Here is a 72,089-nt window from a genome sequence, read left to right as displayed (position 1 = left end):
ATGACAGACTCTAACTCCATCCACCTCATTCCAAATACCTCCATTTCATTTCTTTTTATGGCTGAGTAATATTCCATTGTATATATGTGTCACATCTTCTTTATCCATTCATCTGTCGATGGACATTTAGGTTGCTTCCATGTCCTGGCTATTGTAAATAGAGCTGCAATGAACATTTTGGTACATGACTCTTTTTGACCTATGGTTTTCTCAGGGTCTATGCCCAGTAGTGGGATTGCTGGGTCGTATGGTAGTTCTATTTGTAGTTTTTTAAGGAACCTCCATACTGTTCTCCATAGTGGCTGTATCAATTTACATTCCCACCAACAGTGCAAGAGTGTTCCCTTTCCTCCACACCCTCTCCAGCATTTATTGTTTCTAGATTTTTTGATGATGGCCATTCTGACCGGTGTGAGATGATATCTCATTGTAGTTTTGATTTGCATTTCTCTAATGATTAATGATGTTGAGCATTCTTTCATGTGTCTGTAGGCCATCTGTATATCTTCTTTGGAGAAATGTCTATTTAGGTCTTCTGCCCATTTTTGGATTGGGTTGTTCGTTTTTTTGTTATTGAGCTGTATCAGCTGCTTGTAAATCTTGGAGATTAATCCTTTGTCAGTTGCTTCATTTGCAAATATTTTCTCCCATTCTGATGGTTGTCTTTTGGTCTTGTTTATGGTTTCCTTTGCTGTGCAAAAGCTTTTAAGTTTCATTAGGTCCCATTTGTTTATTTGTGTTCTTATTTCCATTTCTCTGGGAGCTGGGTCAAAAAGAATCTTGCTGTGATGTATGTCATAGAGTGTTCTGCCTATGTTTTCCTCTAAGAGTTTGATAGTGTCTGCCCTTACACTTAGGTCTTTAATCCATTTTGAGTTAATTTTTGTGCATGGTGTCAGGGAGTGTTCTAATTTCATACTTTTACATGTAGCTGTCCAATTTTCCCAGCACCACTTATTGAAGAGGCTGTCTTTTCTCCACTGTATATGCTTGCCTCCTCCTTTATCAAAGATAAGGTGACCATATGTGTGTGGGTTTATCTCTGGGCTTTCTATCCTGTTTCATTGATCTATATTTCTGTTTTTGTGCCAGTACCAAACTGTCTTGATTACTGAAGCTTTGTAATATAGTCTGAAGTCAGGGAGCCTGATTCCCCCAGCTCCATTTTTCGTTCTCAAGATTGCTTTGGCTATTCGGGGTCTTTTGTGTTTCCATACAAATTGTGAAATTTTTTGTTCTAGTTCTGTGAAAAATGCCAGTGGTAGTTTGATAGGGATTGCATTGAATCTGTAGATTGCTTTGGGTAGTAGAGTCATTTTCACAATGTTGATTCTTCCAATCAAGGAACATGGTATATCTCTCCATCTATTTGTATCATCTTTAATTTCTTTCATCAGTGTCTTATAATTTTCTGTATACAGGTCTTTTGTCTCCTTAGGTAGGTTTATTCCTAGATATTTTATTCTTTTTGTTGCAATGGTAAACGGGAGTGTTTTCTTAATTTCACTTTCAGATTTTTCGTCATTAGTGTATAGAAATGCAAGAGATTTCTGTGCATTAATTTTGTATCCTGCTACTTTACCAAATTCATTGATTAGCTCTAGGAGTTTTCTGGTAGCATCATTAGGATTCTCTATGTATAGTATCATGTCATCTGCAAATAGTGACAGCTTTACTTCTTCTTTTCCGATTTGGATTCCTTTTATTTCTTTGTCTTCTCTGATTGCTGTGGCTAACACTTCCAAAACTATGTTGAATAATAGTGGTGAGAGTGGGCAACCTTGTCTTCTTCCTGATCTTAGTGGAAATGGTTTCAGTTTTTCACCATTGAGGACGATGTTGGCTGTGGGTTTGTCATATATGGCCTTTATTATGTTGAGGAAAGTTCCCTCTATTCCTACTTTCTGCAGGGCTTTTATCATAAATGGGTGTTGAATTTTGTCGAAAGCTTTCTCTGCATCTATTGAGATGATCATATGGTTTTTCTCCTTCAATTTGTTAATATGGTGTATCACATTGATTGATTTGCGTATGTTGAAGAATCCTTGCATTCCTGGGATAAACCCCACTTGATCATGGTGTATGATCCTTTTAATGTGCTGTTGGATTCTGTTTGCTAGTATTTTGTTGAGGATTTTTGCATCTATGTTCATCAGTGATATTGGCCTGTAGTTTTCTTTCTTTGTGACATCTTTGTCTGGTTTTGGTATCAGGGTGATGGTGGCCTCGTAGAATGAGTTTGGGAGTGTTCCTCCCTCTGCAATATTTTGGAAGAGTTTGAGAAGGATAGGTGTTAGCTCTTCTCTAAATTTTTGATAGAATTCGCCTGTGAAGCCATCTGGTCCTGGGCTTTTGTTTGTTGGAAGGTTTTTAATCACAGTTTCAATTTCAGTGCTTGTGATTGGTCTGTTCATATTTTCTATTTCTTCCTGGTTCAGTCTCGGCAGTTTGTGCATTTCTAAGAATCTGTCCATTTCTTCCAGGTTGTCCATTTTATTGGCATAGAGTTGCTTGTAGTAATCTCTCATGATCGTTTGTATTTCTGCAGTGTCAGTTGTTACTTCTCCTTTTTCATTTCTAATTCTATTGATTTGAGTCTTCTCCCTTTTTCTCTTGATGAGTCTGGCTAATGGTTTATCAATTTTGTTTTTCTTCTCAAAGAACCAGCTTTTAGTTTCATTGATTTTTGCTATTGTTTCCTTCATTTCTTTTTCATTTATTTCTGACCTAATCTTTATGATTTCTTTCCTTCTGCTGGCTTTGGGGGTTTTTTGTTCTTCTTTCTCTAATTGCTTTAGGTGCAAGGTTAGGTTGTTTATTCGAGATGTTTCCTGTTTCTTGAGGTAGGCTTGTATTGCTATAAACTTCTCTCTTAGCACTGCTTTTGCTGCGTCCCATAGGTTTTGGGTCGTCGTATCTCCATTGTCATTTGTTTCTAGGTATTTTTTGATTTCCCCTTTGATTTCTTCAGTGATCACTTCGTTATTAAGTAGTGTATTGTGTAGCCTCCATGTGTTTGTATTTTTTACAGATCTTTTCCTGTAATTGATATCTAGTCTCATAGCGTTGTGGTCAGAAAAGATACTTGATACGATTTCAGTTTTCTTAAATATACCAAGGCTTGATTTGTGACCCAAGATATGATCTATCCTGGAGAATGTTCCATGAGCACTTGAGAAAAATGTGTATTCTGTTGTTTTTGGGTGGAATGTCCTATAAATATCAATTAAGTCCATCTTGTTTAATGTATCATTTAAAGCTTGTGTTTCCTTATTTATTTTCATTTTGGATGATCTGTCCATTGGTGAAAGTGGGGTGTTAAAGTCCCCTACTATGATTGTGTTGCTGTCGATTTCCCCTTTTATGGCTGTTAGTATTTGCCTTATGTATTGAGGTGCTCCTATGTTGGGTGCATAAATATTTACAATTGTAATACCTTCCTCTTGGATCAATCCCTTGATCATTATATAGTGTCCTTCTTTGTCTCTTGTAATAGTCTTTATTTTAAAGTCTATTTTGTCTGATATGAGAATTGCTACTCTAGCTTTCTTTTGATTTCCATTTGCATGGAATATCTTTTTCCATCCCCTCACTTTCAGTCTGTATGTGTCTCTAGGTCTGAAGTGGGTCTCTTGTAGACAGCATATATATGGGTCTTGTTTTTGTATCCATTCAGCCAGCCTGTGTCTTTTGGTGGGAGCATTTAATCCATTTACATTCAAGGTAATTATCGATATGTATGTTCCTATTCCCATTTTCTTAAATGTTTTGGGTTTGTTATTGTAGGTGTTTTCCTTCTCTTGTGTTTCTTGCCTAGAGAAGTTCCTTTAGCATTTGTTGTAAAGCTGGTTTGGTGGTGCTGAACTCTCTCAGCTTTTTCTTGTCTGTAAAGGTTTTAATTTCTCCATCAAATCTGAATGAGATCCTTGCTGGGTAGAGTAATCTTGGTTGTAGGTTTTTCTCCTTCATCACTTTAAGTATATCCTGCCACTCCCTTCTGGCTTGCAGAGTTTCTGCTGAAAGATCAGATGTTAACCTTATGGGGATTCCGTTGTGTGTTATTTGTTGTTTTTCCCTTGCTGCTTTTAATATGTTTTCCTTATATTTAATTTTTGACAGTTTGATTAATATGTGTCTTGGCGTGTTTCTCCTTGGGTTTATCCTGTATGGGACTCTCTGTGCTTCCAGGACTTGGTTAACTATTTCCTTTCCCATATTAGGGAAGTTTTCAACTATAATCTCTTCAAATATTTTCTCAGTCCCTTTCTTTTTCTCTTCTTCTTCTGGGACCCCTATAATTCGAATGTTGGTGCGTTTAATGTTGTCCCAGAGGTCTCTGAGACTGTCCTCGGTTCTTTTCATTCTTTTTTCTTTATCCTGCTCTGCAGTAGTTATTTCCACCATTTTATCTTCCAGGTCACTTATCCTTTCTTCTGCCTCAGTTATTCTGCTATTGATCCCATCTAGAGTATTTTTAATTTCATTTATTGTGTTTTTCATCGTTGCTTGGTTCCTCTTTAGTTCTTCTACGTCCTTGTTAAATGTTTCTTGCATTTTGTCTATTCTATTTCCCGATTTTGGATCATCCTTACTATCATTATTCTGAATTCTTTTTCAGGTAGACTACCTATTTCCTCTTCATTTGTTAAGTCTGGTGTGTTTTGACCCTGCTCCTTCATCTGCTGTGTTTTTCTGTCGTCTCATTTTGCTTATCTTACTGTGTTTGGGGTCTCCTTTTCACAGGCTGCAGGTTCGTAGTTCCCGTTGTTTTTGGTATCTGTCCCCAGTGGCTAAGGTTGGTTCAGTGGGTTGTGAAGGCTTCCTGGTGGAGGGAACTAGTGCCTGAGTTCTGGTGGATGAGGCTGGATCTTGTCTTTCTGGTGGGCACGTCCACGTCTGGTGGTGTATTTTGGGGTGTCTGTGGCCTTATTATGATTTTAGGCAGCCTCTCTGTTAATGGATGGGGCTGTGTTCCTGTCTTGCTAGTTGTTTGGCATAGGGTGTTCAGCACTGTAGCTTGCTGGTCATTGAGTGATGCTGGGTCTTGATGTTGAGATGGAGATCTCTGAGAGATTTTTGCCGTTTGGTATTACGTGGAGCTGGGAGGTCTCTTGTGGACCAGTGTCCTGAAGTTGGCTCTCCCACCTCAGAGGTACGGCCCTGATGCCTGGCTGGAGCACCAAGAGCCTTTCATCCACACGGCTCAGAGTAAAAGGGAGAAAAAATAGAAAGAAAGAAAGAAAGAGGCTATAATATAGTGAAGTAAAATAAAGCTATTATAAAGCAAAGCTATACAGACAAAATCTCACCCAGAAGCATATACATATACACTCACAAAAAAAGGAAAAGGGGAAAAATTAATATATCCTGCTCCCAAAGTCCACCTCCTGAATTTGGGATGATTCGTTGTCTATTCAGGTATTCAACAGATGCAGGCACATCAAGTTGTTTGTGGAGTTTTAATCCACTGCTTCTGATGCTACTGGGAGAGATTTCCCCTTCTCTTCTCTGTTCGCACAGCTCCTGGGGATCAGCTTTGGATTTGGACCCGCCTCTGCATGTAGGTCGCCTGAGGGTGTCTGTTCCCCACCCAGACAGGACGGGGTTAAAGGAGCAGCTGCTTCGGGGGCTCTGGCTCACCCAGGCCGTGGGGAGGGAGGGGTACAGAGGAGGCGGGGCGAGCCTGCGGCGTCAGAGGCCGGCGTGACGTTGCACCAGCCTGAGGTGCGCAGTGCGTTCTCCCGGGGAAGTTGTCCCTGGATCACGGGACCCTGGCAGTGGCGGGCTGCACAGGCTCCCAGGAGGGGCGGTGTGGAGAGTGACCTGTGCTCGCACACAGGATTTTTGGAGGCGGCAGCAGCAGCCCCAGCGTCTCACGCCCGTCTCTGGGGTCCGCGCTTATAACCGCGGCTCGCGCCTGTCTCTGGATTCTGCGCTTTTAGCCGCGGCTCGCGCCCGCCTCTGGGGTCCGCGCTGATAGCCGCGGCTCGCGCCCGTCTCTGGAGTTCATTTAGGCAGCGCTCTGAATCCCCTCTCCTTGCGCGCCGCGAAACAAAGAAGCAAGAAAAAGTCTCTTGCCTCTTCGGCAGCTGCAGACTTTTTCCCGGTCTCCCTCCCAGCCAGCTGTGGTGCGCTAACCCCTTCAGGCTGTGTTCACGCCGCCAACCCCAGTCCTCTCCCTGCGATCCGACCGAAGCCGAGCCTCAGCTCCCAGCCCCGCCCGCCCCGGCAGGTGAGCAGAGAAGCCTCTCGGGCTGGTGAGCGCTGCTCGGCGCCGAGCCTCTGTGCGGGAGTCTCTCCGCTTTTTCCTCTGCGCCCCTGTTGCTGTGGGGTCCGTGCTAATAGCCGCGGCTCACGCCAGTCTCTGAAGTTCGTTTAGGCGGCGCTCTGAATCCCCTCTCCTCGAGCACCAGGAAACAAAGAGGGAAGAAAAAGTCTCTTGCCTCTTCGGCAGCTGCAGACTTTTTCCCGGACTCCCTCCCGGCTAGCTGTGGTGCGCTAACCCCTTCAGGCTGTGTTCACGCCGCCAACCCCAGTCCTCTCCCTGCGATCCGACCGACCGAAGCCCGAGCCTCAGCTCCCAGCCCCGCCCGCCCCGGCGGGGGAGCAGACAAGCCTCTCGGGCTGGTGAGTGCTGCTCAGCGCCGAGCCTCTGTGCGGGAATCTCTCCTCTTTGCCCTCCGCACCCCTGTGGCTGCGCTCTCCTCCGTGGCTCTGAAGCTTCCCCCCTCTGCCACCCGCAGTCTCTGCCCACGAAGGTCCTTCCTAGTGTGTGGAAATCTTTCCTCCTTCACAGCTCCCTCCCACTGGTGCAGGTGCCGTCCCTATTCTTTTGTCTCTGTTATTTCTTTTTTCTTTTGCCCTACCCAAGTACGGGGGGAGTTTCTTGCCTTTTTGGAGGTCTGACGTTTTCTGCCAGCGTTCAGTGGGTGTTCTGTAGGAGCAGTTCCACGTGTAGATGTATTTCTACTGTATCTGTGGGAAGGAAGGTGATCTCCGCGTCTTACTCTTCCGCCATCTTCTCCCCAACTACAAAGTCAGTTTAACCAAATTAGTTCATACACGTTGCTAGATTTGATTTGTTTTTATGTTATTTAGAATTTTTGTACTTATGTTCATAAGTAAGAATAGCCTATCATTTTCCTTGCTTGTATTGGCTTTGTTTTATTAAGGTTATACTAGCCCCATGAAATGAATCAGGGATACCACCTCTTTATCTATCCTCTATACAAAAGGGAGTATATGCAAAAAGGGAATGACCTTCTGGGTTATTTAGTAGAGCTTTTCTGTAAAGTATTTTGGGCCTGGTGTTGCAATATTCATTTGCCTGAAAATATCTATTTTGCTTTAATTCTTAAATGATATTTTAACCAAGTAAACAATTCTAGGTTATTTCCTTTCAGCAATTTGAAGATATTAATCTACTATTTTTAACCTTCCATTTGCTGTTGAGAAATTTGTTCATAGTATAAATTTTATTCCATGAAGGTTATCTGTTTGGTTGGTTGTTTTTGTTTTGTTTTGTTTTTTTCTCTATGTCTATTTTAAGATCTTCTCTTAGTCTCTGATGCCCTGAAGTTTTACTATGATATGTTTACATGTGGATTTCTTTTTATTTATTCATTCCCTGTTTGGGAATCATTGCTTCATGAAATTTAAGTATTAATATATTTCATAAATTTTAGAATATTTCAGCCATTGAATTTTCAGCAAATTGATTATTACATCTCACCCATTATCCCTATTCTCTTATTTCATATTTTCCATCTTTGTCCCTCTTTACTACATTCTTAGACCTATGTTCCATTCCACCAATTCTCTTCTTATTGTGTCTAATCTGATTAACCCATTGTAGTTTCCTATTGCGGCCGTAACAAATTGCCACAAATTTAAACAATGTTTAAAACAATAGAAATTTATGATCTTACAGTTCTATAGTTCAGAATTTCTAAATGGGTCTCCGGGCTAAAGTCAAATGTTGCATTTCTTTCTGGAGGCTCTAGAGAAGAATCTGCTTCTTCACCATTTTCAGCTTCTAGAAATTGTTCACATTTCTTGGCTGATGGTTTGCTTCCTCCAGTTTGAAAATCACATCCATCATTCTGACACTGACTGTTTTGCCTCCCTCTTCCATTTTTAAGTACCCAAGTGATTATATTGGGCTCACTTAGATAATCTAGTATTAGTCTCTTTACATTAAGGAAATCTGATTAGCAAATTTAATTCCATCTGCAACCTTAATTCCTGTTTTCATGTAACATAACATATTCATAGGCTCCAGGGATTAGGACACAGACATCTTTGGGGGACCATTATTCTGCCTACACATCCACTGAGTTAATTTCAATGATTTTATATCTCATTTCTACAAGTTTATTTGGCTATCTTTCTAGTCTGCCTGGTCGTTTACTATAATCTCTCATTTTTGTTCATATTTTCAGTTCAATCTTATTTCTACAAATGTCGTATATATATTTTTAATATTTTACATCTGATAATTCCAACATGAGGCCTATTGGGTCTAATTCTGCTATTTGTTACTCCTGATCTTTTAAGGTAAGAAGAGTGATTGGGGGAATGTACAAGGTGCCTTGGGAAACATAAAAGAAAAGCATTTGGAATATTCTTGTAGGTTAGGGGACAGTTCCCAGAAGCAATGATAACTAAAGTAAGTCCTTTTGCATGAATTAATACTCTGAAGAAGGGGTTAGGTGTGTCAAGAGAAAACAGTATAAATAAAGACACAGAATCCTGAAACAAATGGTGAATGCAGTGAACTAGGAGTGTTTGGTGTTATTGGAACAAATGAAAAAAGGTAGCTGAAGGAAAATAAGGCTAGAGAGGTTGGTTGACTGACTCTAAGTCAGAGTGAATCGAGGTGATGCTGTGAACCCTATCAGTGATGAGAGTTACTGAAAATTTTAAGCAGGGAATGATACAGTCAGATTTGGTGTCTTGAGTATGTAACTCTACATATTTTATTTTGTTTTGTTTGCTTCTTTTGTTTTGCTTTATGCAATATGATAAGCTTAGTCTTTTAACTGGCAATGTAGTCCATTTACACTTACTAATTAATTACATACTGATTTGCTTCTACTGTGTTATATTTTACATCAATCTCTGTCAGTTTTCTTCCTCCTTACCTGATTTCTTTGTTTGTTTGTTTTGGATTGTCAAATTGGTATTTATATGTTCCCTCTAAAAAAGGGAGACCACTTCTTGGTTTTATCCCTGCCATACCCTCTACTTCTCAACTGCAACAGCATATGCAAGAAGACAATGTGGTACTATTTTTTAAATATTGAAGAAAAGACCTTTGAAACAAATTTCAGATTTAGCCAAAAAGTCATTCAAATGTATATGAATAATAAAAGATCCTCAGATATACTAAGTTCCTCAAGCACGATGAGGGAGTAAGATAAGTTAGCGAGGTAGTATGTTGTCCAGGGAGCATCTGCTGGTTTTATTCCTCTTATTTGAATAATTCCTCCAAAAGTATATTTAAAATGGGTCTTTTGTGACAAACCTTCTGAGACTTTTGGAAATTATACAATAATGTACCTAGGTGTACAGGTTCTTCTCTTTTAAGGTATGGGTTCTTCTTATCCATTCTATTTAGTACTCTATGAACACTATCAATTCTCAAGTTGTTAATCTCTCATTTTATTATTATTTTTTATTAAATGTAATTTTTTAAATTTTTTTTTTCTTTTCCATTATGGTTTATTACAGGCTATTGAATATAGTTCCCTTTGCTATACAATAGGACCTTTTTGGGGCTTCCCTGGTGGTGCAGTGGTTAAGAATCCGCCTACCAATGCAGGGGACATGGGTTCAATCCCTGGCCTGGGAAGATCCCACATTTGTGGAGCAACTAAGCCCATGCACCACAACTACTGAACCTGTGCTCTAGAGCCCATGTGCCACACTACTGAAGCCCGCGTGCCTAGAGCCTGTGCTCTGCAACAAGAGAAGCCACAACAATGAGAAGCCCACACACTGCAATGAAGAGCAGCCCCCACTCACCACAACTAGAGAAAGCCCGCACACAGCAACGAAGACCCAACACAGCCAAAAATAAAAACAAATACCAAGTGATATCACATGGTATTTGTCTTTCTCTGACTTACTTCACTTATTATGATAACCTCTATTTGTATCCATCTTGCTCCAATTGGCATTATTTTGTTCTTTTTATGGCTGAGTAGTATTCCATTGTATATATGTACCACATCTTCTTTATCCATTCATCTGTTGATGGACATTTAGGTTGTTTCCATGTCTTGGTTATTGTGAATAGTGCTCCTATGAACATAGTGGTGCATGTGTCTTTTTAAATGATAGTTTTGTCTGGGTATATGCCCAGGAGTCGGATTGCTGGATCATATGGTAATTCTATTTTTAGTTTTCTGAGGAACCTCCATACTGTTTTCCATAGTGGCTGCACCAATTTTCATTCCCACCAAAAGTGTAGGAGGGTTCCCTTTTCTCCACACTGTCTCCAGCATTTGTTATTTGTAGACTTTTTAATGATGGTCATTCTGACCAGTGTGAGGTGGTACCTCATTTTAGTTTTGATTTGTATTTCTCTGATAATTAGTGATGTTGAGCATCTTTTCATGTGCCTATTGGCCATCTGTATTTCTTCTTTGGAGAAATGTCTTTTTAGGTCTTCTGCCCATTTTTTCGATTGGGTTTTTTGTTTTTTGTTGTTGTTGAGTTGTATGAACTGTTTGTATATTTTGGAGATTAAGCCCTTGTCAGTTGCAACATTTGTGAATATTTTCTCCCATTCTGTAGTTTGCTTTTTGTTTTGATTATGGTTTCCTTTGCTGTGCAAAGGCTTGTAAGTTTGATTAGGTCCCATTTGTTTATTTTTGTTTTTATTTCTATTGCCTTGGGAGACTGAGCTAAGAAAATATTTGTACAATTTACGTCAGAGAATGTTTTGCCTATGTTCTCTTCTAGGAGTTTTATGATGTCATGTCTTATATTTATGTCTTTAAGTCATTTTGAGTTTATTTTTGTGTACGGTGAGAGGGAGTGTTCTAACTTCATTGATTTACATGTGGCTGTCCAACTTTCCCAACACTACTTGCTGAAGAGACTGTCTTTTTGCCATTGTATATTCTTGCCTCCTTTGTCAAAGATTAATTGTCCATAGGTGTGTGGGTTTATTTCTGGGCTCTCTATTCTGTTCCATTGATCCATATGTCCGTTTCTGTGCCCAAACCATACTGTTTTGATTATTGTCAGTTTGTAGTATTGTGTGAAGTCTTGGAGGGTTATGCCTCCTGCTTTGTTCTTTTTCTTCAGGATTGTTTTGACAATTCAGGGTCTTTTATGGTGAGGAATTCCAACATTTAATGGCTGGGTGTTTGGGGCTGAACTGTGTCTTCCAAAATTCATGTGTTGAAGCCTTAATCCCCAGTACCTCTGAATGTGACTGTATTTGTAGACAGTGCCTTTAGAGAGGCATTAAGTTAAAGTCAGGCCATTAGGATGGGACCTAATTCAATCTGACTGGTGTCCTTGTAAGAAGAGGAAATTTGGAAATACAGATACCAGGGTATGCACGCACAGAGGAAACAACTTGTGAGGATACAACAAGAGGGTGGCCATCTGCAAGCCAAGGGGAGGGGTCTCAGAAAAAGCCAACCCTTCTGACATCTTGATTTTGGACTTCAAGCTTCCTGAACTGTGAGAAAATACATTTCTTGTTTTCACCCAGTCTGTGGTATTTTGTTATGGCAGCCTTAACAAACTAATACACTAGGTAAAAAGAAGACCATGGGGGAAAACTGTGCAAAGATGATAAAAGATAAGTTCCTGGATTATTGTGTCACAGAAGAGTATCTTGTCACAGAAGCCAAGGCAATAGTGTTTCAAAAAGAGGGAAGCAGTGGACAGTGTTGAACTCTGCTCAGAGGTCAAGATGAGAACTGAAAAATGTTCTTTGGATTTAGCGACTTGGAGGTCATTGGTCATTCTTAACAGACTTTCTTGGTGGAGTGAAAGCGCAGAAAGTCAGAATGGTGTGGGTTAGAGTCAGCAGGAGGTGAAGAAACAAAAGCAGTTGTAGATGGGACAACTCTTTGGAGGTTGGGCTGTGACGGGGGAGGGAATGAGGATTTAGGGAGTTCTTTTAAAAAAATTTTTTGTTATTATGTAAAAAAATTTTTGGCTGCGTCAGGTCTAAGTTGTGGCACATGGGATCTTTTGTTGTGGTGTGCAGGCTTCTCTCTAGCTGTGGCGTGCAGACTTCTCTCTAGCCGTGGCGCACGGGCTCCAGAGTGCACGGGATCAGTTGTTGTGGCACGTGAGCTGAGTTGCCCTGTGGCATGTGGGGTCTTAGTTCCCCCACCAGGGATTGAAACAGCGTTCCCTGCATTGCAAAACGGATTCTTAACCACTGGACCACCAGGGAAGTCCCTAGGGAGTTTTTTTTTTTTCTTTTTTTTAAATTAATTAATTAATTAATTTAATTGGAGTATAGTTGCTTTTTTTTTTTTTAGTTAATTAATTAATTTATTTTTGGCTGTGTTGGGTCTTCGTTTCTGTGCGAGGGCTTTCTCCAGTTGCGGCAAGTGGGGGCCACTCTTCATCGCGGTGCGTGGGCCTCTCACTGTCGCGGCCTCTCTTGTTGCGGAGCACAGGCTCCAGACGCGCAGGCTCAGTAGTTGTGGTTCACGGACCTAGTTGCTCCACGGCATGTGGGATCTTCCCAGACCAGGGCTCGAACCCGTGTCCCCCGCACCGGCAGGCAGACTCTCAACCACTGCGCCACCAGGGAAGCCCGGGAGTTCTTTTTAATGAGAGTGACTTGACCTTGTTTATAAGTCAATGGAAAGATTCTAATTTAAAGAACAAACTGAATATATAAGAGAAAGTAATTGGTAGAATAACATTCTTGAGAAGGCTGGAGGGGACAGAGTTCACAGCAGACATGGGGGAAGGGGGCAGCTGACCTTTTTGTTAACATAAGGGAAGGAAAGGATAGAAGGATCATTGTTCACTTTCTGGCTGGTGAAGGTCCTAGGTTTTTAAGCAATCTTTGCTTCCTAAAATGAAATCTCAGTTCAACTTTGTCTTATAACTAGTGTCATTTCCTCTCATGTTCTGGCATTTAGTTGGTTGGTTGTCTTATTTGCAGTGTGGTTGTGAGTCTTCACCTTAATGCCACTGGTATTTGAGTGAGAAGTTGGGAGAAGCTTCAAAGGCCAGTTGCTAGTCAGACGCCATAAAAATGACAAGTTTGTATATTCTCAAGTTTTACATTTAAGTACTTAAGCCATCTGGCATTTATGATATATTCAGGAAGTCTAATACTTTTCCCAACTTGCTAGCCAGTTATCCACATACCATTTTCAGTTCAATATTTGAGTACCTATTAATTGATTTGTGTGATAGGGAAAATAAATGAGAAATCACTTTTCTCAAAGGCCTTAGTATTTAGGCAGTAATTAAATAAATATACCAATGAGTATAATATGTCAACAAATTAAGTGCCATAAACCCAATTATCATTTGTAGTTCAACCACAGAGAGGTTAGATTTTTCTGGATTCCTAAAGAATCAGATTTGATAGGGGACAATAGCGGAGATATGAGAGGGGATTTAGAGGGTGCAGGGTGTCCTGGGAGGGACCAGAATGAGCAAAGGCCCAAGCAAGGAACTGTAGGATGTCTTTGGGAAATAAGGTTAAATTATGGTGGAAGATAAGTAATGCTCGAGTGAGTTTATTCTTCACTTAGTAGACAGCAAAAGAAAACACACTGGCCTAGAGATGGTTCAGGGCTCTAAAATGGGTGATTCAAGCTATACTTGAAGAGGATTAATTAACTTAGAATGTAGTTTAGATTGATGGGACAAAAAATTAAACAATAGGCATGTTACAAAGTGAAGGAAAGTTTATTAAAAATCAAGAAAATATGTAAGATTGTACATAAAGAAAATTTCAAGTTTAAGTTCCTCACTATCTCAATAAGCAGGGCTTTTTAAAATTGATGTTTATGGTACAAACTTCTCCACAAAGGCTCATCAGTGAAAACAATCTTATATTGTCCTCTTGGCCCTACCTTGGCCTCCTCAGAGGGGAGGGCCAGATGGCATCAAAGATGCTGCGGAAGAAATGGGACAGAACCCTTGGGATAAACAAAGTAGGTAGCTTCTCTCATTCTTCCTTCCCAGACAGTGACACCCTTTGATGGGAAGAGTGAAGGGGTTATGAGACAGGAAAGACGTACGGAGATAAAGCAGAGCAGCATTTTTGACTGATGAGCTAGAAGTCAGAAAGGAAAGCAGGGGACTGCCACTAACAGGTGACCTCATGTTTAAGGGAGAAAGTGCTACATGAGTTTTCTGACCTCTTTCCGTGTTGTTTTGCCCAGTTTACCAGGGGGCAGACAGCCATGGCCCAGGGCCTTCATCCAGAGAAAAGGCCCATACGGTTGGAGCAAGTGGGACAGTATAGGGTGAAAAGAAGCCCCTTTCTTTTCAAAAAAAATATCTGTGTCCCTAAAAATGTCTGTTATACACCCTTTGGGGGTGAGTTCCCCGCTCTGATGCCCCTCGCAGATGTTCAGAAACATCTACAGCTAGCCCTAGGCACTCTGATATCCAAAGGAAGTACAGCTTTTCAGGAGGGTATACAGCTTTCGGACAATCAAGTTTTCTTTGCATCTGCTTATACCTCACCTGTTTGGACTCTGGCTGCTTTTGAAGGCCCGGCAGCTTACTTATGCATTAGCTTAGATTTCTCTACATTCTCCCTTTTTGGAGTTCCAATTCTGCTTCTAAGACTTAAGATGCCAGTCAAGAGGTTAAAGTTATTATAATCACCCATGTGTCAAGGGCTGGTGGTTAAGAGTAATAGATAGGAGGCAATAAAAATGAAAGTTCAGAAATTTTAGGAAAAACAAATTAAGGAATCCTGAATTTAGGGTCTAATAGGTCTTCAAAACAGATGCTAAATTGTTGAAGGGTGAAGGAGCCGAGGGGGAGTCAACTAGAACAGTACAACCCAGGTGCCAACAGCACTACTCTCCTTAGAAGGTCATGGTCCCAGCTCTTGAGACTTATGGCCTCAAAGCAGCAGCAATCAGGCTGGCTGAGGCTAGTCAGCCAAGACTGAGACTTCATGTACAAGGTGTGAAAAGCCATAGCTTACATGGGTGTCTCCTCCTAAGACTCCTTCTCCTGTGGATCTCTGCCCCCTGCCCTCCCCAGTCTGACATTCGCTGTCAGCTTTGTGCCATTTCCACAGTTCCCTTATTTCTTGAAGCTGAACTGATTCGGTGGGAGGGGGAGTGATCCTCTGGTTTCTCTGAAGTCACATTTGACAGGCCTCTGGGCCAACGTGTGTTCTTCTAGCTCTGAATGCTGAGCAGGATGAAGAGAAGGGCAGGAGGGGCTCCACATGTCTGGATCAGGAATCTCATTTCTCAGCCTTTCCCCTCGGAGACCTATCTTTCCAAAGCACGAATTGGCTGAAGGTGCGTCCTTCCCCTAGAGCCACCCTGTTCTCCTATTACCTTTCCTTTCTCCTTAGTCCACTCACCTTTCTCACTATAAAGAAATCAGTCTGATGGAGGGGACGAAAACTAGATTGAGGGGAAAGAAAGCAAAGAAACCATTAGAGACAGAAAATGTATTTATTATTAGGCAAATAGCTGTGCAAACTGGGGCCCTGGCAAGCTGCCAAAGGATTTTCCCAAATATCTTGTGCATCCCTGTATTACACGTACCACATCAGTAGCACATCCAGGAGAACAAAATTAGAATTCAGAAAACAGAGTAGCTCAGAGGCCCACCAGATCCTCATTCCTTTTTGAAATATTCTATTACAGTAGCTTTGAGCAAACATCTTAGCTGGCTGCTGAAGGCTGGATCTGATGCTGAGCCGATTGTTAAGGCACCAGCTGTCCTAAGGAGGAAGATGAGGCCTGTGGATGAAGGATGGCAGCCTTGCTTCTAGGAAAGTAGTAGCTGATAAGGATGGTCAAGGAATATATATTTCATCACTTTAAAAAACTTTAAAAGTTTTTAAAATCAACTTTACTAAATCTACTAAAATCAGCTTTACCAAAACTACTAGTTCTTTAGTAATTATTGAAATAACCACTCCAGAAGTAGCATGCCTTAGTTTCTTTTTACCATATCATAAATCTTTCCAATATTGTTAGTACTTATTACTGTAGAATTATCTGATATACTAAAACTCTTTTGATACTGCTTGAATTGTGCAAGTGTATAAAACATAACTTCTCTGCTAAGTTTTTACAGTGGTTTAAATAAACCACCACTGAGTGAATTAATTTCAGTTAAGTATCTAAGTAAAAAGATGAAGTTTCTGTATAATTATAGCACTTGGGGGCCAATTCAGCTTCTTCTAGTAATTCTGGACTCAGTATAGTCCAAACAATGCTAACTTATACAGCAAGCAGGTCATTAGAAGAAAATACTAGTCCAGCAAAACTAGATTATATCCTCATGGTCAAAATGAATTTCACACTGCTCCTTAAGAATACATTGAATGGGTTCAGAAATAAAACAGTTCACTTGTTTGTCTGCTTGTTGTTATTTTAGTGAACAGAGTGAAGTTCTTAGAATCAGGCCTTGGTCTATGGGCCTGAAGGATCTCCAGAGAATTGATGTGAAAAAGATTCAGTATGTTAGCAAATGGCAATTCTTCAATTAATTCCCCTCTTCATGTATCTTTTAATTTCGCTGTTGGCACCCAGAAATGCTTGGGTATATTTACCTCCTTGGATATATACAAGTTAGAAAATGCGTCTTAGTTTTTTCTCATTGAAGAGGGGTAGACTGAAAAACATGGCAGAAGAAGACTTGGCCTTGGTTTAAATAATGACACCAGAAAAATGCAAGGCATTTTCCCCTTTTGAGCTGGAAGTGCACATCATCAGGATAACAAAAGGATACATGTAAGTTGGGATGCCTCTTGAGGCCAAGTGTTTCCGAATAAGTCGCTCAGTACCATACCAGTTAAAACCTTTCGTGGCATGTCCAATGCGTGGAAGATGGACACTTGCTGTTAAAAAAAAAAAAAAAAAGATCATGATGTCTTCATTCATCAAATTGATTAATGTGTATAAAATATACATAGGAGATAATAACATATTCTGAGTCACTTTGTGGTTTCCAATGAACAAAATGTATATAATCTTGGTGTGTCCCACTCAAAGCATATGATTATAATGTCAAAAATATTCTGGGGAGGGGTTGTAATAGGGGAAAATTAAATTAATTCTATTGAACACAAGGACCTACAGGCTCTGGAAATAAGTAGGTACTATGGAAATAAAATATGATCAATGATCAAGATGTAATTAAAATAAGCAAAGATTCTTTAACAAGTCAAGGAGACTTCCCTGGTGGCGCAGTGGTTAAGAATCCGCCTGCCAGTGCAGGGGATGTAGGTTTGATACCTGGTTCGGGAAGATCCCACATGGTGCGGAGCAACTAAGCCTGTGTGCCACAACTACTGAGCCTGCGTTCTAGAGCCCTCGAGCCACAACTTCTGAGCCCCCACGCCTAGAGCCTGTGCTCCGCAACAAGAGAAGCCGCCGCAATGAGAAGCCCGGCACCGCAACGAAGGCGTAGCCCCCGCTCGCTGCAACTAGAGAAAGCCTGTGCACAGCAATGAAGACCCAATGCAGCCAAAAATAATAAAATAAAATAAATTTATTAAAAAAAAAAGTCAATCAGTTCAAGAAACTCTGAGACACACTGGGCTTAGAAACAAAATTGAACTCGGGTTTTTGGCAGAGAACTGTCTGCTAATGCGGACTGGGACTCTCCAAGAGGCATTTCACAACTGCATTATGACCAGTTTACTTCATCTCTGGTCCTTTACTTCCTCATCTGTAAAATGATACAGATACCCAAGTGGATGCAGGCGGTCCACAGAGATAATGGATACAAAAGTGATGTAGAAAGGAAAAGGGCTTTGCAAATACAAGACGGGGAGGTTGTTACTTCTGTGATCTCTCATACTGGGGCTTACCTTTACCATGTATGTTGAATGGGGTCTTGACATTTCTTACCTCCCTTTAAAAATCACATCATATGCTTGGGAACAGAAATTCATCTATCCCTGAGCACAAGTGGAAGAGCTTACCTTTCTTTTTCTTTGCTGCTAAAAATATCTTCTTCAGGCCCTCGTCTAGGGCTGCCATCTTAATGCCAGACAGGACATTGGCACGATCACGGTGCTGGGCCACAATCAAGGCCAACTAGGAGGAACGATCATTAACTGGGTGGGAGCAGGAGTAGTTTCAAGGGGAGGTGATGGGAGTCAAAGTTCAGCTCTGATAAACTGATGTGGTTTTTTACTTACCAAATCTTGCCCTTTGTTTCTTGACTCTTTATCATCAATAGGAAATAAAAGGACACCTCCCAAACTCAAATCTGAGGTAAAACAAAAGGGAGCAACAGAAAGAACACAAAGTTCACTACAGAATGAGATCCCTGAGGAAGGACTATTCTGAATCCTCCTATGTCTTGCCTTTTCCAAATCGACTCAGATATGGGTAAGAGTGGCACCCCTGTCTTGTTCCTGATATTAGAGGAAAAGCTTTCAATTCTTGTGGAATATGATGTTAGCTGTGGGTTTGCTGTATACGGCCTTTTATATTATACCGAGGTATGTTCCTCCTACACCCAATCTGCAGAGGGTATGTTATCACGAAAGGATGTTGTATTTTGTCAAATGATTTCTCTTCATCTATTGAGATGATCACTTTTATCTTTCATTCTATTAATGTGGTGCATAACATTTACTGATTTGTGTATGCTGAACCATCTCTACATCCCAGGGAAAATTCCTGCTTGGTCATGGTATGTAATCCTTTTAATGAGTTCCTGAATTAGGTTTGCTAATATTTCATTGAGAATTTTTGCATCAATGTTTACCAGAGATATTGGGCTATAGTTTTGTTTTCTTGTAGTGTCCTTATCTGGCTTTGATATTGGTAATACTGGCCTCATAGGATGAGTTTGGAAGTGTCCCCTCCTCTTCAATTTTTTGGAAGAGTTTGAGAAGGACTGATGTTAATTCTCCTTTGAATGTTTGGTAGAATTTGCCAGTGAAGCCATCTGGTCCTGGAGTTTCCTGTGTTGGGAGGTTTTTAATTACTGAGTCAATCTCTTTACTCATCATTGATTTGTTCAGACTTTCTAGTTCTTGCTGGCTCAGTCTTGGTAGGTTGTAGGTTCTATGAACTTATCCATTTCTTCTAGGTTATCTAATTTGTTGGTGTACAATTATTCATAGTAGTCTCTTATGATTCTATGTATTTCTGTAGGGTCAGTTATAATTTCTTTTCTGGTTTTATTTGAGTCTTCTTTTTCTTAGTCTTGCTAAAAGTTTATCAATTTTGTTTATCTTTCTGAAAAACTAGCTCTTAGTTTCCTTGACCTTTTGTTTTTCTGGTCTCTATTTATTTCTGCTCTGAATTTTACGGCCTTTATTCTGCTAACTTTGGGCTTAATTTACTCTTCTTTTCTAATTCCTTGAGAGGTAAAGTTAGGTTGACTATTTGCGATCTTTCTAATTTCTCAATATTTGCATTTATTACTATAAGCTTCCCTCTCAGAACTGTTTTTGCAGCACCCCATAGGTTTTGGTATGTTGTGTTTCCATTTTCATTTTTTTTAAATATTCTTTGATTTCCCTGTTGATTTCTTCTTTGACCCATTGGTTGTTCAAGAGTGTGTTGTTTAGTTTCCACACACTTGTAGATTTTCCAGCTTTCCTCATTTTATTTCTAGTTTCACACCATTGTGAACAGAAAAGATACTTGGTATGATTTCAATTGTCTTATTTTGCTAAGACTTGTTTTTTGTTCTATCATATGATCTCTCCTTGAAAATGTTCCACGTGCACTTAAGAAGAATGTGTATTCTGCTGCTGTTGGATGGAATGTTCTATAGATGCCTGTTAGGTCCACTTGGTCAAATGTTTGGTTCAAGCCCATCATTTCCTTGTTGATTTTCTGTCTGGATGATTTACGTATCACTGAGAGTGGAGTATTGAAGTCCCCTATTATTATTGTATTGTTGTCTATTTCTCCCTTCATATCTATTAATATTTGCTTAATGTATTTAGGTACACAGATGTTACATGCATATATGTTTACAACTGTTATATCTTCTTGATGAATTGATCCCTGTATCATTATATAATGACCCCTTTGTTTCTTATTACCATTTTTGGCTTAGAGTCTATTTCGTCTGATATAAATATAGCTACTTCCACTTTCTTTTAGTTTCCACTTGCATGGAATATATTCTTCCATCTCTTCACTTCGAGTCTACATGTGTCTTTAAGGCCCAAGTGGGTCTCTTATAGGCAGTATATAGTTGGGTCTTGTTATTTTTATCCATCTAGCCACTCTGTGCCTTTTGATTGATGAATTCAATCCATTTGGATTTTATTTATTTATTTATTTATTTATTTATTTTTGGCTGTGCTGGGCCTTCATTGCTGCACATGGGCTTTCTCTAGTTGTGGCGAGTGGGGGCTACTCTTCACTGTGGTGCGTGGGCTTCTCATTTAGGTGGCTTCTCTTGTTGTGAAGCACGGGCTCTAGGCACGCGGGCTCAGTAGTTGTGGCACAGGGTCTTAGTTGCTCCGCAGCATGTGGGATCTTCCCAGACCAGGGCTCGAACCCGTGTCCCCTGCATTGGCAGGCAGATTCTTAACCACTGCGCCACCAGGGAAGTCCCCAATCCATTTACATTTAGAGTAATTATATGTAAGGACTTACTTACTAATGTCATCTTGGGCTTTCCAGTGGTTTTGTATTTCCATTGTTTCTCTTTCCCTCTGTTTTCTGCCTACCTTTGTAAATTGGTTATTTTTTGTGGTGGTATACTCTGGTTCCCCTTTCTCTGTGTTTCGTGGATCTGCTCTAGGTTTTTGCTTTGTGGTTACTATGGCACTTACATGAAACATGGACAGAACAGTGTTCAATTGCCTATAAAACCTCCACCCTTTTACTCCTCCCTTTTATATTATACATGTCACAATTTACCTCTTTTTATGTTTTTATATTATTCATTAGCAATTTATAGTAGCTATAGTTATTTTTACTACTCTTCTCCTTTAACCTTTACATTAGAGTTGAGTGGTTAACACACCATCCTAACACTGAGTTAGTTTTCTAAATCTGACTCTATATATTTTACCTTTACCAGTGTGCTGTGTACTTTCATATGTGTTCATGTCACTGATTAGTGTCTTTTCATTTTGGCTTGAAGAACTCCTTTCAGCATTTCTTGCAAAGCAGGTCTAGTGGTGGTGAATTCCCTCAGCTTTTGTTTGCCTAGGAAAGCCTTTATTTCTCCTTCATACCCAATAGATAACTTTGCTGGTAAAGTATTCTTGGCTGGAAATTTTGATCTTTCAACACTTTGAATATGTCATTCCACTCTCACGACCTGTAGTTTCTGCTAGGAAATCTGCTGATAGCCTAATAGGGGTTCCTTTGTAGGTTACATTCTTGTTTTCCCTGGCTTCTTTTAAGATTCTTTATCATTGATTTTTGACAGTTTCATTATAATGTGTCTTGGAGAAGATCTTCTTGCACTGAGATTACAGGGTGATTTATTAGCTTCATGGACATGTATGTCCAAATCTTTCCCCAGGTTTGGAAAGTTCTCAGCTATTATTTCTTAAAATAATCTCTTTGTCCCCTTCTCCTTCTAGAAGCCCAATTATTCTGATATTTGTCTTTTCTTGTTTCAATCTCATAACTCACATAGGCTTGCTTCGTTCTTTTAAAATTTCTGTTCTTTCATCTCTTCTGTGTTATTTCAAAATTCCTATCATCTCCTGAGGTCACTTATTCTTTCTTCCATATGGTTTCCCCTGCTATAGCTGCCCTCTATTGCATTCTTCATCTCATCCACTGACTTCTTCAGCTCTACAATTTGTTTGGTTTTTTAAAATTTCAATCTCTTTGAAAGGAAGTCATTATGTTAACATATTTTATTCCTGATTTTACTGAGTTGCCTGGGTCTTCTTGTAAAATTCATTGAGTTTCTTTATAACTGCTATTCTGAATTCTTTGTGAGTTAGTTAGATCATAATATTCTGTGCCTTTGAGCATGGTTGCTGGAGAACTGTCATTTTCTTTTTGTGATGCCATATTTCCTTGATTTTTCATATTCCTGGTACATGCTGGTGCTTTTGAATCTGAAGTAGCAGATATGTCCTAAACTCTGTGCTCATTACCTTCAGCAGATGGGGTATTATGTTCTATGGTTTTGGTATTATCTCAGTTTTTCCTATGTGTTTGTGCTCCACTCTTCTTGCTCTGTCTTGTGGCCAAATTATTAAGCTTTTGTGTCTTCTCTGATTCCTACAATTCACCAGGTTGCCTGCACACCTTTTTTACCCAGAAGGTGGCGCTATAACTCAAGTTTGTGGTTTCTTCCCTGCCCATCATCGACAGGACCTGTTTTGAGTGGGCTCCTGGTCTAGCAGAGCTCGCTTTCATGGACACACAGCGGAGCAAGCACAGGGAGCCAGCAGCAGAGTTGGGGGGAGGTGTGGGTTTAACACTTGGTGCATTGGGAGTGCCCACACACCTGGTAGGGAGATCCCCAGGGTGGGACCCCCAGGGGTCCCTGAGTGAACTTCCTACTGAGCACATGTCTTTGACACCATTTGAAATTCTTATCTGCCTCTTTCCCAATAGCCTTCCTTCCCACAGTCGTGGAGCTCCCACCTTAGTACTCCAGATGCTGGTGGAGAGAAACAGGTTTTTCCAGCTGTGTTCCACCTGACGAGGGTAGCTGGGTGCCTCTGCCAGAAAAATCAGCCCCTCGAAGTGTTTCCTTGGGGGGAGGGTTGATGCTGGGAAAGTTTCTCTTACCACCTCTGCTGCAAGCAAACTCATATTTTTCTTTTTCTCCAATGGTGTGCCAGAGTCTCCCTTCAGGAAGGCTGGACTTCTGCAAGTTCTGTGTGTGAGTACCTGCCCAGGGCAGCACTCACCTGATTTTTGCCCTACAGCAGTGAGAGGGGTCTAGGCAGTTTTGCTGGCTCCATTGGTTCCTTGCCTGTATGGAGGTTTGTCTGTCTCTTACCAGTTGCAGTGGTGGTTAAGTCTCCTCTTGGATCTCCCAAAAGACCCACCAAAGCACCTTTGTTCATGTATAGATGTCTAAACCATTGGTTAAAAAGGGAGATGAAAGAGGGAATGTCTTATGCAACCATGTCACCCCCTTCACTCCTGAATTTTTATGATCTCCTAATTCAATGCCTCTCAAACGCTGCCTACAAAGTACTCCTGTAGGCATTGGAGAGTGAATGCAAAACCCAGAGGCATCCGGGCTGGGAGGGGGTGGGGCACTATGAACGTAAAATTCCTTTACAAGAGTCTTATGTTTGTCTTAAACTATTCAAATATTGTATTCTACCATACTTACATATTTGTATTTGTATATTTTCCTACCTCATCCAAAGCAAATCAAATTCTCTAGAGAAACGTGCTAATTTAATTCTATGGCTTTGCATACTCCCAATTTTTTTTTTTTTTGGCCTACTCCAGTTTGAACCTTTTGTCCTCTCAATCCATCCTGCATACCCCAATTGTTCAAGTCATTCTAAAATATTTGCTCTGCTATGCCATTCTTCTACTCAAATCTCCCATATCTAGCCACTAGCTATTGGATAAGGTCCTGCCTAGAACGGCATCTCCCTGGACAAGTCATGTACGGTCTTCTATAATGTGGCCCAAGTCTCTCTGCTTTAAAATCTAACTAACTCTCCTCTATTCCTCAGCCTAAACCCTCTATTCCAGCCTGTCTGACCTACACAACATTCCCCAAAAACATTCGCTGTGTAGCTGCAGGGGTCATTCAATACCCCATACTGGGAATGGTGGAGTTACAGGGATACCAAAAAGAATGAGACATGGTTATGGACTCTCCTGCCGTTTCTCTCCACCTATTTAAATTCAACCGAACCCACCCTTCCAGGCCAAAGAGAACATTCACCACTTTCCATGAAGCCCTCCCTGATAATTCAAGCCCACTTTTCATCTACCCTGCTCTACCTTATTTCAATCCTTCTTCAGAAAACAGTGCACACTCCCATCTCTATTTCCTTACTGACCACTTATGCCTTAACACTGTGCAACCAGGTTTTACTTTTCACACTCTCTTCCAAGTGCTCCAAGGTTATGTGACTGCCCTTGGGGCAAATCCAATGGCCTTTTCCCAATGCTCATCCTCACTTCAGTGTCTGACACTACAGACCACTTCTTGACATCTCTCCTGCCTTGTACCTCAAAACACTACATTCTCAAGGTTCTCTTATTTTTCTGACAATTCCTTCTTTCTCCCCTTCTTGCCGCTGCTCTTAAACGGAGGTGTTTTCCATGCTCTATTCTCTGTCCTCCCGTTCCTCATCCAAATGGGAACTTCTCAGCCTGCATCTCTAACTCCGACCTCCTCCTGAATTCTCTCCTTTTCCAGCTGCCCAATCAATATCTAGATCTGGGTTAATTATTTCACACATATTAAACCCTGTAATATGTAATCTGTTTTAGTAGAAAGAGTATTCACTCTAAGTCCTTACATCCCCTTCTACCCTGGAGAAGTGAGCAGAAGAATTAGGAAAAAACCAATCTCTAAGAAATGTGAAGAGCCCTCCTCTATTGGGCAAGATCCTTTATTTCCTACGGAACTTGAGAGGCTAATCACAATAATCACTTTACTCCTCTTGCCACTTTGTGATCTCCACACATAACAGGAGGTGCCCTGGCCCCTCCCTATGCCAAGGGGGAATACTGTTCAGCTTCCAAGTTCCCTGCCCCGCACAACTCTATACTTCTACCTCCAGGGAGTGTTACTTCATAATACAACCTCCTTCCCTTCAGCACCCAGGTCTTGTTAGCACTTCAATGGTATGTCTCAGTTCTCTCCCACAGGAGTCTGACATTTTCAGGAGATATTCCCTCAAGACGATGGAGTGAATTGGGTAAACAATGAAATGATCTTCAAGCCAACACTTTAACATGCATGCAGGGATTGACATTTATCAAAGTACTTACACATTCATTCATTATCCTCATTATAGTCCCATGCGGTGGGTGGCGTAAGTATTATTCACAAATTACAAATGAGGAAACAGACACAGGGAGGGGAAGGGATTGCCTCAAAGTCACATATCAACTAGCTAACTGATGACAGAATTCGGACTCCAACCAGCTCTTCCGACTCTTCATCTAGTGCTTTTTAACGCACCTAATACTTGTCCTGAGTGTCCTCTCCCCTCTTCTCCCATCCCTAACCCTTCTCTCTGCTTTGCTTCTTACCTTTCATTTTCCCAGCCAGCTCATATATTTTTCTTGGCTCAGCAGATCTTTTTTCCAGAGCTGTGAATAAACCACCTCTGCCCCAGCGGCCAGAGTCATCTGATAGAAGAAAGAGAAAATTTTCTTCTATAGGAGGCAAAATCCAGTCCACAATTTAAAAAAACAAAGGTACACCAAAGAGACCTGTAGAAGAATGATTTTTCAAAGAGCAGAAGAAACTAATCTCCTGCACATATTATACACTGGACTTCTCAAATATGTTTAGGTTTTCTGGAATATTCTTGGCCATCACAGCAGAAAAGCATCAAAAAAATTAGTGTTCTGAAAGAGCAGAATCTCTGCAGTACTTCTGTAATTCCTGGGAGATGGCTGAGGAAAGATGCAGAGCAGACGTAATACAACAGCACACAACTCCCATTTTACAGGTAAGAAAGTGGAAAGGTTAAATGATTTATTCAAGCTGGTACTAACACAGCTAGTTAGTACCTGTTATTTACAGTCATTCATTCTTTCAATCATACTATAAATATTTGTTAGTATTACATATCAAGAACTGTTTTAGGCACTAGGGTTACAGCAGAGAACAAAAAAAAAAAAATCCCTACTCCCATGAAGCTATTTTCTAGTTCAGTGAAACAAATAAGCAAATACATAGGCAATACGTCAGATGGTGATGTATCATCAAGTAAAATAAGGTAAAAAAGTGGATAGAGAAGAATAGAGGGGTGAGGATGGGGTCTGGGCAATCAAGAGAGACCTCTCTGAGATGCAGACATTTGAACAATGCTTGATGTGGCGAAGTGGGGAAACAGGGCTCCAGACAGAGGAAGTAAAAAGTGCAGAGGTCATGAGGGAAGAACATGCTTGGAGTTTTGAAAGGATTCCTTTGTCTTATAGATGTTACCTCCTTGTACTCTCTTAAAAACCTTGTGCAGAGAACAGGGCAGATCTTATACCATTATACAGATAAGGAGGTTGAGGCCCAGAGAGGCTGGGCTGCTCAACCAGATAAACAAGAGGGACAAGAGTCAAATCCCAGTCTCCTGGTTCTAAAATTCACTCTTTTTGACCACACAAGACTACACTGGGGCCATTAATCACCCCTAAATCAGGGTTCTGCCTCATCTTCCCCAGACCTTGGTACCATAAAGACTCAGGCCCCACCACTTCTACCTACCTACGCAGTGCACGATGACAGCATCCTCCGCCCCAGCCTGTGGGTGGGTGACATCACCGCTTACATACTTGATGGAGGTCGAGTCTGGGTCCTCATAATCCAGTTGGGCAGAGCGCTCATCTTCCCAGGACTCCAGGTCCTCTGGTTCGCTCTCCTCGGAAGGCAGGCAGAAGGACTGGTAATCGTTGGACTGCCACCAGGCCATCCTTCAACAGGCCAGAGAGGAAAGGAAATTAACTGGGCTTATCACAATTTCCCTTGGAGCACATCTTGTACTGCTATTCACAAACAGTAAGTGGCAAGTGGAGATGCAATTAGAAAAACTCACCCTGTTTTCTGCCTATTTGTAAATAAACAAGAAGCCTTCCTGATTAGCCTAACTGCCTCCTGACTACACTTCAAAAATGAGCAGCCACCGGATGTCACTGTTTTTAAGAACATGTGACTAAAAGGGAATGTTCAAGTAAACTACTCTCGTTAGGCAGCTGAAATAAAATCCTAAAATTTTCTAGCTTCAACTGAATGCATCTTCTCTGCCTTAGGCACTCAGGGCTGTTCTCTTAAGTAGACTAACTGTTAAGGTTAAAGTTTAATCTTTAAAAATGTATTCTATTACCAGTAGGAACTACCAGCTTTACAGACATTTTCTGCAATTGTAAAGTGATGTTCAACTGTGGACTCACTATGCAATAGTGATTCCTTTACCAACTGGGACCCTCAGCTTTATTAATAATACAATCGAATAACACATACATACTTTTTCTTATGTTCTGCTTCTTCCTTTTTCCTCTTCTTCTCCTCTAATAGTTTCTTTCTCTTGGCTGCTGCTTCTTGTCTTTTCTTCCTCCTGTCCTCCAGCTCTTCTGGGCTCAGAATCCGCTTCCTTTTGGTAGACCCCTCCACAAGGCCGGGGATGAGAACCTGTAGGAAGAACAAGCTCCATAACCAGGAAAGTTGGGGGCTACCTGTTCCTTCACGAGTTTCATTCATCCCTAAAACACACTCTGAACAGAGGCAACGTGCTTAATATTTCACAAGACACTGCCTCTCCACGCCACCTTGGGTGGTGGGAAGTGGTAGCAAGACACTTCAATTAATACATCTTGTAGGCATGGTAACCAAGATACTGTGCTCTAAACTCAACCAAAGCACTGCCATGGTTAGTACAGCAATACATCATTTTGATTGATTTCATTAGGAATAAGGTACTTCAGAAAATAACTTTTTAAAAACTTGAAGGCATACCCTGCAGGATGCTATTTTAGGTTTAACCATTTTTAATGGAAATCTTCCTCAGTGTATTACATCATTCTGTCTTAAACAGAGTATTTCAACATCATGATTATCTTAACGATAACTAGCATTTAATGAGCACAGATTAAGTGCCAAATACTGTGGACATTACATACATCATTTATGATTGCCATCCTCTCTTAATGACATAGGGTCATGATTGTCAGCAGCAGGGTATGGTATTTTGGTGTAATACAGTGATCCCTTCAGGGGTGGCTTAGATAGACAAGGCTGCTAACACCTGCATTAAATGGTAAAATATACCCTCCTTGCTATTATTTTTATGCCAACCTCTTACACAGCTTTTATACTAGGGTACAGTCAATGATACTTGTATTTCAACAAACACTTACACACTTATTTCTTAACCAATCACTCCCAGCATCATTTTTTTTCTCTTAGGATGAACGTTTGAAAGAACTTATCCTTACATAAATTAATAGTTCTTACACTGCCTTTATTTCGGAGTAACCGGCCCTCTTGACTAGTCTTCTGCAAAAGGGTTTTCTCAAGATTCACCAGTTGCTCAAATGATTTTCTGTCTTCTTTACTAGGCTCCTTAGAATAATCTTTACCTTCAAATAAGTACATGTGGTTTTCTAAAAACATAAAACACAGAGAGAAATGTTAGATACTAAAGAAAAATAGATTGATTCTAGTCAAAGCAATAACCAGGGCGAACAAAAGAGCAGCCTGTATTCTAAACGGGCTAAGACTAGCTTGTGATGAAGGTACTGGATTTCTGATCTCACTAATGCTGATGGGTCTGGGATCCACATGGGGATCTAGTGTATTTACTTTTCAAAGGAGAGAGCACAGCTAAAGCCCTTTTGGTCCATCTCTAGATGGTCTGTGAGTCTCTGCTGGATGCCTCCACCCTGCTGAGTTCTGGAACACTCATCACTCGTTCATTCCACACTACTCCCCAGCATAAATCTCACTGACATTAAGATTATCTAGGGCTTCCCTGGTGGCGCAGTGGTTGAGAGTCTGCCTGCCAATGCAGGTGACACGGGTTCGAGCCCTGGTCTGGGAGGATCCCACATGCCGCGGAGCGACTGGGCCCGTGAGCCACAATTACTGAGCCTGCGCGTCTGGAGCCTGTGCTCCACAGCAAGAGAGGCCACGATAGTGCCAGGCCCGCGCACCGCAATGAGGAGTGGCCCCCGCTTGCCACAACTGGAGAAAGCCCTCCCACAGAAACGAAGACCCAACACAGCCAAAAATAAATAAATAAATAAAATTTAAAAAAAAAAACTGGAGCATTTGCATGGACCCTTCCTTCTGTTTCAACTATTAAAAAAAAAAAAAAAAAAAGATTATCTAATAAAGGTAACCAAAAGCATATTTTTTAAATTCCAAACACACCTTTAACACTCAACTTTTTCCCCCCTTTGCTGTAATATTAAAAGGAACAAGTAGAAAATCTAGGAGGGAATAAAGAAGCACAAAAACTATCCCTTAGATTTACAATATTCTTTGTAGATCTCATGAAGCATCTTCATGAGCCTCACCACAGTTCTGATATAACTAACCCCACTTAAGAAAGGGAAAACTGAGGCTCAGACAGTGATCACGAGACTCCCCAGTTCTCATTGCTCATAAGTGAAGAAGGCAGGATTTTCTGACTCTAAGGCCAGTGTGCTCTTTTCAGTACATTACTGTTCTCTATAGAAGGATGGAAAGGTAACAGGCCAGCAAATAACAATTACAGTAACAACAATAATGGTGACAGTGTAAACTTGAATAGCATTTTATGCTATGTGTTTTGCAACTGTGTAAAAGAGTAAAGCAGATACTAATAGCACCGTTTTACAGATGAGGACACAAAGGCTCAAAGAGGTTGGGTGATGTGCCAAGATCATGAATCACATGATAAAGAGAAATCATAACAAGCCAAGACTAGCAACCAGAGAGAGGTGAGACAATGATTCTAAAGTGAAACATATTTAATAGCACATGTTACCAAAAATGTATTTTCACAGCATTATAAAATCAGCTGTAAGTATGCTTTCCCCAGAGAGTAGGAAAGCAAAACATTTTCATTCTCAAGAGATCAATTGCTTCACACTTCTACCCAAATCCAACCAGCTGTAATTCTAATTGGCATTTGCTAATTAAATCAGCAGGGGGCTTTCAATGAGGTGCTCTATCAACAAGTGGAAAAAAAAAATAAAGAGCCGAGAAGTGTAAAATATCAACATATGTATCTTCATGCAATTCTCAACTTACGAACCTGATTTAAAAAAAAAGAAAAGCCTGGCATTCAAGATAAAGCCACCCTGTTTTCTATTTAATTTTGACAGGGGATGCTGTAATCACTAGTCTTTCATATTTATTTGTATTCTTTTAACCATGCTGTCTGTCTTCAGTCTGCAGCCCAGAGAAGTTTGGAGACCACAGGCTTAGACACTTATCTACAGCCTGCCAATGGAACCATCTACCACAGAGTGAACTCTATACTCATTGATCAAAGACAAAATTCCAAATTTTAATACAACTGGGAAATCTTTTCTGGCAGCTGGACTGCCTGAAAAAATATATATTTCTCAGTCCAACTGCCAAAAAAAATTGTAATTATCTTTCTGGAAAACAGTGAAATTTTATTTGTTCTACTAAACGTTAGGAAAATAGGCTGAAATTAATCTAGATGAGTGCAGAAATGGGTGCAAGCTTCAGTACTTAATGTAATCAAAATGCAACTTAAAAATAGGACCACATACATCTATTTCTTCTCCCACCTAAAATAACTACATGGCAGTAAAGGGATTTTAAAAAGATATATGAGACGACAGTGGATGAAAAGGTCAATAACTCTTTAGAAAACAGAAGTGGCTAGAGGGATGATAACAGAGTGAAAAGAACAGTGGAAGCAAAACACAGGTGCCTAGGCAAGGGGTGATTATAAGCACACAGGCCTTTTCAATCCCCCAAAAGCTTAGAACTTACCATGGATGAGGAACTGCGGGGTGGGGGAACTGAGAGAAAATCTGCACACCAAATACAGGAGTGCCCTGAACCCCTTTACTCACGTTGTCTCCTCAATCTGAGCAAAACAGGTTATTCCGTCCCTTACCCACCTCTTCCAAGAAAGATATTAAAGGATTCGTCTCTGGAGAAATGGAGTTGCCCAGAGAAAAGACTTCAAATACAGACATCTGGGAAGGTCTCTTTCAATGTGAAAGCCAGCTCACCAACCAGTGATGCTGGAATAAGCCCCAGGAGCCCATATACCTGCTCAGGCCAGAGCTGACCATCAGCTTTGGCATTTCACCAGCACACGTGAACAGACAGCCAGAGCGCACCAGGTATTTCAGGAAAACTGCCAACAAGGACAAGACAAACTTTTTAAAAAGAAGGAGAAGCAATCGGAGAAAAGAGAGACAACACAGGAAGTGGAGGAATACTTTGTTAAAAGCTACAATTAATATTCTCCCTGGAATACTTTTTAAAAGCTACAATAAATGTCCTCAGAGAGGATGTTATATCCCTGGAATGAGAACAAGACAGATTTAAAACAACAACAAGCAGAGAATAAGAAAGAGTTCTTGAAGCATAAAAATGGGATGCTAATATTAAAAAATTTAAAAGCTAAACTACGAGGAAAGTCAAAGAGCAGTGTCTTGTAGAATCACGCCAGCTGCTGACATTCCAATCTCCCCAAACATCCTATAAAAACCATACAGAACAACAGGGATAACAAAACCACCCTGAACCCACGCCTACTACAAAACTAGGAGGCAGAGAGTACTACAAACTTCAATTCGCAGGTAGGTAGAGAAATGAACATCTCAAACCAGCTGAGTCGGCTCCCAAGCCCACACTAGAGTAGAGAGTCAGGCAGAGACCGCCTAGAAAAGAGGCAGCAGGGTTCTAGCAACGTCAGACACAGATCAAATTTATCCCACACGAGGACACACCCCAAATGGGAAAATAATGAGGAAAGGTCTGAGACCCGGCAGATCAGAGCAGCGGCTACTAAGGAATTGAAAGGAAGGAACTAGAAAGTAGTTGCAGCTTACAATTTGGGAAGGCACTGCTTCTGGGGCAAAGAGATAACTTAAAAGGGGAAGACGTGCTTTGACAGTTCGGTGGCAAAGGGAAAGAAGGAAGCAAGTGATGGAACTTCAGGGTCCTACAGAAACAAAAGAGAATCACAAAACCAGAAGTCATGCGAGCCCACTCTCCACCCAATAAAAGGAAGCAGTGTTGGGTAAAGAAACTGCCCTTCTCTGTATGAATGGAATAAGGTACTCTTGAATTAAGAAGCCTAGGAAGACTATCAGACCTCTCACCCCAGTCCACACTGAATCTCTGTTGCCACTGGTACGGGAAAATAAAGTCATTTCAAAATAACCCTAAGACAACAGGGAACATCCTTACAAAGCTACTATGTGGAAAAAAAAAATTTCAAATCAGAAATTAAAATACTATAGAAATAGAAATGGACAAAAGACAAATGTTGACCCAAATCAGAAAAAAAAAGACAAGATCATCTCATGATCATATATATTGCTTCACTAGAAAAGTTAAAGTTAACGGTACCTCACTTCACAGAGCAGTGAAATGAAAAAATAGGTATAAGGCACGTAAGTTCACACTTAATGCTCAACTGGTGTTAACTATAACTTAAAAAATAACTCATTCTACTATTCAGAAAAGGGATCACTATGTGCAGCACCATACTAAGGACAGAAGGATTTACTAATAAACAAAGGAGAAGATGCTTGCAATCAAGGGAGGAAAAAACACAAATTAAAATCCTTGAGATTGATACTACCATAAGCATTAGTATCATCAATTTGGTTCAAAGTTCAGATACAAGGGAACAGCCAGACAATTTCCAATCAGCCTAGGAAGAGTTCTTGAACCATGTTAAGTCTTAAACAGTGTGCCCAGGATGAGAATAGGGCTGGGCAGGAAAAGGATGTCCCAGAAGCAGTATCCAGGACTTTCCCTGGGGACCCATCTCACTCATGTTCTAGCCTGGGGGCGCCGTGCCATTGGCTCTGCTCTCACCCCCCACTTACTTCCTTCCTCTTGTTCTCTGCTTCTTTCTTCTGCTGTCGGCAGGGCACCAGAGATCCACTGGCCATCTTTTGTTTCTCCCAGGATAGACTCCAGGTCTATTTCATCCATGGTGCTCCCCTCAGAGGACAGCAGTTTATCCAAACCGAATTTGAGTATCTCACTCAACTTGAATGAAGAAAACAAAAAGTCCAGTTGGCCCTCATGAAAACAAACATTGGATATCAGTGATTTGCAAAGTGGCTTAACGACACCAGGCGCATGCCTTCCCTGATGGTCAGCCTTCCTTCTCTCCCCATGACAGATGACACCAATGGGGCTGTGCTGTAGTTGGATGATGGGTAAGCAGAGAGTGATAAATGATAGTCAGAGATGCTGACTTTGACAATTCTCAATAAACAAAAAATCTGAGCCTCCAATTTTTTTTTTTTTTTGAATAACAGCCATTTCCTGCATTATCTTAGCACTTCTCATGGAGTCTTTTACACAGGCAATCCCAGCAGCCACATGAGAAGTCACAGACCCTGTTAGCTACTCTCCCATCCCTTCCACTGCCAAACTTCTTGGAATGAGAAGGCTACACGGGGTCCTTCTTAAGTGACTTCCTTCCTTTGGCAATTTTGTTCCTGCCACAGTGCTCTATGGAAACCGCCTTCACAAAGACCAGTAACAACTCCCACCCACTAGACCTGAAAGCCCTTTCTCAATTCTAATGTTGCTGGACATTCCTCTAGCGTTGCACTACCCTGCTTCTCTTTCCTTCTCTCTAACGTACCCTCAGCCTATCCCTAGGGCTGTAGGAACCACCTAAAAAGTTCAGATCATCTTTCCTGGCTTTAGCTTCCTACTTCCAACTCTGTACTTCCCTAAGTGATAACTCTGAGACTCTGAACCAAGCTGCATTCACATCTTGGCTTATTTGCATCCTGTCTCTTTAGACTGGGTCAGTTATCTCCAGATGGTGTATTTTGTGAGTAACTTGGAAATCTTAATGTATTCTGTATCAGCTTCAAAAAAATTTAGACAGCTCACCTAAGCATCAAACAAACCTGGATACACTGATCTTTAACCTGGATATATATAACAAGGCGACTGGCACCAAAAAAAGAAGAAAGCCAACTATTTATGAAAAAGACTGGTCTGTCCTAGGACACTCCCTTCAGTCTACCTTATATTTATGCTTTCACTGGTGATGTGTCTCAGTCACCAAGGGACTACATGTGTCTTTAGAGAAGCAATATATTACAGTAATTAACGGCAAGGGCATGTGCTTGGAAGTTAGAGAGTACTTGGATTGGCGTCCTAATAAATGAATGTCCTAGGGCAAATTATTTAAAATAGGAATAAAGAGAGTGCCTACCTCATTCTCTTGTTATTCATATTCACGGAAACAATCGGAAAGAAGCACTTCATATGATACTTAGCACACAGTAAGCGTTCAATAAATGTTCACTACATCTGCATCTGCCTCTCTCTGTTTCTATTATGTTCCTCCTGCAGGATAACAAACCTTCTTCCTTCCTTGAGGACTTCAGGATCCTATACTTCTTAAATTTACTAAACAACAGTTACATCTTTTACTATTGGATTCTTTTTATTTTACAAACAAACCCTGCTTTCTTCTGAGACAAGGGCATTGGGTTGTTACCTTTGCTTTTGGCAACCAAAGAGATAACTTGCAGAGTCTTGGTAGGGAAGAGAGAAATCAGACATTAAACCAGAACGTAACCTTCCGATAACCACGAGCTGGGCAAGATTCTGAGAGAGCCCCCCTCAAACAGCCAGGGGTCTATGTTCCCACTAGTATTTGGCCCACGGCACAGAGGCATGTCTACTCAATCACATGGACATGTCCAGCAGCCCACATCACAGGGACACCCCAACTGAATCCCCTGAGCCCCTCCCGCACTGGGAGAGAGTTCAAACTTCTCACTGACAACCCCTCCTCCTCCCACACCCAGAATGTGGGCACTCCAAGGCTCCGCCATCTATTCCCACCACCAGACCCAATGCTGAACTTGTCACTCTCAAGGTTCTATGGGAGAACTCGTGCGTGGAGAACTATATTTAAGAGTCTCTGCAGTCTGCCCCTACCTCTCTCTCAAGCTTTCATCTTACATTTGTAATTGCCTTTTGGATAATGTGAAAAAAATACGTACAGCCGGCCCTGCCACCAGCATGGATAAGCGTGCACACATCAATTGGGAACCAAAGGAAGAACAGAGAAAGAAAAAAAACACACTTTGCACCTTGAGATAAACAAAAATCAAACAAGTAAATGCATAAAACCCAGGGATACTTTCTAGTTCTAGACCTAAAATAAAAGAAACCTTGAGCCTTTCCTGTAAGTTACTGACTCACTAACAAAACCAATGTGAGCCCTGTCTTTTGCAAAGCTGATGTGTAAAGATATGCACTGGTCTTTGTGGATATGATAGCCATGTGAGAAAATGTTTTTTTAACATTTTTTAACATTAATGTTTACAGACTAACTGTAAACTGGGTAATTCTGCTTATAATAGTGTTTAACTTTTTTTTCCTTTAAATACTTGTTGTATTGATATTTTCTGTTTGATAAACTAGTCCCTTTAAAGCCTACTCTCTTACAAACTTTTGCAAATGAAATTTTTGTCTCTGAGTTTTCCTCTAATAATAGTTTTGTTTATATTTTATTTTTTACTGCAAACTCTGTTGACTAAAGCATAAATTATCTTCCCTTCCTAAAACTCTGCCTACCTTCTATTTTCCTAATTTCTATCCTCCTCATCATCCAGGCTTACAGACATCTTTGAATTTTCCGTCTCCCTAGCTTCCCACCTCTGAGCAGCCGACTCCTGTCATTTCTTCTTTTGTAATGTTGCTCACTCCAGACCCTCCCACTGCTACTGCCCTGTCAGAGGTCTATTACTCACTTCACGCCTGGATCTTTCCAGTATCCTAGGAGTTGGTCTCTCCGCTTCCAGCCCTTCATCCCTGGGTCAAAATGGGAGAACCTGGGATATATCGTAATATGGGTTCTAATTTTAACCCAAGGGCTGCTACGGAATATCTCTAAGCCCTCTTCCAGAAGACAGCTTTCTCTAAAGTCTTCCAAGCCAGCACCTGCTTCCTATCCTGCGTCCCCTTCTTCAAGCAATTAACTCTAGTTCTTTTGTCTATTTTTCCTATGGCATAATTTTGAATTCCTGATCTTGTCCACCTTCCTCTGAGTATGAAGAAGGTGATGTAGAACGCTGATCAAAGGGTCTGGGGTTAAGATGGAGGTATGAGATTAATCATTATTTATTATGCTGAGTTGTTTATTTTATCTAATTCTCCTAAGGCCTCCTGAGGTAACTTGTGGTATCCTCACTTTTAGAAAAACAAAGGTTAAGAGATCTGCTCAAAGCCACTCAGCCAGTAAGTGGCAAGGCTTGGATTTGAATCCCAGCAGAGGGATCCAAAGCCCATCCTCATTCTGTATTTTTCTGCCTTTACATATCAGATTCATTTTAGCTCCCACAGCAGCTTGCACGCAGTAGATACGATGGCCGGTAGGAATTTGGCCAGAGAACAAATGTGTGGTTGGGGAGAGTGGGTGGTTAATGCATTTACTTTCTCATCCACAGGAGCACTGGCTAAAACCAGGACATATTCTAAAGTGAAGAATATGTTTTACCTGGAGGTCAGCATCCGCAGCAGGTTTCTGGGCTCCCAGAGTAAAATGGCCCCCTTCTGTGATCGTGCTGGTGAGCTGCAGCTTGGAGGCTGCTTTCCTACAGACTATTTCTTCCACAGTGTCTCGGCCAACCAGCCGAATGACTTTAACGGACCTGTACAGAAGTCAAAGGAAAGCAACGCGCTGACATAGAAGGGTCTGCAAAGAAGGGCACAAGCATGCAAGGTCAATACACCTAAAAGAAAACAAACCCAAAATGCCATGTTCAGGGTACAACTAAAGGGAAGTGGTTGTATGTGAACCTGAGCATTTGTTAGGCAGATCCGGCCTCTAATTGTCACTGAACCTTTCCAAAAAAGTCAAGGGAGGGATAATGAGATGGCCATAACTGGGGTTCCTTATCTGTGGTGGAGGAAAACTTCTGGGAGATCTAAATCATCCTCAGGCCAAAGGGTAAGACTTATCTTTTTAGCTTAGCTCCATAAAGCCATAACTTCATTTTTTAACTGAATTAGACCTTAACTCAGGAAGGATGAGATAAATAACTTCTAAAGCTTCCTTCCAGTCCTTTCACAATTAGACTTTGCTCTTTTTAACAAAGCAAGTCTGGAATAATAACATGCCCATCCCAGTACTACTCGTGAGTGAGCAACAGAGCTGGGCTAAAGCCTAGCGGTCTCTCGCCCTCCAGTCTAGGACTGTCACTGGCCCACACTCTTCACCCTCCTCCCCAACCCAGAACTGCTCAGGAGCCAAGGAAGTGGAGCCGTGCTATGCTTAAATCTCTCACTTGTTCTGGCCAATTCGGTGAGCCCTGGCAGCTGCTTGCAAGTCATTCTGAGGATTGAAATCACTGTCAACAAAAATAACGGTATCTGCCGCCGTTAAGTTCATGCCAACTCCACCTGAAAACAATGCAAAAAAGAATGTTATCAGCAGCACATGGGCTAGGGACCAGACAATAAAGACGCAAGGCTACAGTGGCCAGATTGATAAATCGAAAGCAGCCAAAACAATTGGCTTCATCCTTCAAACTGGCACTCCCATCCCCAACTCCAGACAGAGCCTTGCAGTGGTTAAAAGTCCTACCTGGGCTCCTATCGCCTGACTTGGGAAAGTTTAACGACTGAAAGTAACAGAACGAGGGCAGCAGGGGTAAGGAGCAAAAGTGGGTACTGAAGTTCATGCCCTGAAGCCATCTTAAATCTCTTCTGTTTAAAAATCTTCACTGCAATTTGTTTAGAATCGTCTATAGAAAAGGCCACATGCTCTTTCAGAACCAGTTTTAAATATGAGTGAGGTCTGCTGTGGGCAACATTAAGAGAAGAGCTCTTAACATCCACTGCAAGGTACAACTAAGCAGTAAGACCCCCGATACAAGGTAATGAGAAGAGGGGATGCCATTTATTACACTCCCAAGAGGAGCGGGGAAGCTACCTCCCTCTGACTGGAGAAAACTTCAGTAAGTCTCTTCTGTATGTGTTTCCACATTAATCAAAGGCAAGGTAACAAAACCAACCGAAGGGCAAGAACACTCCCTGGGACAACTTTCTGGTCTTTCTTCAGCACTGTAAGAAAAGGGCTGGGGAGGCTCCTTGGACTACAGGAATTAATTAAGAGAACCATGAAGGCAAATTACAGCCTTCTCTTTGATTAACGTGGAAACAAGTACAAAACCGACTCCCTCTTTGCAGGGTCGTTGCAGCTCGTTGCTGAAACAAGCAAGCCTGAAACGGCTTGTTCCAAGAGCCAAAATTAAGGACTAACTTTTGAGACAGGCTACTGTCTCTAAGCTGGATCTCCAGACAAGCCAGGCAGGAATATTCTAATTAAAGCCTTCATATAAAATTAAAGTTGGAATAAAGAGATAATAAAGACTGATTGCTGAGAGATGCTAAATTATACTTAGTAATAATGATGGCTACCCTGGTGCTGTGCTTTACTCCTTGCCAGGCACTGTTTTAATAAGCACTTTACATATATTAACTCCTTTAATCCTCGCAACAATCCTATGAGCAGTTACTGTTATTATGCTCATTTTATAGATGTTGAAATGGAAGCACAGAGAGGTTAAGGGATTTATTGGAAGTTGCACAGCTGGAAAGAGAAAGTACCAGATTCAGTGCCACATGGTCTGGCTCCAGAGCCTATGCTTTTTACCCACTATTCCATAATACCTCCCAGGCACTTCTTTCATTAAAGTGTGCTCCCTAAAAATTTTCTTCTTCTTCTTGGGTTAATGTCATCTAAGTTCAACTCTTCTTCATGAAGGGGTGATATTTTATAAATAAGTTGTAGCCAGACTTCTTTGGGACATATTCATGAGCTATCACTGCCACCTGGTGGCAATATGACTCAATCAGAAATATCTGAAAGTTGGAGGGAAACTGCTGAATAAAATGATAATGATGCAAATCTACAGCTAAAAAGCGAGAGCAAACAGGACAGTGTTTGGAAAAGACTCATGTCCAGAACTGCTTTGGCTTCTAAAAGATCACTGTGTTTCAACTAGTTCTGAGTACTCCAAGGAGATTAGCTGAAAAGCAGAGATCTCTTTCTTCCTAATTTTAGACGTTTCAAACAATGCTGCACTCTGAATATGAAGATGATGAAATCAGTAAAGCATAAATAGGGCTGTTTTCCCAACAGTGATGATGTTTGCCCTGATCCTTTCGGTCTCTCCTAAGTCTACCCCTGGGACAACTAATGACAGGAACAAATGGCTGAGATCCAGGGTGCAGTCGATGATCTTGGAAGCAAGTGGGGTCAAATGAATCTGACCAGATCTTCACAATACAGAGGTGAGACGTACACAGGCGGAACAATCTCCCTGCCGTCAACGAGTGTATCTAACACTTCTTTTTTATACCCTGTAGTACTAGGCGCTTAATAAATGCTTACTAAGTGAGCCTGAACTCTCTTCTCATAAAGATATTGATCTCTCCTTATTAATAGAGGACACATATCCCTTCAGAGCTCCTGCATCTAGCCCATCAAGATTTAGGTCTACAAAAAATAAAATAATGAAACTTAAGATTCTATGAGTTTAAAACTAACTTAAGGTCTGCTTGTTCCATGGCATGAGAATAATTTCATCTCCAAGAGCTGATGTCATATTATTTAAAGAAATGAAAACATTCTGTAACTGGTAAAACACTATAAATGTGTCATGTATAATATTTGTAACAAGTTTATATACGCAATGTTATAAATAATTCTAACAAGCTGGCAATTTCATTATAATCACATTTTTTAATACTAGATTTTTATTAAGCTTTTACAACACTATTCCAGAGCTACTTGTAGGAAGGACAACTAGTAGACAGGTTGCTATCTCATTTCATGGCTGGGAAGGTAAGCTGTCTCTATCAAATGTGACTACAATTTTGCAGAAAATCATAGAAATCTTTCAGGATGATCCCAGGTCAATAGTCAAAGCAGATTAGAATTACTTTCCAATGACCCCAGGTTTTAGCCTTACTTCTTTGATGAGACGAAAGCTTAGATCGGTTGGATAGAAAAGAACACCATGCTAGAAGTCCAGCACCTTGATAAACTTATGTCATCTGCCTCAATTCCCCCTTTTTTACACTCCTCAGTAATAACCTCACCTTTCAGAGAATTAAGGAAAAACATACTAATGGTTAGGATGTAAATGTACCGTGTCACCCCTTATTTGCCTGCTTCTGTCAGTGTCTATGCGGCCTACCTGCCCTGGTACTCAGGAGAAAAATAAAGATGGGCTGCTGTCCAAAGTTCTTGATGGCCAGGTGTCTCTCTTCTCCTCTCACAGAGCCATCCACACGCTCATAGCTGTAGCCTTCACACAGAGGGAGAAAACAGAGAAACATTAACCATTTCCAAGTATGCTCTGTGGAATTAAACACTGTCAGCTCAAAACCAAATGCTAATTTGTCCTTTCTCATATACAGGCATGCCCCTACTGTAAGCAATCTTCCTTTGGTTCTGAATAATGTTCTTACACTGCTTTCCTCTGTAACAGCCCCACACCCCAGGTAACTCTTCAGGGGCCTATCTGGACTGTTAAAAGTCTAAAAGTCTTGAGCAATGTAGTGGTCAGGGGATGTCACCTCTATAATCCATGTAGTCTTGGAGAATATCCAACATCTGGGTCATTTGGGAGAAAAGTAAAACTCGATGGCCCCTGGCAAGAAAAAGAAAAGGAAAACTGCCACCTCTGATAGTATTTAAGGTGGGTTTCGCTCAGGTGACACTTAGCAAAGAATGCAAGTTTATAAAGAAATGAAATACTGAAGCAGAAATATAAATGTCATAATCATTTACAGAGACTTCTTCAGTAATGCAAAATGCTTTATATAAGGATATAACTGCACATGTAGCTGTATCCTTAGAGCAGTTCTCAAACTAGAGTGGGGATATTCCCAGGAGCATGTGTCAATGCACCAGAGGGTGTAGGAAGACTGGATAACCAAGACACCTCTTTCTAGGATGTCAAATACTAAATGGAAAGAAATATACACTTTTATTTTAACAGCAAAATAACAAAGATTTGTGAAGAGAAAAATGCAAAATTCAAATGTACAAAAAACAAAACAAAAATTGATAACCCTAAAGAGCTTGTGGTTGGCAATCTATAGCTATCCTCTACTTGGGGGTGAAAGTTACTATCCTCTCAATGTATAGCATCATTGGTTAAAAATTCTGAGAAACATCACTTTAGAGAAGCAAGGGGCAGGTGGCATCTCATATCCCATGTGATACATGAGAAAATTTATGTAGGGAGAGGAGAGAGGAAAGGAAGAGGTAAAATGGATTAAGTCAAGAACAAATTCAAGGGAATTCCCTGGCGGTCCAGTGGTTAGGACTCTGTGCTTTCACTGCTGGGGGCCAGGGTTCAATCCTTGGTTGAGGAACTAAGACCCCACAAGCTGCGCAGTGCGACCAAAACAAACAAACAAAAAACAAAGTCAAGCTTAGAGCCCCATGCTATCAGCCATTATTTGACTGTCATACAGAGTGAAGTCAGTCAAAAAGAGAAAAACAAGTATCATATATTGACACATATATGTGGGATCTAGAAAAATGGTATAGATGATCTTATTGGCAAAGCAGAAATAGAGACACAGACGTAGAGAACAAACATATGGACACCAAGGGGGGAAAGGGAGGGGTGGGATGAATTGGAAGATTGGGATTGACATATATACACTATTGATACTATGTATAAAGTAGATAACTAATGAAAAAGAAAAAAAAAAGTTTGTGTAAACAAAGAAGCACAGCACTGTCAAAACAACATTCTCATTAGGAAAACTAATTTAATCTGATTTTGCAATGGGTGTAGATGAACAACTATAAACAACTCCTTCAAGGCTCTAGCCCCAGATTGGTAGAAAACGCACTGAACTTAAAATCGAGGACCTCAGTTCTAATCCCATCTCTGTCATTTGCTAGCTGTGGTGGCCTCAGACAAGCCACACAACTTCTCTGGGCCTGTTTCATCACCTGTGAAAGGAAAAGGTTGGAGGGAAGATACTTATGGGTCCTTCTCCAACACTAAGACACTTAGAGTAGATACATCATAGCCAATAAAATATAGTAAGACATGCAGTTATTTGACTTGCACATTCCTAATGCTGTTTTGCCAAATCTGAGGTTTTAGGTTGGTTCAGGCCTACTTGGGTCAGTTGTCCCTAAGGGATAACTTTCAAATCCTTGGGAAACTAGGATTTTTCTAGACTCCTCTGTCCCTCTGGGGATCAGGAAGATCAGATACAGGCTGGACACCAGGCCACTGAACACTTTGCAGAAACTTTAGAGGCTCCAGAAGTGACTCGGTCATCCGATGTCCGACTCATGTCTCAAGGAAAGAGTCCCCAAGTTCTCCCTGGGTTCAAACCAAGCCCCACAAGTTAACAAAAGTAAATATTTACTAAGCAGTTATTATGTGCCAATTCAATGCAAGGTACCAGCAGGAAATGAAACAAGAAATGCTTGATGTTATCTCTGTCCTTGTGGAACTAAACAATATAGCTGGAGTGAGATGGTTAATATACAGCAATTAACCAGACAGCAGATTAAGGCAGCACATTGCCAAGCACTGGATTAGGGTCCTAAGTGCTGTATGAAATCAGGAAAGGAAAGGATGATTATGGAGGGGATGGTGTGGGATGGAATGGAATGGGCGGGGGGGGGGGGGGTTGTAGTTGCAGAGAAGATGGAACCTGAATCAGGGTGTTGAAAAAAGGAGAACTGGGATTAGTCTCAAGAAACCAGTGAGTTGCTCCTTATTCTGGTTTTAACAGTCACCAGCTCAGAGCAGAAAATATGAACCTACCACCTACTTGGAATACAGGAATGCCAGCAGCTTATCCAGCAGGTGAAGTTTCCCACTGGCCTCAATCAGGTGATCTCCAATTTCAAAAGGCTCTGGTTCCACACCTGGAAAAGAAAGAACCCACTCCCCGTAAATGTGTCCCCAGTCAGGGCAGACTGAACAGAAAAGCCGATAGCCGAGGCTACAGAGAGGCCAAGCTCCTTCTAACTGATAAAGGGCCCAAGTCTCATATCTCTTTGAGGCATTTCGTAATTATTTTTTACATGATGATCTCAGCACTGCCTAACATCAATCACAGAGCCTGGCACACCCAATATGCCTAAGAAATGTTTACCCAAGGAAGAAACCCACTCTTTAGGAAGCTGAGGCACAGGGAGATGCTAAAGACCAAAGAGACCCAAAATTGAAATCTTCAGGCTCTCACTCTAGAAAACAAATCAAGAAATAGGCTCAGATGTATAAATGAGTCATTCTCAAGGTGGGGATAGTAGAATAACCTGGAGGGCTTCCTTCAAAATCTACATGTTCCCAATGCCCCATCTCTTAAAAAAAAAAAAGCTCTGATATGCACCTAATTAAGATTCTGTGACATTTTAAAACAATTCATACTGCTACTTGGCAAGGACTTCCTTAAGATGACTTGGCAAACCCTCCACACTGATCCTATCAATAACAGAGCCCTCACAGCCACAGAAAGTCTGGAATGGTCCCAAAGGCTACCAATCAGAGTGAATTAAAAAAAAAAAATTTTTTTTAATGAAAATTAAAACACTACATATCAAAATGTATAGAATGCAACTAAAGTAGCACTTAAGAGGGAAATTTAGACATCCATAAGATGAAAGGGAAGCAGCAAAGGAGGCTGAGAAGGAGCAGACATAAGGCAGGTGGAAAAGCGAGAGAAAGTATTGTCCCAGAAGCCAAAGGATAAAGGCGTCTCAAGACGCAATCAACTACGTCAAGATTTTGAGAGGGTAATTAAAATGTGAACTGACAACTATTGGTTGAGCCACTCGGAGACCACTGGTGAACTAGGAATGGTAGTGATAAAAGGCTCAACAAGTGGGTTCAAGACCAAGGGGCATCCAATCATAAAGAAATGATCAGATAATGATTCACTTTGTTATACAGCAGAAACTAACAGAACATTGTAAAGCAATTATACTCCAACAAAGATGTTAAAAAAAAATGATCAGATAAATTCAGATTATGAGACATCACATAAAACAACGTGCCTTGATTCTTCAAAACTGTCAATTTCATCAAAGACCAAAAAAAAAATGCTGAGGAACATTTCTAGATTATAGGAGAGTAAAGAGAGCCCTCACAGCCACAAAAAGCCTAGAATTGTCCCGAAGGCTACCAATATAAGTGAATTAAGTTTAAAAAAATGACAAATGCAATGCAGGATCTATGACTAGATCTTGAATTAAAAAAAAAGACAGACATGAGACAGAGTCACAGGAGAGAAGCATACACATTATTTCCCATAAGTTTTTACATGACACAGGGAGCTCTCCTAAGGAAATGAAGAAAGACCCAGAAAAGTGGCAAAATTTAAATGCTTTTCTATTGTGCTGAACAAAGAGAGGCAATTGTGAAAAAGGAACCACACTATGTGGGAAAGGCTAAGGAGAATGAGAATTGTGTTTAACAAGGCCTATTTGTAGAGAATTCTCTCATTCTCCAATTTCTGCCCTTGAGTATAACCACGTCACTCTCCTCCCAGCAAAGGGAGGAGGTCTTCATGGTGGGAGGGGATGGGGGGATGGATATGTTATCCTTTCTGCACCTGCTGTTTTGGGGGTTGGATTGTTTGTTTTGTTTTTGCTGTTGTTTCTTTTTTAAGTGTCCGTAGCTCAAAACAATAAAAACATGTAAATCAGATAATGTCACTCCTCTGATTAAAATTCTCCTGTGTTTTCCCATTGTATCTAAAATAAAAATAAAATTACTTTAAAAAAAGAAAAGAAAAGAAAAAAGAAAAACAAAGTCATAAGGGATGTTTAGGAGACAACTGAAGAAATCTGAATATGAACAATACATTAGATAACATCAACATAAAAAATTAACAAGAGAAAATGGGGGAAAATAGACAGTAAGTATAGGCAAATCTTTTGAAGAATTTTGCTGTGAAGTTGGCCACAGAAATGACAACAAAAAGTAATGTGAGAAAAAAGGGCACTGCCTCACCATCAAATAAATATGGGTGATCCACACACTTTCGAAGCTGGGACAAGACATTCTGAAGTTTAACTTTCTTTGCCATCTCATTTTCAAACGCGTCTGAAATTTAAAAAAGAGAGAGAGAGATGGACTACTGGACAACAACAGAAAAAACCCTGTAAGTGTCCATACATAACCTTACTCATTTCAATAATATATCTTTCAAACCTATATTAACTTCCCAAATTTCACTGAATCACATTAAGAATTAATAGCACATCGATATAACGTTTTCTTAACCATCACCTTGTTTCAAGAAAGAAGCCTAACTATAAAACAAACTCAGGGGGTACTTTGTTACTCTTTTGCAGAATTCTAAATTTCCTTCTTCAACTGCTATTCTGGAGCCAAGGGACAAAAAAGTGCAAATTGAGAGATCTGTCTATTCCTATCTCTCCTTTCCCAGTCCCCATTCCTTCCAGATAGTATTGGGTTGGCCAAAATGTTCATTTGGGTAACGTCTTACAGAAAAACCCAAACGAACTTTTTGGCCAACCCAATATGATTTAACCGAAACGTTTTGCAATGTGTTAAATATGTGTCAGGATAGGAAAATGAAAGGCATTACTGGGACACCTAGAAGAGTTTGCTTAACTAAAGGCAATAAGGAAAACCAGGAGCAGGGGTATGGGGAGGAAATTTCACAAATGCAACAACCAATAAAGTCTGAGTTATACTAAAGATACTCTGCAGCTGACCCGAATATTATTCAGAATACAGAATTCCATCCCATATTCTTGCTATACAAAGTGAGTGTGATTATAAAATATTTCCTTGCATGCAAATCATATCCTCATTTAGTTTCTAAATGGACAAGTGCCCTCTGATTACCTAGGTCTTTCATCAAAATGGCCTTGTAGTATTTTTTCTGCAGTGCTGACATGCCATGGTATATCACTACTTCCGTCTTCTTGGGAAGCTCTGTGGCTACCTCAGCTTTCACTCGCCTCAGCAGAAATGGCTGCAAGAGTTTGTATAGTTCACTTGCTGTATGAGGGAAAAACACACACACATACAAGAGTAGTGTGGGACAAAAGCAAGACCAAGGCAATCAATCACTAGAGAACATACAACAGTTTATTTTTGTTTCTCATTTTCATGCCAATTCTGGGTTCTAGGCCAGCACGGTAATTTTTCATAGTATTTCTTCCTTCATTGGGTTCTTCTTTCCAACTCCTTCTGATTCTTACTAATAATCTCATTTGCATAGAGCTAGTCTGTTTCCAGGATACTTTTGCATTTGATCAGCATAACAACTCAGAAATGTAGGGCAATACGTAATATTGTCTCTATTTGTATAACTAAGTTAAGTGAAGCTCAGAGGAATTAAACCCCTTATCCAAAGTCACATAGCTGGCTCTAATGTTGCTAGCACTCAAACTTAGCTCTTTGACTTCTACGCCCCTGTTCCTTCTCCAGCTGTCGTGAACTTCGAAAACTAGCCTAAATTGGAATTACACTGCATGTAGGATTACCAGATATGGCAAATAAAAATACAAGTGCCCAGTTAAATTTGAATTTGATAAACAAATAATTTTTTTTAATATCAGTATGTCCTGTGTAATACTTGACTGGGTGTCATATATTTTATCTAGCAACCCTAAACATGGGAACAATCAGAGCAGGTTCCCCAGGTAAATTTCAGCCTGTGGTGTGGGGATCTCTGCTGTGAGGAGCCTTTCCAACTCACACTCACCTAGTACATACATACCCACTAGTTGGCATGCCTACCACTTGTTTTGAGTAATCATCCTGGGATAATATCACAGAGATAGACAGACAACGCTATGAGGCAGGGGGGCAAAGGTGCAAGAGGAAGAAGACTACGAATGGTGACTGTACAAACAAGGAAGGCTTTCCCCTGTACTTCCACCACCATCCATCCCAGACTTTTGGTTTTGGTGCAGTGTTAAAAGAAACACCAGTGCTGTGGAACGCTGAATGACAGTTTCAGACTATAGCACCCGCATACTTTTCTGCCTCAGGGAGTAGCACGAGAAGTTAACAATGTCCTTATAGAAATTACATGTTGGAAAAAAAAAGGTCTGCAAATCAGCAGATATTATTTCTTCTGAAAATGACCCAAATAAGCACGACTATAGAATCATGTAACAAACGAGTAAGAGAGTCATGAATAGCAGGAGCTGGGAACAGCAGGAGGGCTCTGACATCACCTTATCTTTGTGTGGCTCTGTGTCTCCCCGGAAGGTGTCCTCTGGTTATCGATTCTCTTTCTTTTCTATCTATAACCCTCATGCGCTAGGGAAGTCTCTGGGCCAGACCTCTTGGGCATGATTTGTAAGAAGGGAACTTACCTGACTCAGACTCTTTCTCAATATCCTGGTAACGCTGAATGAAATCTTCCACCTGCTCCTTGGAAAAGAGATCAGGCTCCACAAAACTGAGGAGAGAGTAGAGCTCTCGAAGGCTGTTCTGGATGGGAGTTCCGGTCAACAGGAGATTGAAGACGACTGAAAACTCAAATATATAAATAAATAAAGTGAAAAATCCATAACCCTGGAAAGCAAGACTTAGTTACCCATCACAGCCTTTACAAAGAGAGGCATGATTTAATGAAATGACGAAAGGGACATGAAATCAGAAGGCTCAGGTTCAAAATGTACATAACTGTTTGATGTAGGAAATAATATCTCTTCAGTTTAGACTATAAGAAGGGGTAATAATCCTGTGAAGGAGATACCATTATAAGGTAAGTAAAATCACATTTTGAACGCTAAAGTACTGCATGAGTATTGAATATGGGTACTGTTATTCTATCTATGTGGGAATTCAAGCACATAGCATAGACCCAAGCAGTTTGAGAAGCCCAAAGCAATAGCAGCAGGACCCACCACTACAAGCAAGAAGCAAAAAGATCTCTTTTAAAAGAATGTCCTTTTGTAAAACTTTACAGGTGCAGCCAATGCAAGGCATCAAGACTTCTGGACATTTCTGGACCATATAGAGTCCAAAATGGAAACAAACTCTTTAAATTTTGAGCAAAAGATGAGAACACCAAGAATAACAGACTAATGAAGTAAAAGGTTAGGAAAAACAGTAACAACAGATATTAGATAAAGCAAAGGACAACCTCTGAACTAACATTAACAAGAACTTAGACCACTTGAGTTAAATAATACAGCACAAAGAGAAAGCCATATCCTGTGTATATATGTTAAACATCAAAATACATTATGTATGAGTGTATGTATCTATATAGATACATATATACACTTTGATATTTAAAGTAATATATTTTTATTTTTTAAATAATATATATGCATATTTATGTTTGGGTATACACAGCACTGCAAAGGATGTGGCAGCATATACACCAAATGTTAACATATGCAGTGGAGTAGGATTTTTGGTAGCTTTTACTTTTCTTCTTGTGTTTCTATATTTTGATTTGGGAGGGGGTCATAAGAAGACACTGCTTTTGGGAATTCCCTGGCGGTCCAGTGGTTAGGACTCCGTGCTTTCACTGCCGAGGGTGCAGGTTCAATTCCTGGTCAGGGAACTAAGAGCCCACAAGCCACACAGTGCGGCCAAAAATTTAAAAAAATTAAATTAAATTAAAAAAAGGAGACAATGCTTTTGAGATAAGAAAAGGTGATAAATGAAACGACACAATCAATTAAAATTGATTTCAAAATCTTTTTTTTTTTTTGGGGGGGGCACTCTCCCTTTTTTCGTTTCTTTTTAAATTGTCTAATCAATGCCCATTCATGCCTGCTCTGCTTGTAGGACAGTGTTTTCATAGTAGTTCAACAGTAAAGGTTTCCAATAACCAAATCACATTTTTAAAATATGTGCTCACCAAGCAAAGAACTAAAGTGACCAAAATAATGAGGTCAACAAAGATAATCAAGGTTGTCAGTCACTAAAATCAACTTACACTATCACATGAGTTAACATTTTTATTCAAAGCAGTGTCCATTTTGGCATCAAAACTTATACTCGGGGAAAAAAAAAAAAGAAGTCCAGAGATGGGGCTTCCCTGGTGGTGCAGTGGTTAAGAATCTGCCTGCCAATGCAGGGGACATGGGCTCAAGCCCTGGTCCAGGAAGATCCCACATGCCTCGGAGCAACTAAGCCTGTGCACCACAACTACTGAGCCTGTGCTCTAGAGCCCGTGAGCCACAACTACTGAGCCCGCGTGCCATAACTACTGAAGCCCACACACCTAGAGCCCTTGCTCCACAACGAGGAGCCACCGCAATGAGAAGCCCGTGCAATGCAACAAAGAGTAACCCCCCTTCGCAGCAACTAGAGAAAGCCCGCGCACAGCAACGTAGACCCAACGCAGCCAAATACAAATAAATAAATACATTTATTTAAAAAAAAAAAAAAAGGTCCGGAGACAATCTGTTTGTGTACAATATTTTGTAAACATTTTTGTATAAAATATTTTGCAAATATTTTCTACATTATTAAATATTCTTATGCATAATTTTTCATGGCAGCCTTACTTTGTAAGTGTACTGTATGGGTATAGCATAAATTGTATAACCAATTCCTTATATTCACATTTAGGTTGCTTCCAACTTTTACAAACAAGCTCAAAACAACATTAGGAAGGAGGAAAAGGCAGTACCCTTCTCCCCACCAATCAATAAATGTGAGTATTCAGATATAGAGAGCAGACTTGTGGTTGCCAAGGGGAAGGGGGGGTGGGGAAGGGATAGATTGGGAGTTTGGGATGAGCAGATACAAACTATTATACATAGAATCGATAAACAACAAGTTCCTACTGCATAAAACAGGGAACTCTATTCAATATCCTGTAATAAACCAAAACGGAAAAGAAAAAAAATAAAAATTATAAAAGTGAGTGTTTTTTTCTGACCAACTAGTTGTCTGCAATTCAAACCTCACCTAAAAAGGAATACTTAGATGATGCAGAACGATTTCCTCACTTAGCCCCTCTGAGCCTTAGTTTCCTTATGAATAAGAAGAAAAGGCTCTGGAGCCGGCAACAGACTTTAGCTTCCCCCACTCCAAGCTCAGGGTTCTTTTACTACACCCGCTTCTCTTCTCCCACTGTAAATCAGTAAACTGGCATGGTAGTTTATGAAGCAGTCTCTTATAAGGTTAGGCGCCAGGATATGACAACCTCTTGGGAAAGAGATACTGTTACGAGTCCCTAAAAAGAACGTAAAGGACACTACAGAGCAGAGGGGCCCCCAATAAGGGACAGGAATCTTTGAGACTGTGCAAATAATAGACAGTGGCCATATCTGCATTAACACTAAAAACTGCAATTTTTAGCCAATAAATATAGAATTAAAATCTAAGACTTTCTTCCAAAAGACCTCTAAATTTATTAATTGATCTATTTTAGGATAGGGACCAAAATTCAGTGATGGTCCCACACATTCACACGTGGGGGTCTCATGAACGAACAAGCCTTTACTAGGTCAACAAGGAGAAGGGCACTTCATACTCACAAGCTGTTCCACTGGCTCCTCAGAAAAGAGGGCATATCTAGGGCTACAATGACATTTCTCATTTACTCTGCCGGAATGATGCCAGAGATTAAGAGAATGGAATAAGATCAAGGGTGTCACACTCAAAAGTATGACAAAGACAGGAGAGATTGGAGGGACTATTCAACGGTGTGAAATCAGTCTCTTCACGACTCTGTGAACTGTCAAATTTTTTAAACAGGTAAGTGGGGGAGGGGTACAATGTCAGATATGTTTGTTACTGCAGACAGAAAAACTACAGTAAGATTATTTTTAAAGAAACTGCCTCTTTGAAGAAGATCAAAAAGACAGTTGAAACGTTTCCAAAAATACAATGTATTTTCCTGGGGTAGAGTCTTATTCATTTGATAACCAGATTTTAGTAAACATCACCTCCTGGGTAAAAGAGGAAGAAGAAGTTAAGCCATATTAAGTACTACTTCTGTCACCATGTATGTTCACTGAGTCCTCCAGAAATCTCACTGAAAAAAAATATTTCAACTGAATTGGCTCTATATAGGACTAAACTAATATTTTTTAAAATGGAGTTATATAAAAGCTAAGAGTATCCTGGGAGTTTACCTCTGAAAGTGTCTTATGCAGCAAGGAGCTTTGGTTTTTCAACCTGTGAGCTTCATCCACAACAAGAACACTCCAAGGGAAGCTGTGAGGGAAAAATCCAAGCTTTCAGTTTTGTGTAACTCAAACATATATCTCACAACCAAAAGTCTTACTACAAAACCATGACTCTTGCTGGGAAGACTAATAGCAAGCCCATTCTATTAGAAACACACCCAAACTGCCTTCTTATCTGAGAGCTAACCATGTACATAAGACAATCTGGATAAGGTAGTAAAATTAAGGAAATTTATGGGAAAGATCTATGCATTGAAGGCAGAAAGAAAGGAGTCGGAGACATAAAGCAAAAGAAAACGCTTATGACCACCTACTATGTGCCAGACACTCAGCTTGGGGCTTGAGGTATGTTATTTAAATCAAAAATATAAAGTGAGCAGACATTATTGTACCCATTTTAACAACACAGACTAAAGCTCAGAAAGGTAGATGACTTGGTCAAGGTCATAAAGCTAGTATGAGGCAGAACTGAGATTCAGACCCAGAAGAAAAGCCAAGAGACAGTGGTGTCACAGTAGCTAAAAAAGTATGATTTTAAGATGGGGACGTGGTGAACATGATCAAATGTTACAGATAGTAGGATACATCATTGGCTCTGTTAATGTGGCAGTCGTTGGTAGCTGTGCCAGAGCACTTCTGCAGCATGATAGCTACGACCACAAACTCTCAAGAGGTTGTAGTCATAAAAGCACATCCTCTGCATATACTCCTGGGAAGCTGTTTTTCCCACCAAAAAAATTCAAAATATGGAAAACTATGTATGTATGAATATGTTCCAAGCTCCATTATTTAAAACAGCAAAAAATTGAAAATAATAATAATAGGTCCAATAATGGGTGACAAAATATAGCATTTTAAATGATAAATATGATTATGTTATAATATAAAGGCCTATATAACTAAAAAAGGTATTATATATCTTTTTCACAAATGTGAAAACCATGCAAAAGATAATAAAGTGGAAGTTATAAGGTTTTTAACTTTTTATTTCATTTGTAAACATTCTGTACTCCCACTACATTATTTTTATACTTAAAAAACTAAATGTATATACAAGTAAAGCAGAATATTGGGAAGACAGTAGGTATGGAAATAAAAATCCCTCAAATATTAGAGGAAGATCTTGAGCAGAGGTTGGCCTTAGAGGAAGAAGCCTTCTTCCTCTGAGGCCACAAAGAAAATCCAAAAAACGGGTAAAATTCCAGCAGGAATTGGGATCATTCCTGCTGGGTAGCAGGACCAGGGGCTGCACTGAAGGATAATAAAGAATAAGAATGCAGCTGATGTTGGACACTGGTCATGAGATAAGGTGTGAAAGTGGCTGCAGTACAGTGCCTGGCTCCTGTTTGAATTACCATTCAAAATAGATTAGGTATTAATCTATTAAGATTATTATGGTATTATTAAGGTATTAAGAACTAGATATTCAGGTTTTTACACACCGCAAGCATCCAATAAAAAGTGTATTCAATGAAACAGACTTCAGGGAGGTGGATCTGGGCTCAGTGAAAGAAGGAGGTCAAGTCACTCATCAAAGGACACGCCAAGGGATGTTTCCTGGAGAGGATGAGGCACAGGGAATTCCAGCACTGAACAGAAAGTGGGACAAAGTAACTTCTAGTCCCCTTGATCCAAAGATTTTGTAAGTCTGCTGTCAAAAAATTTTCTGATTTTTCATACTGTTACATGCACAGTCTCAGCTCTCTATAAGCTTTTTTTTTTTTTTACATCTTTATTGGAGTATAATTGCTTTACAATGGTGTGTTAGTTTCTGCTTTATAACAAAGTCAATCAGCTTTACATATATACATGTTCCCATATCTCTTCCCTCTTGCATCTCCCTCCCTCCCGCCCTCCCCACCCCACACCTCTAGGTGGTCACAAAGCACAGAGCTGATCTCCCTGTGCTATGCGGTTGCTTCCCACTAGCTATCTATTTTACGTTTGGTAGTGTATGTATGTCCATGTCACTCTCTCTGTCACATCTTACCCTTCCCCCTCCCCAAATCCTCAAGTCCATTCTCTAGTAGGTCTGTGTCTTTATTCCTATCTTGCCACTAGGTTCTTCATGACCTTTTTTTTTTCCCTTAGATTCCATACAGTATGTGTTAACATACTGTATTTGTTTTTCTCTTTCTGACTTACTTCACCCTGTATGACACACTCTAACTCCATCCACCTCACTACAAATAACTCCATTTCGTTTCTTTTTATGGCTGAGTAATATTCCATTGTATATATGTGCCACATCTTCTTTATCCATTCATCCAATGATGGACACTTAGGTTGCTTCCATGTCCTGGCTATTGTAAATAGAGCTGCAATGAACATTTTGGTACGTGACTCTTTGAATTATGGTTTTCTCAGGGTATATGCCCAGTAGTGGGATTGCTGGGTCGTATGGTAGTTCTATTTTTAGTTTTTTAAGGAACCTCCATACTGTTCTCCATAGTGGCTGTATCAATTTACATTCCCACCAACAGTGCAAGAGGGTTCCCTTTTCTCCACACCCTCTCCAGCATTTATTGTTCCTAGATTTTTTGATGATGGCCATTCTGACCGGTGTGAGATGATATCTCATTGTAGTTTTGATTTGCATTTCTCTAATGCTTAATGATGTTGAGCATTCTTTCATGTGTTTGTTGGCAATCTGTATATCTTCTTTGGAGAAATGTCTCTTTAGGTCTTCTGCCCATTTTTGGATTGGGTTGTTTGTTTTTTTGTTACTGAGCTGCATGAGCTGCTTGTAAATCTTGGAGATTAATCCTCTGTCAGTTGCTTCATTTGCAAATATTTTCTCCCATTCTGAGGGTTGTCTTTTGGTCTTGTTTATGGTTTCCTTTGTTGTGCAAAAGCTTTTACGTTTCATTAGGTCCCATTTGTTTAATTTTGTTTTTATTTCCATTTCTCTAGGAGCTGGGTCAAAAAGGATCTTGCTGTGATTTATGTCATAGAGTGTTCTGCCTATGTTTTCCTCTAAGAGTTTGATAGTGTCTGGCCTTACATTTAGGTCTTTAATCCATTTTGAGTTTATTTTTGTGTATGGTGTTAGGGAGTGTTCTAATTTCATACTTTTACATGTACCTGTCCAATATTCTCAGCACCACTTATTGAAGAGGCTGTCTTTTCTCCACTGTATATGCTTGCCTCCTTTATATGATAAGCCTCTTTAGGGCAAAGATTACATTACACTCCCTGGCTGTTCTCAGAGTGTGCAGTACAGTAATACAAAGTATAACTTTGCCAAATACATGAACCTAGTTGCAGGGCAGGGATAAAGAGGCAGACATAGAGAATGGATCTGAGGACACGGGGTGGGAAGGGGAAGCTGGGGCGAAGTGAGAGTAGCATCGACATAATATACACTACCGAATGTAAAATAGCTAGCTAGTGGGAAGCAGCAGCGTAGCACAGGGAGATCAGCTTGGTGCTTTGCGATGACCTAGAGGGGTGGGATAGAGAGGGTGGGAGGGAGGCTCAAGAGGGAGGGGATATGGGGACATGTATATGCATGTGGCTGATTCACTTTGGTGTACAACAGAAACTAACACAGTATTGTGAAACAACTACACTCCAATAAAGATCTATTAAAAAAAAAAGACTAAATCCGTGTTCTTAGAGTTCATACTAAGTAAACATTATAGATGTCTCTTTATTATTTAGGTTCTTAAATTCACCTGGAATGGATTGAAGGCAGATGATCTAATATAAAAAGACTGTATTTCTGCTGAAAATGTGCAACTCCACTGCACCGAGATACTTTGTAAAGCTCTCTTATGAAGAAGCTCCCCAGCACTGAGTGGTGGGTTTGGATGTCTGCTTTGCCATTTACTAGCAACGTGCCCTGGGATGGGTCACCTAATCTCTTACCTTTCTCATCTATAAAACGGATGATAATACCCACCTTAGGGTTTTCATGAAGATTAAATAGGATAATTTATGTAAAGTACCCAGTAACAACTATCTCCCAATCTTCTTGTCTGTTGAGACTTCCGATATATTGCCTTGTATTATGGATATCTCTACCCTTCTTACCCCTCTACTGGAGTTTATGTCCTCTTAGTGTCACTCTATGGTTTACTTTCCTGGTATTGCTGATAACTCCCAGAACAGTGTCTTTCCAGGGGACACATCTTCAATAAATATTAAGTTGGATATTAATAATAAAAAAGAAGTGAGAAGGAACACATATACTTTTCCTAAGAAAAGTAAGGTAATATGCTTACTTAAATGAAACTTAAGTGAAACAAAAACACTAGATGGAAGTCATGAAATCTATGACTGAGCCTTTAGTGTTTCAAAATAAGATGAAAATAAAAATCCAACTCAGAAGAACCTGGATAGGAAATAACATTGAAAATATTGATAAAGCACTTTGAAAAGTCTCCAAATATTAAAGATGCAAACCTCACCTAACCATGTCATAACTACACATGCTATGGAGAATGAAACTCTGTCCATATAACTTCTTATTCACCTAAAACTAGCTCTTGTTTGATTTACATGGTGACTGTTGTCTTAACCACATACTGCAACACCTTGTCCCCACTGCCAGGTAGTACTAAGAGTTACATCTACGTTTCCTGCACTTCACGAGCTGAGGAGAGGCCTGAAAGCCAATTCACTGGAAAGAAGTATACTTAAAAATCCCTTTCTGAAGAACCTAGGGGCAAGACGGGAATAAAGACACAGACCTACTAGAGAATGGACTTGAGGATATGGGGAGGGGGAAGCGTAAGCTGGGACAAAGTGAGAGAGTGGCATGGACATATATACACTGCCAAACCGTAAAACAGACAGCTAGTGGGAAGCAGCCGCATAGCACAGGGAGATCAGCTCAGTGCTCTGTGATTACCTAGAGGGGTGGGATAGGGAGGGTGGGAGGGACGGAGACGCAAGAGGGAAGAGATATGGGAACATATGTATATGTATAACTGATTCACTTTGTTATAAAGCAGAAACTAACACACCATTGTAAAGCAGTTATACTCCAATAAAGATGTAAAAAATAAATAAATAAATGAAAAGCTAATTTTATAGTATCTTTTAGGATACTTCCAGGAAGAGGCTCAAATAATTCACCTACTGTGTTGTAGTAAAATCTCCACACTGCAGTCCTGCAAGGTGTCTATGCAAGTTGTGATGTAAAGAATCTAGTATCTATTAACCACCCACCACGTATACCTTATCTTATTTAATCCTCACAACAAACATCCAAGGTAAAAATTTCATTATCCCCATTTTACAGATGAAGAAGCTGAAGTTCACAGAGGTTAAGTAATGAACCCACAGATTTACACCTAATGAGTAGGGGGTTAGACTGTAAGACTCCTGCCACGCCGCACACCAGATAAGACTCATGGATGACACATCAGGAAAAAACGCAAAGTGCTAAAATGTGAAGTAAAGACGTGACTTTCATGATACATTTAAGGCAATTTCTGAAGTAGTGCAACATACTCACGACTTTAGAAACGATGCATCTTTCAAGCAAACCTGAAAAATTAAGGAAGACACATTACAAAGGCTGATATTGATATAACTCTGATATTAATAAGCTAACTTTTTATTAACTCTCCTAAACTACAGGATTTAGCTAAGTCTTATTCATTCACTACGTAAGAAATTCTGAGCATAACTTCTAAGTAGCACCATCTTACAGACAAACAAAGGGAGGCATGAATGAGTGGAAGGTCTTGCTTACAGTGACCTGGACAGTCTTAGCTTGAAGAACAAGGACTTAAACAGGGACTGGAACTAAGTGTCTGGAACTAAGTGTCCTCCTTTCCCACCCTCCAGTAACAAGAGACGATGCCTCAGCCCAAAAAACCCTTTCCCCTGCCTGCCTGCCTCCTTCTACTCATCGGCCAAGAAGCAGCTCAAGTAGTACCTACCTGGGAAGCCTTCCCCCTTGATCCACCAGGACAGAGAGGGAGAGATAGCTAACTAACTTGGAGCACAATGGTCTTTCGCTTCCTTTGCTCACAGCCTCTCTGTGAGAATCTAATAAAGGTAGACCTTCTTCTCAGAACAATATGAACCCTCAAAAAAAAAATTAAATATAATTCCAGTAGATTCTACAACTTCTAAGGTCCCAGGTTAAGAGTTCTGGCTGTAGAAAAACAAACAGATACCTCATAGGTAGTTAGCAGCACATGAAAACGTGACTCCTGCCTTAGGTCTTGCTGTAGGTGGGCTCTCTCCTCCTTGTCACCTGAATATGTTACACAGGAAAGACCTGGAGCAAATCTGAATCCAAGAAAAGAGGTAGATGAGCACAAACATAGAGCCATGGAAAAGGGGTGCATGTCTGGAAAATTACTTTTCATGGAAGGATTGCAGATGTGCAGACCCCAGGATGCCCTGCAGTCAGAATGAGTCCTGGGACCCTGAACTCTTACCTACAGTAATGGGTAAACCTAAGGGTAAGTCCCCATGTGAAGAGGGAGACATGTCAGATAAACATCTAAAAGGGCCTTGTGTTAACTGTAAAAAAAAAACTATTTTTCCACATTCGTTACTTCCTATGAAGTGTCACTATATCACTGTGAAAAAGATGGTTTCTTCCTTAGTTCAGAAAAATTTACTAAAAATGAGTAGTGACCTTCAAATTGACAAAAGGTAACAATAACATCCATTGGACCCTCCCCCATCAGATCCTCAGTCTCTATCTACACTGTCTCATGTCAGAGTTTTCTGGAAGAAATAAACTCACTGCTTAGGACAATATGTTGTTTTATCATATTTCACATAGCACCTAGAAAACAAAACCTTAATGTAAAAAATAAAATTTCAGCAACATCTACTCTTGTACCTCTCCATCTCTTCTTTCCAGTTGCTCAAAACAGACAAGGGACAAAGAATCAGAAATGGTCCTTCATCGTTTAATCTTCCTGCCAAGTAAATGAAGAGAGCAATAGTCTGGAACACAGAAAAGGAAGGCGGTTTTGACCACATTTCCACGTGAGAAACAACGATAAAGTCCCCACAACCTTGTAGAGAACACTTACAATCGCATCAAAAATAATAAAACACAAACACAAATTGTTGTAGAAGACTTGCTTTACAAAAAACAAAAATAATGTACAATCCTCCACACATTAGGAGAGTCACCCATTCCTAGAGTGAAATCAGGTAAGCCTCAATATGACTGCCAAAGAAATGTATGGTACTCAATTACATCAACAGTCAACAAGCAATGGTGCTCAAAATTTATGTAACTGAACCTTTTATACAAAGGAAAACATCAGGAAAGACAATAGAAATCAACAAAAACAATGCAAATGATGCACAAGGTCAGGAATGCTCTAAAAACATAAGGTAAGAAGTATCAAGACTTGACTGCAAAGAGGCCCAACCATGTGGTGGCCTCTTGCTGTTGGCCAGCATCTCCTAAGAGACGATGTTTTCCTTCCTGCCTCCATGTGCATTGATGGTGCACCTTCTATTTACTAGGCACTATTCTGAGCTCTGGTATATAATAGTGAACAAAACAAACAAAACTCCTAGTTCTCCTGGGGCACACATTCCAGTGAGGAAAACAAACAATAATATAGCCTCATGAACTCAGGTCAGGGTCTAAACTGAAAATCTTTGTAAAGCCCAATAGCTTATTTTAGGATATGGCTATACACACTTTTAACCAGAAAATTTTCTTTAAAAGGTTGCTGTGATACATAGAGAAAATAGCACTCTCTTATAAAACAAAAAGTTTGAGGGCCCACCATCCCCAATGGCTGAACTGTTTCTTAGAAAAATCTATCCTAAGGATATAATCCAAAATCCTAAGAAAGCTATACAAGCCCAAAGATGTTCCTATAGAGGTTAATTTAAATATCACAAAAGAGGCGAACGCTCCATTCCTCATCTGTAGAACATTCAAGTAAATTATGATCAGTTCCCTTGATGGACTATTATGCAGCCAATAGAAAATAATCACTGTGAAGAATAGAAAATGGAAAATAACAATTACTATTAGATTAATAAAATGCAAACTATATGTGCACTATAATTTCAACCATGTAAAACACATATTGCTATTCATGATTATGGCTAGAGTGCTATGGTTACGGGTTTTAACTGATAATACGTTAATTTCATAATGGAAATATTTTTCTTTTTTAACTACCCATGGTTTCCCAGCCCAGATTGTGCCCAGACAACCACCCAATAAGTATTTACTGAATTAAAACCATTCTGTTTAGTTTGTGCTGAAGACCCTATTTAGAGAAAATTTATCTTTTATTATCTTAAACCAGCTATCTACAAAACAAATTTGGATTCACTAGTGGATACTTCCAAACATTTAAGGAAGAAACAGTAACAACTCTACACAAACTCTTACATAAATCTGAAAAGGAAGGGATACTTCTCAACTCACTTTATGAAGCCAGATTTACCCCAATACCAAAACCATACAAAGACATTACTCAATGCAAAATTACACAGATGCAAAAATTCTAAACAAAATTTTAATAAGATGAATTTGGAGGCGTGATTTTTAGGGCACTTAAAGTAGAGCTATATGAACACCATGGGAAAGGCAAAGGACATGTGGAATTTGCTGGCTCTGAATCAAGTCTGGGCGATTCCAATGTCCATGGCACAGGAGACTGCAAGGAGGGCTCTGTACCTGAGTACAAGAGTCCGTTAGCCTCCCTCCCAGAAACACTAGGAAACTTACCTTTGTTCCATAGCTCTCAGTTCAGGAATATACTAGAACCAGAATTATTGCCTGAGAAACCTGAGGGTAATAAATGAGGTACCTGGGGCTACCATGCTCGGAGGTCATACTGTATCCTGAATAACCACAAGATTGATGAGGTACACCTGGATTAGATTAAGGCGTCTCCAACACATGGTCAGCCTAGACTCTGAGCAGAACTGCTCCAGCTTGACGTTTATGGATGTGAGGTTAGAGGGGGCAGGTTAAGCTTCTAAAAGGATTAATGAGAACTTTACTCACTCTGTGGGTTCACTGATGAAACCTTTTTGGAATCAAGAAACCTACAGTTCCATGGTTTCTGCTCAAGTTGCCTCTGTTGTGTATCCTGACTGCACTGACTTTCTTTGGTACCTTATAGATGAATAAACCTTGTGTGATGAACCCAAGGAGTATCTGTGTCTGGACTTTTCATCAGTCCAAGCCTACCACTGACATCTGTCAACATGAGCTGTATTGGTGATCATCCTACTGGAAGCATCAATCTCAACATGCAACCTGCTAATCAATGCCCAAGGAAGTCACATCTAATTCTCCAGGTGCCTAGACTATATCCTACAATTAGATGGCCAAGGCATTTTTGAAAACATAGAGTATTTCCTCTGTACTTCTCTAGCATGGCAGAGAAATGGGAATTAGCCCCACCACCCACTGAGGAAGGGAGACTAATATTAGAAATGATCCAGTTATCTTAACTAGATAAAATATTACTAAGGAGGGCAGAGTCAATTTGATTCCTGGGACAGGTATATTTGCTTTATATAGAGAAAAACCCTGCCCATTAATTGTGATTCTATATGTCGAGTGATAGATAACATAAAGGTAGTGACACAGTTCAAAACCATCTCCATGAAGAGAAAACTCAAGTCCAAGGTCATGATCTCTTAACAAAGGTTCAGGCATTTTACTTCTTAGTATAAAACTACATACCAACAGCTGGCAGCTAAAGATAGTAATGAGTCGTGTGGAGGTACTTCAGTAGAGGTGAACAGTACGCACTCCACAGTAACATACCTGGCAGGTCTTACCCAAGCCCATCTCATCTCCCAGTATGCAGCCATTCTGACAATGGAAGCGTTGGGCTAGCCAGTTGACTCCCTCCAGCTGATAAGGGCGTAGATGGATCCCTAGAAATAAAAAAAGCAGCAAGTCCAAAGAGCAGACATTTAAGCATACACACAGGCTATGCTTAAGACTTCGACTAAAGAACACAGCCTAAATTCCCATACCCCAAACCTTACTGGCCATATCCTTTGCTGAGAAGTTACAGATATGCAAATATTTGCTGACTTCCAAACTACTTTTTGAGCAGACTTAATCACCACTATAATCAAAGCCCAGAACAGTCTGTCAGTGTTACAGGATCCACTTGACAGTTGAGAAAATCAGCCTGGGATTAGGCCTGTAGACTGCCTGAGTCTCATGCCAGTGTCCATTCTAGGAAATGAGGCTTTACTGATGCAATACAACAGCAAACAACACATGGACTGTACATGTGTCTGCTGGCTTAATTGCAACGATGTAAATTTGCCCTCAGGTGCTAAAGGAAAAAAATCAAGACAGGACAAGATTAACTCATGCTTCAGTCAAGAAGCAGTGCTGTTAAGAATGGAAACAATGTTACATAGAAGGTGTTTTAACAGTGCACAGGGACAACAGGAAATGTCTGAAATCCACACAGAGCTTCTGCCGCCTGTCTTTTCTCTCTCTCTCTTGAAAAAAAAATCCAATTTCAGAGAACAGCCATATCTTTGGGAGACGGAAGACCCCAAACATACTTTATGGAAAAACTATTAACAGAAGTAAAACTCTGGTTTGAACTCATGACATTTAAAAAGAAACTAAACAATATATAATTGTAGAACATTAAAAAGATTAACGAATTATTTTTATTAAACACTTACTAAATACCACGGAGAGTAGTAAACACTGTACATAAGTTACCCCATTTAATGCTGATAATGATCCCATGCACTAGGTATTATCCGCATATTGTACGTTAGAAAATTCAGAAAATCAAAGAAGATTAAAATGTGAAATCTGGAGACTTCTGCTTTTGGGAAGATGGAGATGTTCTTTTCCCCATTCCTCTTGCTAATACAACTAAAACTCCTGAATATTACAAAGAAAAGGAACATAATAAGATGACTCTGAAAAGGTGGGGTGAAGAAGGCATACTGGTTAGTAACCTCGGGACCCAGAACAACACAGTGATGAGTTCCCTGGGTTTCTTTTTGCCTCATATATCCCAGACGTAGAGGTGAAGAAATTGGTCACCCAGAAATGCCAATGGACATAGAAAGAAAAAAAAAAAAAAGCCCACAAAAGCCTACTCCCACTAGCCAAAGGAAAAGGGACAGCCTAGAGAGACAGAAAATGTAAACTTTTAGACAATAACCACTCCAGTTAAGCCAAACACCACAGGGAAAAAAAGTGGCCCCACCACATCAGCAAAGGCCAAGTGGGAGCCTAGACCTCCACCCTCAAGAGGCTGTAATGAAGTTCCCCAACATCCCCAGCAGGAAGGTACCAGAGAGGGCTAGGCAGGGAGCCAGGATTTTCATCCCCACTCACCAATAATGAGGCCATCCCCACTCCACTTCTCCCTCCCATGCAGGTCAATGGAGACCACATAGTGAGCCTGGACTTCTACCCCTACTAGATCATATGAGCCCCCTCCCCAACTACCCCTAGAAATGGTGTCAAAGGAGGCCCAGTGGAGACTCAGGATTTTTATCACTGCCTAGAGGTAATGAGACCACCCCTACCAGTGTCAGTGGGGACCAAGTTGGGAGCCAGTACTCTCATTCTCACCCAGAAGTAAGGAGGAACCCCCCTCCCTATCCCCAGGTATCAAGAGAAGCTCATAGGGGGAGCCTGACTTCTATTTCCACCTGGTAGTAACAAAGCAGCAACCCCCGTTCCCCTGCCAGAGCAGCATGAAACAGACAATTGAACAGAAGGTTTAAATAAGATCCTGAGTCTCAAAACATAACCCCCAAATTTCCAGGTTTCAATAAAAAAGATCATACATTATACCAAGAACCAGGAAGGTTTCAAACTGAATGAAAAAAGATAATCCACAGATGCCAACCCAGATGACACAGATGTTACACTTATTTTGAAGCAGCAATGATAAAATGCTTCAACAAGCAACCATGAACATGCTTAGAACAACTGAAAAAATAGAAAGCCTCAGTAAAGAAATAGAAAGTCTCAGCAAAGAAAAAGAAGATATTGAAAAATACAATAACTAAAGTAAAAAGCTCAGAGGACATACTTGATAGCAGAATGGAGAAAAGAAAGAATCAGTGAACTATAAGACAGAACCATAGCAATTACTCAACCTGAACTATGGAGAGAAAACAGACTGAAAACAAATGAACAGAGCTTCAGGGAACTGCAAGTCTCTAACAAAAGAACTACATTCATTCATTGGCATCCTAGAAAGAGATGAGAAACAGGACAGGGCTAAAAAAGAGTACTCACAAAAATGGGTGAAAACTTTCCACATTTGGCAAAAGGCCTACAGATTCAAGGTGAATGAACTTCAAACATAATGAAAGAATAAATCCAAAGAAATATATACCAAGACACATCATAATTAACTTTCTAAAAACTAAAGACAAAGAAAATATCTTGAAAGCAGCCAGAGAAAAATGATATAAGTTACCTAGAGGGGAAAAACCAGGAGGCTATTACCCCAACTGTCAGCTCCAAGACCCTACTGCCTCAGCTGCAATCCATGCCAGCAAAGTGGATGCTCAGTACCCTACCCAACCCCGCTGAGGTTAAGAGTCAGGGCCAAGAGAAAAGTAGAAAATTTAAATCCCTCAGGGACTGCAGCTTTTCTCCCTCACTTTCCTCTTCCAAATCTTCCACAGTCATCTGCTAGGTGGAAGTCAAGTCACAAGCACAACAGAACTCCAGGCAAGTCTCGGAAATGTCTTTTTCTTTCTAACCTCTAGGAGGCAGTAAGGCATGCTTGGGGGTTGGGGAAGAAATAAATTTGAGGGACTTCCCTGGTGGCACAGTGGATAAGCCCCCGCACTCACACTGCAGGGGGCCCAGGTTCAATCCCTGGTCAGTGCACTAGATCCCACATGCATGCCGCAACTAAAGAGCCTGGCTGCCACAATGAAGGAGCCCACAAGCCACAACTAAGGAGCCCACCTGCCACAACTAAGACTCGGTGTGGGACTTCCCTGGTGGCACAGTGGTCAAGAATCCACCTGCCAATGCAGGGGACACAGGTTCGAGCCCTGGTCCGGGAAAATCCCACATGCCACAGAGCAGCTAAGCCCGTGCGCCACAACTACTGAGCCTGCGCTCTAAAGCCTGTGGGCCACAACTACTGAGTCTGCGTGCCACAACTACTGAAGCCTGTGCACCTAGAGCCTGTGCTCTGCAACAAGAGAAGCCACCGCAATGAGAAGCCTGCGCATTGCAACGAGGTGTAGCCCCTGCTCGCCACAACTAGAGAAAGCCCGTGTGCAGCAATGGAGACCCAGCACAGCCACGAATGAATGAATGAATGAATGAATGAATAAAATAAAATAAACTGCAAATGGATTAAAGACCTAAATGTAAGACTGGACACTACAAAACTCTTAAAGGAAAACATAGGAAGAACACTCTTGGACATGAATCACAGCAAGATCTTTTTTGACCCACCTACTAGAGTAACGGAAATAAAAACAAATGGGACCTAATGAAACTTAAAAGCTTTTATATAGCAAAGGAAACCATAAACAAAAAATGATAACCCTCAGAATGGGAGAAAACATTTGCAAATGAGTCAACAAAGTATTAATCTCCAAAATATACAAGCAGCTCATGCAGCTCAATATCAAAAAAATAACCCAATGAAAAAATGAGCCGAAGACCTGAATAGACATTTCTGCAAAGAAGACACACAGATGGCCAAGAGGTACATGAAAACATGCTCAACATCACTAATTATTAGAGAAAGGCAAATCAAAACTACAATGAGGCATCACCTTACACCGGTTAGAATGGGCGTCATCAGAAAATCTACAAACAATAAATGCTGGAGAGGGTGTGGAGAAAAGGGAACCCTCTTCCACTGTTGGTGGGAATGTAAATTGATACAGCCACTATGGAGAACAGTATGGAGGTTCCTTAAAAAACTAACAATAGAATTATCATATGACCCAGCAATCCCATTACTGGGCATATACCCTGAGAAAACGATAATTCAAAAAGACACATGCACCCCAATGTTCACTGCAGCACTATTTACAAGTCATGGAAGCAACCTAAATGTCCATCGACAGACGAATGGATAGAGAAGATGTGGTACATATACACAATGGAATATTATTTAGTCATAAAAAGGAACGAAATTGGTTCATTTGTAGAAATGTGGATGGACCTAGACACTGTCATACAGAGTGAAGGAAGAGAAAAACAAATATCGTACATTAATGCATATTTGTGGAATCTAGAAAAATGGTACAGATGAACCGGTTTGCAAGGCAGAAATAGAGACACAGATGTAGGGAACAAACGTATGGACACCAAAGGGGGAAAGGGGGGGTTGGATGAATTGGGAGGTTGGGACTGACATATATACACTAATATGTATAAGAGAGATAACTAATCAGAACCTGCTGTATAGCACAGGGAACTCCACTTCGCTGTACAGCAGAAACTAACACAACATTGGAAAACTATTATACCCCAATTAAAAAAAAATTCATAGCAATAATAAATATTTGGTTCCAAGGATATTTTTCAGTATTATTTAAAACAACAAAAAAAGAACCAAATACCTAAATAGAGTGGCTGGCTAAATTACAGCACATCCATACACTGAAATAGTCTGTAACTAGTAAATATGATATTGAAGAAGACTATATGATAATAAGGAAAAAAATTATGGTTTCCAAAAAGTATGTACATGAAACCCCATTTTTGCACTTCTCCCTCAGTCCCTGCTCCACCCTGGAAAAGAAAGAAAAAAAGAAATTACATACACACATATGCATGCACAGACCAAGAAATGGCAGGATAGATAATAAGATGTTAACAGTAATAGGATTATGTATATTACTGTTTTTTCTTTATGCATAAAATATTACCCTAAATGATTTACAGAGAACATGTACTACTTCTGTCAATCAGAAGGAAAAAAAATCAGTAACCATGTTTAACCAACTCACAGAATAGTTTCTAAGAATATTAATTTATTCTGGCAAATAGAAATAGGAATTTCAAGTTACAAGATTAAATGGTTATTCCTCTAAGTATACCTATCTTCTAATTTTTTCTTTCCCCCCACTATCCACTTATCCATGCCCACCACCAAGCTTCCACATTTGTCTATTTGCTTCTTCATTCACTCACTCTAATTCATCCAGGCAAACTTGCAACCTCTTATATATCTTCTCAATTTCACTACAGTAACAGCACTTGTCCATATGTATATTTCTCCAAGTGTATTACTGACAGTCCAGTATCAATGTGCACATTAGAACTAGCCTTCTCTCACACATAGTATTATACCCAAAAACACATGCAAGGAAATAGGCAAACACACAAATAATCACGTATAAACTTTGGCTCTATAAACATATAAACTTTACACCAAACTTAAAAGCATCAGTCTGTAAATTCATATTTAAGTTGGATACATACTCCTTACAGACACAGAGATACCATTTTCATAGACTCAGAGCCTCAAGAAGGGAGAGGTCTTTCTCTTCCATGTCTGTATCCTATCCATTTATCTCTTCCCACCCCTCTTCTAAGTTGGACATAGAACTGCCCCTTTTGTTTCATTCATAACAAAACCTCACACTTCCTTCGTATTTGCCACACAGTATGAGTTCAATAAATACTTGTTTATATTTTTGAAATCACTCACAGACTCCAGTCTAGAAACTCTAGGAGAGCAGGGCCCACATTTGTATCCTCATCTCTGCACCTAACATCTTGTAGCATGTGGCTCTCAGTAGCACTCAATAAATAATGAGTTAACGACTATATCATTATTATTGGTCCAAGAGTAAGACAGTTAAGGCACAGCACTGCGTTCCCCATTTTATAAATAAAACGAGTATGGGAGCGGTTAGGTGGTGAGTCAACAGCAGGCCAGGAACTACGACCTGGGTCTCTCCGTCCTATGACCTCCATCCAGAGATGCGGTCTGCCCCACTGCCTGCAGACCACAGGGGGATGCAAGTTTTCGCGCTTCGAAGTTTCTAGGGAAAGGCTACTATAAATAAAATAGCTACATGCAGTAATGAGCTTATGAACTTTGCTTAGCTGCATATTTCAAATTATAGCGTCGAGGGAGAATTAACCAGTGGAGTATTATCAAAGAACTGCGCGCGCACGGTAAACGAAGAAGAAAAGTGAAGCTTGGAGAAGAGTTTTGATAGTTTTACACAAGCAACTAGTTAAACCCCCCAAGCCAGGCCTCCAAACCCACCGGAACAGAAATTTTAAACCCACACCCTTGGGGCGCCAGGACGCCCTCCACTTCTTCAGAGAGGACGGTCCTACCTTCCGGACAGAGGCCTCACCAAGTTCCCCTCCCCAGGGCCAGCGTGCCGGGTGGCGGGGGCCGCGGGCGGGCCTCGCTTCCCGGCCGGGAAACACATTCCTCCCGCGTCCGCGGGCCCCGCGCGCCGCGCAGGCGGGGTAACGGCTACCTGGCCCCAGGCGGGGTTCCTCTCCGCCCAGCCCCACCGCAGGGGCGGGAAGGGAAGGCCCTGTTGCCCGCAGGTTAAAAACCCACAAGACGGTCCACCCGCGGCGCCGCCGGACCGTTCCTGGCGCCGGGTCCCGGGCCGGGAGAGGAGAGTCCCAGAGTCGGCCGGCATAGCCGGAAGTTTCCCAGCAGCCACTGACCTGTCAGGCCCCACTGCCGCAGGTCCCGCTCCTGCACCCGCGCCCGCGCCGCCTCGACTCGGCTCTCGCTCTGAAGAATCTGTAGAAAGCCGGGCATGTCGCCCTCGCGGGTCGCAGCGCCCTCACGCTCCATGCAGCCACGGCGAAGCTCCGCCCTGCGTCTCCCCGCGCGCTTCCTTCCCGACGTTCGCGGCCTAACCCCCGGGCGCCGCCGCCGCCAGAGGGCGCGTCCTGCACTGAGGTCTGGGCGCGGAGAGTGCCGGAAGGTGTCCTACCCGCTGCTGAGGAGCGCTTGCAGCCGCGTGCGCGTGGGGCCGCTCGATTCTCACACCTGTGCCTCTGGCTGTGCTTATGCCCTCTCTAGGCGACTGATGACCTGAAACACTCGTCACTCACTTATTATTTAATCAACATTGACTGTCATGTGCTAGGTGCTCTGCTGGGCTCTGGGGTTATAGCATTCAATAAGACATCTTCTCTGCCCCTCAGCAATTCACAGCAAGATTGTAAAGTTCAGTTCACACGAGTAATACATTGGCTTGGGCCCTGAAATCCTCTTACTTACTCCCTGTTGTCTGTAGGCTGGAACTTCTGAATGGTAGAAAATTAAAATCATGAAAGATGTCGTTGCCACAATGGGTTTCTTAAGTGAATTATGGGGAGCGAATTGAAGCGATGATTGTGAGTCACCATGACTCAACATAAACTTTAAGTGGATTTAAGATGTAGTGATTTATGATTAGTCGTGTACCGCTAATACAAATATTATGATAACAACCAAATACCTGCATTTATTGATGCGTTAGAGCTGCTGTCTCATTTAATCCTCCCAATAACCCTATAAATAGGTACCATAATTGTTCCTCCACAGTTGAAGAAACTGTGACTTGGAATGGTAATTGACAAAGCTGGAACAGGAGCCATGTTATTCTCTGGGTAATGTCATAAGACTACTGAATTCCCATTTAGGTTAATCTTGGTGCTTCCACCTTCAGTAAACACAGATTAAAGTTGCACTCCCCACGTCTTCACCCCCTTTAAATAAAGGGGGGAATTTAGCTACAAAGGCGATGTCTTCAGGTTGGTTTATTCATAAAAACTCAAACAAAGCACTGTTTGTGAAGCTAGCTTTGTGTCTTGAGTCATTCTGTAAATACTGATTGAACATCTACTATGTGCCAAGCACTCTTTTGGCACTGGAGATGGAGGCCACTGATCTCATCTGTAGAACATTTAAGTAAATTATACTTATATTAAGTTTATAGTTTAAGCTTATATTTCAAAAGGAGGAGACAAGTAATAAGCAAATAAAATCAGGTAGTGATCAACGTTAAGGTGAAAGAGAAAGTCACTTAATGGGGCTACACTGATTTCCTACCTGGGTATTTTCTCAAAACCTTAACATAGACTTGTGCCCTTTGCTGGCTTCTCTGGAGGGGCTTCTGTCCTATGTGGCTGCTTCTGAGTGGCGTTTGCATCCTGGCCTCTGTGTTTGACTTATTTCTTCCCCTCTAGGCTCTGTGGGTAGACTTATCCACTAAAGCAGCAATATCAACCACCTGCAGCTCAAACAAAAGGGTGTTCATTATTTTTAACTTAAAGTACATTTGTTTTTGTATAATACCAGAGATAGGATACTAGCTATAAGCTAAGTGTTCTGTTGGTATATTTAGTCTGGCATCTAAAGCACAGCTAGGTAACTGTATAAAGGTAACTGAGAGACTCCAAGTCAGCTAGTTGAGATGATGCCTATAAGTTTACTCTGAATGCTGTATGAAAAGTCTATAGAAGAGCAGAGTGGAAGCAGGGAGACCAGTTAGGAGACTGTTGCAGGTGTCTGGGCAAGAGATGATAGTTGTTGGGTCACTGTGGTGGCAGTGGAGTGGTGAGAGGTGGTAAGATACTAGATATTTTTAAAAGGTAGAGCCTATAAAATACACTGATTCAGGGACTTCCCTGGTGGCGCAGTGGTTAAGAATCCACCTGCCAATGCAGGGGACATGGGTTCGAGCCCTGGTCCAGGAAGATCCCACATGCCAAGGAGCTGCTAAGCCTGCGCGCCACAACTACTGAGCCTGCGCTCTAGAGCCTGTGAGCCACAACTACCGAGCCTGCGTGCCACAGCTACTAAAACCTACGCGCCTAGATCCCGTGCTCCGCAACAAGAGAAGCCACCACAATGAGAGGCCCGCGCGCTGCAAGGAAGGGTAGACCCCACTCGCCGCAACTAGAGAAAGCCTGCGTGCAGCAACGAAGACCCAATGCAGCCAAAGATAAATAAATAAATTTTTTTTTAATTTTTTAATTTTTTTGCTGTGTTGGGTCTTCATTTCTGTGTGAAGGCTTTCTTTAGTTGCGGCAAGCGGGGGGCCACTCTTCATCGCGGTGCGCAGGCCTTTTACCATCGCGGCCTCTCTTGTTGCGGAGCACAGGCTCCAGACGCGCAGGCTCAGTAATTGTGGCTCACGAGCCCAGCTGCTCCACGGCATGTGGGATCTTCCCAGACCAGGGCTCGAACCCGTGTCCCCTGCATTGGCAGGCAGATTCTCAACCACTGCGCCACCAGGGAAGCCCAAAATTTTTTTTAAGTTTAAAAAAAAGTACACTGACTAAGTATGTGAGAGAAGTAGAGGAATGAAGGGTGATTTCAGGGATTTGGCCTAAGAAAATGGTAGAATGGAGTTTCCATGTATGGAGGGGAGAAGACTGAGAATCAGGAGGTTTGAGGAACATGAAGAATTCATTTTTGGACGGAGTAGCATGAAATGGTTACTAGATAGTCAAGTATAGATTTTGAATAGATAATCAGATTAGTCTGGAATTCAGGGGAGAGATTGGAACTGAATGTATAAATATGGAAGTCCTCATTTTAAGATAGACCTTAAGCCTTGATACTAGATGGGTCCCCCTAAGAGATGACTGAAACTATAAAAGAGACTAAGCCTTGGACAACTAATATTTATAAGTCAAGAAGATGAGGCGGAACCAGCAGAAGAGACTAAGAAGAACAGCCTGTGACATAGTATGAGAACTAAGAACATGCTGTCCCTGAGCCAAATGAGGCGTTATAAGAAGTGAGTGATTGTGTCAAATGCAGCTAAGAGGTGGAGTAAAGGTAGGATAGAGAAATAACCACTGGATTGGGCAATATGGTAGTCATTGTTGACCGTGACAAGAATGATTTCTGTATACAGAAGTGGGTTTTAAAAATGGAATAGGAGGAAAGAAAGTGGAGACAAAATGTTTCATGCCTCTTTCAAAGAGTTTTGCTGTAAAAGGGAGCAGAAAACTGGGAGCAATAACTGAAAGGGGAAATAGGGTCAAGGGGAGGGTTGTTTTGCAGGTGGGTGACATTAGAGCATATTGAAAGCTCAGTGAAAAACAATCGAGAGAAAAACTGATGCTTCAGGAGTGATGTCCTTGAGCGAGAGGAGGTGGGACCCAATGCACAAGTGGAGGGGTTGGTCCAGATAAGAGCATGGACAGTCCACGCATTGGAACACACAGAGGCACAGTGTATGTACAGACGTGGTGGGGAGACCACGTGGAATATCTCTTCTGTTTTTGTTGTTTATGTGAAGTAAGAAACAAAGTCATCAGATGAGCTTGAGAAGGGGGAGTGGGGTTAGAGGTTTGAGGAGGGAAAGGTGTGAAATAATTGTCTGGGGAAGTGGGAGAGTGAATTGACTGGAGAAAAATGCCAAACAGCAGCAAGGGACACTTGAGGTTTATGGTCGTGAGACCAGTCTGCATAGTGTGTGCTGGGTACAAGTGAGGAATAGTTAGAGAACTGGATTTTACCAGGTTGGATTTTTCCAGATGGATACAATAAATAGTGGTTATGCTAGCCACATCCCCAGTGTCTGGAATGGAGGTGAACAAGTCAGAAAATGTCCCTGCACTTACAGAGCTTAGATCCTGTGTTGGAGACAGACAAAATGGTGGTAGCGGTGGGGAGGCGGTGTACAAGTAAGTTATCAGGTAGTATTAGTGCTAATAAGATGGTAAAAAAAAAAAGGGGTAATCGATTAAGAGCAGGACTGGGGAGCAGCTCTGTATTGGATGGGTTGAAGAACATGTCACTAACAAAATGACATTTGAGCTAAGACCTGAATGATGAGAAGCCAGCTATGTGAATTCAGGAAGGAGCATGTTCAAGGCAGAGAGACCACAAGGGTGAAAACACTGAGGCAAGGTTAGCAAGGGAGTGATAGATTCTTTTAATTGGTGAGGGTACACTTGAGAGGACCGATGTAGGGCTGAGGGAAAGAGAAACACTGAGACTGACACCCAGGGGTTTCTGCCTCAGGCAACTGGATAGATGTTGACGCCACC

The 72,089-nt window shown here is 40.9% G+C and overlaps 1 protein-coding gene across 2 annotated transcripts; it reads right to left on the bottom strand.

The window, feature by feature from the left end:
- Nucleotides 1–15,543: 15,543 nt before the first annotated feature.
- Nucleotides 15,544–67,956, bottom strand: CHD1L (chromodomain helicase DNA binding protein 1 like). Of its 2 annotated transcripts, XM_036863867.1 has the most exons (23): nucleotides 67,755–67,956; nucleotides 60,891–61,003; nucleotides 57,969–58,075; nucleotides 57,289–57,403; nucleotides 56,619–56,650; nucleotides 51,101–51,182; nucleotides 47,366–47,528; nucleotides 45,882–46,037; nucleotides 45,018–45,110; nucleotides 42,832–42,928; nucleotides 40,597–40,670; nucleotides 40,215–40,325; nucleotides 37,296–37,410; nucleotides 36,506–36,659; nucleotides 32,850–33,015; nucleotides 28,270–28,418; nucleotides 27,284–27,447; nucleotides 26,527–26,732; nucleotides 25,350–25,448; nucleotides 18,359–18,429; nucleotides 18,140–18,254; nucleotides 16,942–17,050; nucleotides 15,635–15,987 (listed from the first exon to the last, which is right to left on the bottom strand). In XM_036863867.1, the coding sequence occupies exons 1-23, from the start codon at nucleotides 67,885–67,887 to the stop codon at nucleotides 15,909–15,911; spliced, it is 2,703 nt and encodes a 900-aa protein (XP_036719762.1). In that variant the 5' UTR covers nucleotides 67,888–67,956; the 3' UTR covers nucleotides 15,635–15,908. The 2 variants fall into 2 exon arrangements, with proteins under 2 accessions (XP_036719769.1, XP_036719762.1); XM_036863874.1 differs by lacking the exons at nucleotides 56,619–56,650; nucleotides 57,289–57,403; nucleotides 57,969–58,075; nucleotides 60,891–61,003; nucleotides 67,755–67,956 and adding an exon at nucleotides 52,597–52,670 and having other exon boundaries at nucleotides 15,544–15,987.
- Between the last annotated feature and the right edge of the window lie 4,133 nt (nucleotides 67,957–72,089).

Source organism: Balaenoptera musculus, chromosome 1, assembly GCF_009873245.2.
Source record: "Balaenoptera musculus isolate JJ_BM4_2016_0621 chromosome 1, mBalMus1.pri.v3, whole genome shotgun sequence".
In the NCBI taxonomy this organism is placed as follows: Eukaryota; Metazoa; Chordata; class Mammalia; order Artiodactyla; family Balaenopteridae; genus Balaenoptera; species Balaenoptera musculus.
Note: the sequence above shows the minus strand (reverse complement) of the source record. Positions and strands in the feature narration are given on the sequence as shown.

What these genes read in the sequence shown, in the direction of transcription:
- CHD1L (XM_036863867.1), bottom strand. Translation starts at nt 67,887, where the DNA reads ATGGAGCGTGAGGGCGCTGCGACCCGCGAGGGCGACATGCCCGGCTTT. An exon ending in TACTCCGAAATAAAGGCAGT is followed by an intron (nt 27,448 to 28,269) that starts GTAAGAACTATT and finishes TTCTTCCTACAG; the next exon opens with GTTCTCATCCCCGGCCTTGT. An exon ending in GAAACAAAGGGCAAGATTTG is followed by an intron (nt 18,255 to 18,358) that starts GTAAGTAAAAAA and finishes CGTTCCTCCTAG; the next exon opens with TTGGCCTTGATTGTGGCCCA.